This window comes from Chiroxiphia lanceolata, chromosome 1, assembly GCF_009829145.1.
Source record: "Chiroxiphia lanceolata isolate bChiLan1 chromosome 1, bChiLan1.pri, whole genome shotgun sequence".
Lineage (NCBI taxonomy): Eukaryota > Metazoa > Chordata > Aves > Passeriformes > Pipridae > Chiroxiphia > Chiroxiphia lanceolata.
The window spans coordinates 123,385,457-123,457,278 of record NC_045637.1 but is presented as its reverse complement, the minus strand read 5'-3'; the positions used below and the strand labels follow the sequence as shown (position 1 = coordinate 123,457,278).

At 40.6% G+C, this 71,822-nt stretch overlaps 3 protein-coding genes and 1 non-coding gene across 12 annotated transcripts; 3 read left to right on the top strand and 1 right to left on the bottom strand.

Annotated features, from left to right (window-relative positions):
- Window positions 1-31,788: 31,788 nt before the first annotated feature.
- IL6 (interleukin 6) lies at window positions 31,789-34,708 on the top strand. The gene is made up of 4 exons (XM_032688557.1): window positions 31,789-32,037; window positions 32,142-32,255; window positions 32,473-32,619; window positions 34,465-34,708. Exons 1-4 carry the CDS (start codon window positions 31,789-31,791, stop codon window positions 34,654-34,656), a joined length of 702 nt encoding a protein of 233 aa, XP_032544448.1. The 3' UTR covers window positions 34,657-34,708.
- An 8,400-nt stretch (window positions 34,709-43,108) lies between these two features.
- TOMM7 (translocase of outer mitochondrial membrane 7) lies at window positions 43,109-48,577 on the bottom strand. The gene is made up of 3 exons (XM_032685408.1): window positions 48,387-48,577; window positions 44,527-44,575; window positions 43,109-43,333 (listed from the first exon to the last, which is right to left on the bottom strand). The coding sequence occupies exons 1-3, from the start codon at window positions 48,487-48,489 to the stop codon at window positions 43,318-43,320; spliced, it is 168 nt and encodes a 55-aa protein (XP_032541299.1). The 5' UTR covers window positions 48,490-48,577; the 3' UTR covers window positions 43,109-43,317.
- On the top strand, window positions 47,386-58,763 carry LOC116785587 (atherin-like). 9 transcript variants are annotated; one of them, XM_032685373.1, is made up of 5 exons: window positions 48,111-48,390; window positions 48,818-48,869; window positions 52,794-52,829; window positions 53,811-53,877; window positions 55,679-56,691. In XM_032685373.1, exons 1-4 carry the CDS (start codon window positions 48,159-48,161, stop codon window positions 53,845-53,847), a joined length of 357 nt encoding a protein of 118 aa, XP_032541264.1. In that variant the 5' UTR covers window positions 48,111-48,158; the 3' UTR covers window positions 53,848-53,877; window positions 55,679-56,691. The 9 variants fall into 9 exon arrangements, 3 of the variants coding, with proteins under 3 accessions (XP_032541264.1, XP_032541253.1, XP_032541237.1); XM_032685362.1 differs by having other exon boundaries at window positions 48,117-48,390; window positions 55,807-56,691; XR_004356597.1 differs by having other exon boundaries at window positions 48,121-48,390; window positions 53,811-53,920; window positions 55,807-56,691.
- Window positions 53,069-53,149, top strand: LOC116781207. Its single transcript, XR_004354810.1, has one exon. It is a non-coding gene; the product is annotated as a small nucleolar RNA SNORD93 (small nucleolar RNA).
- Window positions 58,764-71,822: the final 13,059 nt, after the last annotated feature.

The following is a 71,822-nucleotide window of genomic DNA, read 5'->3' as shown; positions in this document are numbered from 1 at the left end:
CTTGGAAAGGGATTTTGATTCAAGTGAAATCACATGCATATGAACCCTCTAAAAAGTATTTTATAGAGATGCTATCAAGGTTCATCCTCATCAAGACCATGTCTACTCTCCATGGTGAATATTACATACCACTTAGATAAGTGGGTTAGAAGTATATCAGCAGGCCTGGGTGATGCTGGATCCTCCTGAGTTTATATATTGTGAGCCCTTTACTTCCAGGAACTTGAGCTATTTTCTCCAGGGGATTCTCACTTCATGCATAGTTCAGGATGAGTGCTGCTGACATGAGGGAACAGCTACTCAGCACTCTCACTGTTTGTTTAACAACTGATCTCTCTCTCACTTATCACCATCTGTGTCTTTCCTGAAGTTTTCTGTACCTGGAATGGTGGAGAGGTGCTAACCACAACAGGATTTGTACCATAGCCTTCTAAAACCTCAAAATATTAATTTATCTGAGGAAAACTATTGCACTGATATTATTCCCATGGGAAACTGAAGTCAAAGAGCTGTTACTGAGGCTTTACTTAGACTGGACCAAAAAATAGGAACATTTTTCATAAAATGTTTAATATGTTTCATTCACTAAAGTTGCCTCATTCATGAAATAAAATGTTTTCAAGACAGCTTCAGATACAAATAAATTAATGGCAGAAGAATCATGTCTTCCTCTCTTCTGATAATGTCTCTGTTCCTTCAGATATCACAGTTTCTTCATGAAGGTGCTGAACACTACAATGGCTTTGGTTCTAGGTATCTGAAAAATGAAAACCACCACTGTTGTTTTAGCTTCTAAAGCCTGGTGATTATCAGTGGCCTACAGGGACTCCTCAGACAAGACACTGCCAGTGGTTTACCTTCTTTATTACAGAAGGTAACAAAAGGACCATGACTAAATCCTTCCTTAGTGGTGGTAACTTCCAGGAAAAACCAACAAGGAAATAAAGTCTTTGAGGAATCATAGGAATTAATATGTCTCTGTAAGTTCTTCAAAATAAGTTCTTTCATTTATTTTTTATTTTGAACTAAACATGTCTCTCAATATGAAGTTTGGGGTTTGACTGGGAGGAGGGTCATTTTGAACACCTTCATTTTATGTCCTAAACCTGGGAGGGTAGCTGCTGTATCCTTGAAATGTAGTGTATAATTGGTACCTAAATGATTATAAAATGCTTCAGGGAAGATGGTGCTTTAAAATGCTCAAAGGACTAAGCCTGAACAAGAAGGTACAGAAAAAAAAAAAGTAAAAAAAAATATTTTTTTCAACATTGTTTCATTGTTTTTAAAAGGGTCAAGGCCACTCTGCAGAAACAAATCAACCCTTGGGGACCTCTCTTGCAGTGAAGGCGGTTACAGCACAAGCAGACTTTCAAACGATGTTCCTTCAGAGTTCATTCCAAGTCTGCTTCTTCCTTTTTACATATAATTTCCAGAAGTGAATAAAGCCCTGGGGAGAAATAAACCTAATTGTTTTTACATGGCCCCCCACAGTCACCTACCTGTGTCAAGTGAGAGTCATTCTGCTGACGCACCTCTCGTCAGCCAGCTCTACATTATAGTGGTGGCTCTCCTGCCCTCATTTTGCTTTCACTCTCTACTTGGCAGAGGTATGTGCGTGGGATTTCACAGGGTAGTCTGCCAACTTTGTAATGAGAGATGTGTCCAACTACTATTGGCTGCTTTCAATTTTTAAAGGCTAAAATAACATTATTTGAAGCTTCAGACAAATACCAGGAAGAAAAAAAAACCTCTGCTGTTGATTTACTGGAACACACTATCATCGAGACTTGAAGGGAGGGAATTTAAAAGGAACAAATTGCATGGATTGCACAAGATATAAATTTTACAATTTGATGAACAAGCCCAATAACGCATGCCCTAATGTGAGAACATAGGTAACAAGCACCACAATTCCCATCCGTCACGTCTGCCTTAAACTAATTTCTGCATAACTTCCCACACTAACTAGCTACTACATTTTTTCAAAAAACAGTTGAATTTTCCCCTCCTTCTCTGTTGTTTCCAAAATAATTACTTTAATACAGCTAGTCTAGTAAGATTTTTAGGGATTAAACTCAAGATAATTACAATATACCTAAACTGGCTATTAATATTATACAGATTCTAACAAGCACACAAAACCTTTCTCAAAATACAAACTTCAGGTTGCATTTCTTGTACACAGTGTCGTACCTCCTTAACACAGGGTGTCTTATTCAAGAGTCCTCATAGGATTTTTGCAGGTGCTGGAGTAGAAAGAAGAAAAACAGGTCTATTAAACAGTGAGCCTAATGCTGCACTACAAAGCAAGAATTGGCACAAAGACTAAGTGCCAATTGTGTGTTTTTGCTCATCAAAATTTGTAGCCAGAGAATTCCCAAGATGTTAAAGCAAATTTATAGAATAAAGACTCTTTCTAAAAACTTGCTAGGCAGTTTTTGTAGCAATATTGTGCTAGGTAAGAAAGTAAAAATAACTTACAAGTATCTTAAGGTAAGAAAAATGTTTCAACCATTTTGGCCAATCATGAGTTCTGCTATTTAAATAGAAATTGGGAAATTTCCTTTATTCTTAGTACTTCCTAGGCAGTTATCACTCAGCAGCCAGAGAGGACCTCATGTAAGTTTGATAAATAGAATCTTTCCTGGCATAAGACTACTGATTAGCTTTTAGAAAGGTAGTAGGAGTTCATTTTGCTATTTTTAAAACTCTCTTCATTCGATCCAAAAGTTCCACGCCATTCCTAAGAAATGTAAAATATTCTGAGAGACTGATATATTTCTTTTTTTAAAAAGTTTTCCTCCAAGTTGTTTTCCACTGCCAAAAAAATGAGTAATTTTTCAAACCATGTAACTCATTTGGGGATAATTGTTTTTGCATTGTATCAGTGACCATTTCATGTTCCTTGTACTTCAGATGGTTCTAAAATGCTATCTAACTCTGGTACAGCTAAAAAACTCAGCACCTTGCAAATACTTATGCATTTCCCCAGACTGGGGCTGTACCCCCATGCCTTTCATCTACTGCTGCCTTCTACAGCCTTCTCCCCTTGCTCCAGCCCCATTACTGTCACCTTCCCCAGTTTCCCGTGCCCTTCTCTCAAAGCAGAGGCCTTGCAGAGTCCACAGGCAGAAGCTGTGGGAATACATCATGGCTGTCCTCCAGAAAATTTGCCTACTTTCCCAGGAGATATAGGACAAGCAAGACATTCTGGAGAAAATACACATTTGGTGGGGAAACTGAAACTGAGCTGCTTGAAAGGATCATTTGCCCAGCTCTGTAGCAGAGGAATAAGTTAAACGTGGGGAGGCCATACATGAAGACAGATGCTGGTCTCAGCAGCCTTTCTTCATGGCAATCTTCCACAGGCAGTTTAGTCTTCAGTGCATTTCCTATCCCTTTATTTTGTCCATGAAATTTAATACAAAATATTGTTAGTACCAAAGACCAACTGCAAATTCCAAGAAAGAGAATGTTGTCATGTGCTTCTTCATTCCCTGCCTGATGGAAAGACTACACACAGTATTGAAAATCTGTTCTAGCAGCACGTTTTTAAACCCTAAGATACAGGGCAAGGGTCAGACCTTAACATCAAGAAGATAAGTTTTATATTTTAGATAGCTGTATCCTGCTCTACCTAAGCTTTTGAACTAATCATGGCAATATCGAGTATAGGATAAGTATTCAATTAACTCCCCAGATTTCTAGGAGTTTTGCACTTCCTGCTTTATCTTATGCTACCATGAATGTTCTGTCAGAAGATGTTCAGGAGAGCTACTTCACCATGCAATTACCTCAGTCATTACATTTACTGCAAAAATCACTGGTATGGGTTCCTGGTGGAATACTTTTGCTTCTGCTTTCAATTTCCAGTAACTTTCCTTCCTAGAGCCTCAAAGGCAAAGAACTGGAAGGTTTTTACCCTTGCTAAGTAGAGGTTAAGGGAGGTCAGTCTGGTCTTCTCCTGGCCTGCCCACAGATTAGTGTGAACATGTAGGTTCTCAGCCTTTTTGTTTCCCTGCAAAAAGCTCTGAACTCCCCTTCCAGAACACACAGCGTACTTGTAGCTGACTAATGCTGTATTCCATGTTGTAAATGTGCTTCATTCTATCGACATTATTTTTTCCACAGTCAGACCAAGAGTGATACTTGTACTATTTTATCTCATAGTAATGGAATAGTTTGGCAACTCACCAACTGTTGATGGGTTTTGCTTTTTTTCCTTCTAAACAAGGGAGGCATTTTCCAAAAGCCATGGAGTTTGGTGGGGTTTTGCCAAAGAAATGAATGAGTCAGGCTTCTAACAAATAGAACATGTAGATCTCCTCAAAGCACATTAAGCTGTTCCTGGGAAATATCTCTGCCTTCACAGCCTGACACAGCCAGTAGGGTCAGAGCAGAACAGCTGTTAGCATGTGAATCATGGTGGAACAACAGGTAGCTCAACATACAACATGATGTCACTGTTACATCAAAAGAGAGAATAGAGTAAAAAAGCTGTATTATTCAGCCTAATTACAAGTTAAAATCCAGAGTCCAGAGAAAGGCAACAAAGCTGGTGAAGGGTCTAGTGGGTAAGTCCTATGAGGAGCAGCTGAGAGAGCTGGGGTTGTTCAGCCTGGAAAAGACGAGGCTCAGGGGTGACCTCATCAATCTCTACAACTACCTGAAAGGAGGTTGTAGCCAGGTGGGCGTCAGCCTCCTCTCCTGGCAACTAGTGATAGGACAAAAGGACACAGTCTCAAGCTGTGCCAGGGGAAGTTTAGGTTAGACATTAGGAAGAAGTTCTTCACAGAAAGGGTGATTAGACATTGGAATGTACTGCCCAGGGAAGTGGTGGAGTCATCGTCCCTGGAGGTGTTTAAGGAAAGACTGGATGTGGCACTTAGTGCCATGGTCTTGTTGATATGGAGGTGTTCAGCCACAGATTGGACTCTGAACTGAGAGGTCTTTTCGAACCCTATTGATTCTGTGATTCAAATACACATATTTCCCCAGCTGTCAGTACTGTCCAGTGGGGTACAGCCCAGGAAAATGTATTAAGTCAGAGAGAAAGATCACAACATCCACTGGTCCAGTAAACCTTTGGCGAACAGAGACTTTTTACTGCAATTTGATTCTGCCACACAAGAAAAAGAAGGCTGGAAAAAACACACAAGGAAAGGGACTAAGGTAACACTCCTGAGCATTATTAGGGAGCATTTTCTTGTCTCTATAACTGAGACTTAGATGTGATGAGGACACTAGGAATGCTTCGTAACCTTTCAAGGCCCTGTGCTGCCTTGGTGCATGATTTGCTTCACTAAAACTCTGGTGGAGCAATTTGTTCACTTCCTAACTCCTCACAGAAATAGCCATATGCCTTCTGTATGCAAACTAGCCAGCTATCTTAATTGTCTGCTACATTGAATAGAAATATCTGAGTATAATTTATTCCAGAGAAACACCATAACACATTCAGAAGTGGAAAGACTAGCTTGTTGGGGGGCAGTCCAGTGACCCAGTAACATAATGCTTCTACTACACTACTGTTTCCAGCAAATTATTCAAAGGTATCATTTCCTGTAGAGTGGAGTAAGAAAGTCTTTCCTAAGAGGGTGACTCCAAAATAATTTCGGAAGCTATTGAAAACATGGTTTCTGAGTAGTAGGATTCACTGAATGAGACACCAGAACTGAAGTCCTGACTGCCAGAGTTGTGTTCTTTGATATAATTAATCTAACACAAAATCTTGATTCCTGTGGGTTGGTTACCACTTAAGGTTACCATCTTAAGGACACTGAGACATAGCCCCCATCACTATTGAAAAACAAAAAAAGCAGTCAAACAGGGAGACATGGCAAGAGTACACAGCTTTCAGACCATTGCAGAAAAAGGTCATCCTGTTTCAGAGGGGATATTGGTATGTGTAGTTTGTTTTTTATTTCAATTATATTAACCTAAATATTATAAAAGTCTTAGTGACCAACTCTGTTCCTCCAGCATACTGCTGGGAAGCTGCAGTGCTTAGGGGCTATGATCTCACTGATTCCGAGGAAATCTAGCAAAAACATCAACAGCCAAAGAGATGGCAGTGAGCCAGGCCAGTTTCACTTGGAAATTTCTCCTGCTGCCAAACACCTCAGTGAATTTCACCAAGAACTGGAGGAGTTTTGCACCACTTCCCAGTGCTGGGGCACCTTCCCTTCTCTCCCTAGAATATGCTTTACTGAATTTATTTTTCAATTAACCCTTGTTGTCAACCAAGAGGAAGTTTTTCTGTGTGAAAATTATTCGTAAGAACAGGAAGGTTAACATTTCAGCAGCAAAGATCAACAGTGTGACACAAGGTCAGTCAGTGTTAAAATAGGCACTCCTGGATGTACAAGGAAATTAGGAAAGATGACAGCTTTGTGGAAAAGATGAAGAAATCGAAAAACTTTTCTAGTGAAAGGCCCAAAGGCCCAAAACCAGTCTGAAAAGCTGTGGTTACATAGTGTGGTACGTGGTAAGAAAATAAGAGGGAAGATGGAAGAAGTGATACTGGGATAAAGCAGTCAGCCACACTCAGGAGAAACAGCCATGTTCCACATTCTTCCAAACAAACCCAAAACGCTTACAGGGTCTTGTTCAGTTTTGCCTGGTGTCTATAACTCTATGAGATTGCAGCAAAAATAAATATTATTAAAAACAAAATAAAAGAAAGATTAGACTTGCAGTGACAGACTTCTGAATACACAGCTGCAGAGAGGAATGTGATGGTGCTTGCAATCTAAATATTTTCCAGCTGTAACTCCTATAAGTTTTTTCAGATAGTGCCACTTGCACTTCTAGCCTGCAAGACCTGCAAGTTTATTAAAACCCCACTAGTTTGAGATAGAGTCTGTGTTACCAGAGAAAATTCACAAAGAACAGTATCTTTTAAAAGCTGTAGGGAACAAGTGTGGCTTGTAGCAAACCTGAAGCTGGAAGAATGTAGCATAGCATTTAGTGCTATGACAAAATACCTATCACAATCCCCATGAATATGTGTTTAAACTCCAAACATCTGTTTGTCAACTATAACAGAGTTCTGGTGATGCTGAGAAAAATCTGCTATGTAATTGCAATGTGCTCTGCTGCTCTTCTTATTAGAGATGTCTGGGCTCTCTTAGCCTATGCTACCAGGGCAAAATCTGCATATTTGCATTCAGCAGATTAAGCATCAAGGTTATGGTTATTCCTTTAAGAAGCCCTGGTCATTGAAACACCATCTCTAGAAAACAGGCAGCAAATTACCCTTGGTTTCAGGTTCATTGCATTTTATGATTAACCTCCAGGCCTAAGGTTTTCTTACTTCTACTTCTAACATTAGACATAATAATTTAAATTGTCACATGGTTTGAATTATCAGGAAAGACATGTACATGCAAAATGCCAGTGAAATACTTTTGATCATGTATATAATTGGTAATGTGGGCATTTGAAGTAGCATTTGGCCTCAAGGATTTTCTTGTGGGCTTTGACACTAATTTGCTGTGTGTCTTTGGACAAGACAGCTTGTACTTTCAATTCCCTGCCTGTACAATGAAGAGACCAGCTGTAGATAACTTCCAGGCACTGCCAGTTTGATTAATTATTGTAATATCTCTACAGCTAGCAGCCACAGAGTCAGCTGGGCATTGCTATTTCTTCACACATGGGAAGTTCGTCATGGTCTCCTTCACAGAAAAAGGAAGTGGGAAAGGACCCTGCACAATCCTGGAAAGCTTTGACTAACACCTCTTGCCCCTTCTGTGTTCTCTTGGCATTTTCCCTTTATGCCCTTGCTGTTATACTCTCTAGCCACAGCTCTCAAGAGGCGCTGAACACCTTTGGGTCTGTGAGTCATCTTCAAACTGTGAAAAATCAGATAATAGAAAGTTGAGAAGGGATATAAGGGGATAACATTACCTTTTTTCTCTTCACTGGCTTCCCAGGAAATACAGTAAGTGCCTCCAGCATTTCAGCCAGCTGCAAGCCTTTTTGGCTTCTCTGTTTCATTCTCAGCAAGTACCTCTGGTTTCTGGTCAAGGGACAGCCTTTCCTGTTCGCTTTTAACTCTGAAATGAAACAAAACATCTGCAAAGAACTGAGATTGAAACTGTGTCATTCATGTTCAGGGAGACTGAGAAAGGCTTCCTGAAATCTAACAGGATGTGAAAGCAGCAGCAGCACTTTCAGCAGAGCTACACAAGCCTCTGCAGCAGCAGCGGCAGCGCACATTTTGCTGCAACTCTACAGGCTGCCCAGGGGACAGTTCTGTTAACTTGACACACCTCTTCCAGTGACATCTTACACTAGTTCATTGCTTTGAAGTTGTTGCCTCTTGAAGTTATTGGTGGTCAGTCACAAGTGGTTCCTCAGCGCTCAGTGTTGGGGCCAGGCCAGTTTAACATATTTATCAATGACCTGGATGAGGAGATCAAGTGCATGCTCAGTAAGTTTGCAGATGAGTTGGGCAGCAGTGTTAATCTGCTGGAGGGTAGGAATTCTCTGCAGAGGCATCTAGACAGTCTGGATTGATGGGCCAAGGCCAATCATATGAGGTTCAACAGGGTGAAGTGCTGAGTCCTGAACCTGGGTTGCAACAGCCCCACATAGCACTACAGGCTTGGGGTAGTCTGGAAAGCTGCCCATTGGAAAAGTACCTTGGGGTGCTGATCAACAGCCAGCTGAACACAGGCCAGCAGAGTGCCCAGGTGACTAAGAAAATCAATAGCATCTGGGCTTGTATCAGAAATAGTGTGGTCAGCAGGACCAAGGCACTGGTGAGGACACACCTTGAATCTTGTGCTCAGTTTTGGGCCCCTCACTACAAGAAAGGCAGGTGCTGGAGTGTGTCCAGAGAAGAGAAACAGAGCTGGTAAAGGGACTGCATGTCCTATGAGGAGCAGCTGAGGGAGCTGCAGTTGTTTAGCCTGGAGAAAGGGAGGCTCAGTGGGGACCTTATCGCTTTCTACAACTACCTGAAAGGAGGGTGTAGCCGGGTAGATGTTGGTCTCTTCCCCCCAAGTAACAAGTGACAGGACAAGAGGAAATGGCCTCGAGTTGCACCAGCAGAGGTTTAAACTGGATATTAGGAAATATTTCTTCACCAAAAGGGTTGTGAGGCGTTGGAACAAGCTGCCCAGGGAAGTGGTTGAGTCACCATCCCAGGAGGTATTTAAAAGATGTGTAGATGTGGCACTTGGGGACATGGTTTAGTGGTGGACTTGGCAGTGCTGGGTTAGCCCTTGGACTTGATGATCTTTTCCAACCTAAATGATTCTACAGTTCCCTGATGCTCCAACATCCAATATTCATCATGGGTGGTCTAATGTCGAAAAAAAAATTGAAAAAAATCCAATCTGTTTCTTCTTCTGTTAATATTTAGAATATTTGGAAATTTCAGAATCTCCAAATTTCATTTACATTTTCCCCACCTTCCTGGCCAACTAGCCTTACTGCAGACCTCAGATAGAGTAGATTCAGCTCACATCCAGATATCCCTTCATCCTATCCTTCTCTTTGTAGCAGTGTTGTGACAGCTGTTCCTTGTGTCAGGACTGACCAGCTGTGGAGAGCAGGGGGATATGACAAAAGAGATATTGTAACACTGGCTTTATACAAAGGAAATTAAAGATTAAGTTTCAAGTAGAGCTAAATTGTGACAGCTCTTCAATGTCCATACAAATGCTTACTTTTCCCTAGGATTTCCCACTTGTACTGCTCTGCATTTTTTAAACTTTTAATCAAGCCCTGGCCACAAGTCTCTAACTGAAAGCAACTTTATCTTTCCCCTCCTGTGTCAGAAATGACAACACTTTCGACAAACACAGGCCTCCAGTCTGCAACATTTGGCCAAGTTGTGGTTCCTTCTTGTGCCTGATGCATGCTGTTGTCCTGTAGTATTATCTACATTATTACAGGCAAGCTTTCAGGTTTCACTGGACAGGGTTTTCAAAAAATCTTATCCAAAAAGTACAAAAATCTGACCCTTTGCTCTCTGAAACATGTGATAAATTGAAAAATAAATCACTGGCCCATATTGGCACCTGGTTTATTAAAAGCAGGATTTGAACCCCATGGTTTACTTTTGAACCCAACCTGCTTCAGCACACACTGTTTGCTATTGCTGAAAATAAGTGCCTCTAGCTCTGTGACTTTGGAGGTCGGTATGCTCCTCAGTGGCCCTAGTGAGGTCAGTCCAGAGATGTCGAGTCCAAAAGGTTTCCAAACACTTGAGTGAGAAAACACAGCTCAGGACCCGGATTCCTGTCCTGCCTTGGTTGGGGCTGGGCTGCAGGCTCCGGAAAGCTTATCCACTGATGCCAAGAGTGATTTAACCTGTGACAGTGTGTGGAAACTGGCTGTGCAAGCCGTTGCAACATACAGTAAGAGCAGCAAAGGCAGCAGGAGTACTACAAGCACTGTGCTACCATAGCAGTTTGTGCCAAGGAAAATCCCCATAAAGAGCATTTACAGACATCCTCAGCAGAGGTTGGTTAATAAGATGGATAGTAAATGGGATAACTGGAGGTAGCTATGGTTATTCCCATGCCCCACAGATAAGGCAGGGTGTGAGCACTAGCCAGGAAAAAGGGGGAAGTGATATAAAATAGAGGAAGATCCACTTTTTCCATGACCCAGGCACTCTCCCTAGGGCAGGAGAGAGCAGAAATCAGAAGCAGGTTTGCTCTTAGAGAAAGGATTAATCACAAGGGGAAAATGCCTTGTCATACATACTGTGACTCAGCAGAAAACGTTACTTCCGTGGAAGCAGCTGGAGGACACAGTCAGAACACAGCCATGAGTCAGGAAAATCTGGGCTTTGGGCTGCTGCCTTCACCTTCCTTCCTGCCTTCATTTAACAATCTGAGCATCTAGGAACAAGGCGATTGCTTATAGATACCTCATGTTGTCTTGTGTAGCAGAAATGGAAGTAGAGATGACATTATTCCTCTTTTTGTGAAGTGCTTTTTGGCACTGATCTTTCTATGGCAGCTCCTGTGGCATGGTCCTAAGCCCACAGATGAGCCCTCCAATATGTACAGTAGTTTAAATTTATGGTAACGCAGACCTGAATCACCAGCTTTTCCACAGGAAAAAAAAATGTGAGGAAGAAAATCTCCTGTCACCACAGCTCTATACTCTGTGGTATTTTTAGGGGAAGATCCCTCCAAAAATATGATATACCTTCTAATAAATCCTGTCTTAGCTTTTCTGAGAACTAGAACAATGGCACTGGAGCAATGGAGTGTGTTTCCAAGATGATTGCCTAATTTGACCTTTCACATCATGGAGTCAAAAAAGAGATAGGAATAAGACTCATCCTCAAGAAAGACATTGTGAGGATAGAATGCTATCTGAATGTTCTCTCCTGTGTGATTCACTTAAGTGGTGCTGGGGAGCAATGCACTTAAGTCCCATTTCATGCTGCCTGTCACACAAATGATCCAGAAATAGACTGCAATTAGCCAGGTCTCTGAGATGACTAGATCATGTAATGACACCTACCTTCAACATCACTGTGTGTCACCTTTCCCTTTTCGCTTATTTAATTATATTTAGGTTTTATTTATGCTGTTTATTTTACTTAGGTTCCCTTTCGTATCTACCTGCTGCCTATTGTCTGTATCTTGGGTTATAAAACCAGGGTGGAGTAGGGGGGTGGATATTCTGGTGAATTATATAAATTCCTGGTGAGTTATAGACTGCCACTGATGTGAGATTTACTTCTGGATGGGTTCTCTAGACTGTCGTGTAACATCGAACAGTGAAAACAAAAACATTCTGTAGGTCCATCTGAAGGGTTTAGGGAAAATTAACATTTCCTAAAAGGTGAGCAGGACAGGCTAAAGTCTGAAAAACCCCTTTAACTCATATTACAGAATCACAGAATCAATAGTATTGGAAAAGATCTCTGAGATCATCAAGTCCAACCCATGATCCAACACCATCATGTCAACTAGACTATGGCACTAAGTGCCACATCCAGTCTCTTCTTAAATACCTCCAGGGACAGTGACTCCACCACCTCCATTCCAATGTCTGATCACTCTCTCTGTAAAGAATTTCTTTCTAATGTGTAACCTAAACCTCCCCTGGCACAGCTTAAGACTGTGCCCTCTTGTCCTACTGCTGGTTGCCTGGGAGAAGAGACCAACCACCACCTCTTTCCAGCCTCCTTTCAGGTAGTTGTAGAGAGTGATAAGGTCTCCCCTGAGCCTCCTCTTCTCCAAGCTAAACAGCTCAGCTCCCTCAGCCGCTCCTCATAGGGCCTGTGCTCCTCAGACATGACTGGACATCACTGCTGATGGGAAGTAGAGAACAAACCTTGTTATTTTCTGCTTCACATGCGCGAGCACAAACTTTCACATTTTGCTTTAGTAAACTGCCTTATCTCAACCTATGAGCCACTTTCCATCTTACTGTCTCTCCCCTGTCCAGCTGGGGAATGATAGAGCTGTTTGGTGGCACTGGGCATCCAGCCAAGGTCAACACACTACAGTCAATCATGGTGAACAATCACTTTCTTTGTTGCTGCTTTTTGTTTTAAGCCTTGTTGTTCAGCATTCTGACATTTCCTCAAACCAAAATGGACAATGCTGGTGGGTTTTTCTCCCAAAATTTCTGCTGACAAACAGCGGCAACATGTTAGAACACCCTGTTGGTGTTGGGCCAGTGACTGATGATGAGCCAAGAAACTGGTTGCAGGAAGCGTCAGCAGTCCTTACAGATGAAATTACAGGAGTGAGTTAAATTCAACTTTTCAACCGTTAGGCATGCATGCATACTCACAGATGTAGCAAAGTAAGACTTCTGGCTCAGTCCCTGGTTTCTGATCTGCCTGAGCAACATAGTTTCCAACTCAGACTGCCAGAGGTCATACAAGGACCACCGTGACTTCACTGGAGTCTCTCCTGGGTATGGCCGTGCACGCAATCTCAAAGCTGCATGTATCTTCTGTTCCTATGAGTCTGCTCTGAAAAGAAGCCCTTTCTTCAGCGCTAATTAAAACAGAGGTTATAGCTTACCGTACGTTAAAGAATGATCTATGTCAAAACTAAAAGATAGCAATAATCCCTCCGGTCCCACATTGCTTATTCCCATCCCTGTTCATCTTCTTCCCCCTCTCTTTTGCCTCCTCAGCAGCACAGACATGAACCAGATCTGGAAACTGTTTCATCTGAAATCCATACCTCACCATGTGTTTCTGTTTGTTGGTGGCTTTTTGTTAGGATGAACACACATCAAAATTCACTCTAAGAAAAAACTCAATAGACTATTCACCAGTCTACTTACTCACTTGCATTGTCATTCCTTTGCTTTTGTCCAAAGGTACAACACTGCTCCCCAAAACTTCAAAAAAAACTGCAAGAAAATACCAAGGAAACAAAAAACACTTGAACAACTCTTCACAGACTTTTGTTTGATATGTAGTTTGAAATTCATGTCCCTATGTAGTTCCTATCTGTCACCCAAGGCTGGTGTTGTATATCATCACAGGCTCACTGATGCAAGTGACTACCCATAAACCCTGAAAAACATGCCAGACTGGAAGAAAAGACTGACAAACCATTTCAGAGGCTTCTGGAGGATGCCACAGAGCTGAGGTTATACCAGTTGTCCCAAACAGCTCTAGTCTTTTATTTCACAATTTGACGTGAGGGTCAAATCTTTGCCGTCTTTCCTAAGCACGACAGCAGTGCCCAAAGAACGAGTCTGGTCCAGTGGGAGAAAGACACTGGCAAAAGGGCACAACAGCAAAGTAGCAAGCCAAAATGCTCAGGTGTAAAAAGGACACACCATGGTGAGTTTAGGCTCCCAATCTGCTCCTGGTCTCACCCAGAGGGCAGATCACCCATACTCACCCACTTCCTCATCAGTGAGGGTTGTGAGGTTGTGCCAGAGTGCTCTAAGGAGACCAGGGTTCTTACCACCAGGATCACCACATCAGTCTGGGCATCAGTGCAGAGAAGAGCAAAGGAAACACCTTGGCTTCAGAAATCCAGTCAAGAGCAGTTGTAACAACCATGGGAGATGGCCCCATTGCTGTAATTTATGCTTTTGAAAATCACTGCCCAATAGATCACTGATTCCCAAACACACTAGGAACATAACTGAATGGAGAATCCCAGACTCTCTCACACATCTGAGGACTCTAAATGCAGCCAAGAAAAATGATAGTTTTCTTGAGATATTTTCACTTCTTGAAAGTTACATGACTGTCATTTATCCTTACTGTGCATGAGTTCTGTCAATGGCAGAAAGATAAAAGAAATATTTGAGATTTTACAGAGAGAAACCCAGCTATACTAGACTGATGCCAGCAAAGATGTTTCCTCAGTTGAGGTGGGGCCTGAGGTCTTTACACTTGCTTGACAGGATGTTTAACTTTGCTGTGACAGAAATGTTCTCTTCATATTTTATTCTGAAATAAAATAGCAGTTCTAATTGTGTTGTATTTTCCTCCTTAGGCAATTTATCTTCAGGGAAAATGACTACAGGCACACTGAGGGCAAGCATTTGTTTAAGTCTTACTCACTCTAGAGCCTCATGAGCTCCCAGTACTTTATTAAGAGTTCTAATATGTGTGGTACTGTTATTAAAGCCATAATACTTCAGAGACCTTAAGATGGACTAGACTTTCACTAATAATAACACTACTGATAATTATAAAAAAGAAGCAACTGTCAAGGCTTCTGTTCATGGAGAGGAGTTTGAATAACAACCTCAATAACAGGCTCAAACCCAGTAAAGCAAATGTAGGAAGAAAAAAAAAATTCATTATATAATTAGCCTCCTGCTCCCTGGGATGTTTGTTTAATGCATAGTATGATAGTGGCAATACTGCTGTTGTATCCTCCTGATAGGGTTCATGCTGTGAAACCACCTGCAGTACAGAACAGAAGTGGACAAATGGGACTGGCTAACTGAGTTCCCTTCTTTGAGAGGCTGGAAAATAGAGTAGAAAGGTGGTGAGTTTGTCTGAGGAGGCTCAAGGGGAGAGGGGAGAAAAGATGTGAGGATCCTTTCACTCTTCCCATCTCTAGGCAGAATATTCCCGACCAACCCCGTCAGTAGCACCGTGCACACCGGCACCCGGGCTGGTGCAGCAGCCTGCACTTCCACTGCCATTCTGTCCAAAGGGATGGGGAGGGTACTTTCTTTCCATCTTGGAGCAGTAGTAACAAGAGCATTTCCTTATCTAACTTGCACAGCAGCACCAGTATGTTATCTGCATCTTCAAATCCAAAGGAGAAGGCAATGAAAATCTTTGTCAAAGTAAGATCCATTCAACGCAGGGACTGAAGAGGATCTTTTTTGCAGAGTGAGGGTCAGAGGGATGTGTTTTCACAACTCTAAGAAAGCACAGGAAATAGTTTCTGTAAACTTCCCTGAAATGATAGTGAAAATGGATGAAAGATAAAGCACTTTAAAATGGAAATACTTTACCTTCTTCACTTGCCAAGATCTTCTTTTCTAAAACTACTTAAGCAGCCAGGCCAAAATGAAAATAGGCTTTGACTGAATTGTTTGGGGAAGTTTTATTATTTTTTTTAAATTTCTTTTATAAAATAGGCATTAACATATTTATACATACATTTTTATACGTATATATAAAGAATAATAAGCAAAACTTGTTCTCTAAAACCATGCATGTAAAAAACAAATAAGTTTGTTTCAGTTTTTTCCTTTTTTTAGGACTGGGGCCTGGAATGGTGTTTTCTTTTCTCAGAAGACTTAGAAAGCAATTCACATTCCAAAAGCTGTTACAAGTTACAGGTTATCCTGCTTGTTTTTCAAGAAAATATGAAAAATACATTTTTAAATGGCAGAAATAATTTACCAGCACAAACCATTTAATTACCAGACAAGAGCCACAGGCTAGTAACACTATTGTGAAGTCTGTAAAAAGGACATCATGAAAAATGAAGCATTATGTGGCTCATTTAGCTTACAGCTGTTCTGCATTCTCATTGAGTGGTATTCTGTGTAAAAGAATGACAGTTTTAATTTCCTTTGCTGGTTGCTCTGTTTAGATCACTTTGACTCAGATTATCGCTTTTACAAGAACATAGTCCAGCTGGAGGGCAAACATCTCTCCTAATAATTTTTCTTTCTTTTTTTTTTCTGTTGTTCCTTCACTGTGTGCAGCAGCAATGCAAAGCCAAGTTGTATAACTTGGGTTTATAACAGCTAATTTGTTATTTTTAGACACTTAGGTATAAAATTTGGTCCCTAAATCACAGGGCTGTAATTCCAGCTTAGTCTAGAGAAAAGGATTTCATGAGGTAATAAATGAAACAATGACTGGATTAAGAAGTATCAAGAAAACATTTAAAGCATGGATTCAATTTCAGTGGATCTTAAGCATGTATTTCACCTTCTATGTGCATTTAATTGTTGTCTTGAACAAAGACTAAATGAAGCAGAATCTTCCCTGACCTTCCCTGATCCTATGGAGTCTGCGCTTACTGGAATCCATGCTTATAACCCAGGTAATTACATTGAAGCAACTAGTGCTTCTATTATAACACCTGTCAACCAGAAATCAGGACAGCAAAATCTGACCCAGGAGTTCTAACACCCATTCAAACTTCCACACCTGGCAGTGCATCCTCAACTGACCTCCTTTCACAAGGGTATTTTGGTAAGGACCTTGTTCACTATGTGGTATCTCAGATCAGACTGCCCTGAAAAGGCCCTGTGCAGCCAAGTTTCAAACTCTACACCATATCCTGCCTTCTTGTGCAAGGAGACTGTCCTGCATCCATCATCACTGACAGTCCTTCCTCTGAGAGGAAAAGAAAGGACCAACCTGCCATGAACTGCTGGTGGTTTTCCAACAATGCTAATAAAGACTAACTTCTCCAATGAGACAACACAATGAAGGATGCATCTGGCACTTAGGGTGATGTAACCATGTCTCTGCTGGGGTGCATCCACCATGCATCCCACATGAGGCTGGTGATGCTGCCAGTGACTGACTCTTCATATAGTTCGTGGACAAAAACTCCCTCTGTCCCTGTGGCCTACTTCCAAACCAATCCCCAGGCACTCCCTGTCCTTTGCTGCCTCCACACACACCAAGTTCAAACCAAACACTTCCCTCTCTCTTCCTCCCCGTAGAGGACTGTGCACCAGTTGCAACTCTTACCTCCTGAGGTGGTGGCACTGGTCTTTGCAAGGTAGTGGTCGTCAGGTCCAGCACTGGATTCAAGCCGCTGCAGAGGAGTCCTTGGCACCTTGGAGATAATACAGCTTTCCTTTCACTGTTTTTTGGGTATGCTGCAGCAGCACTGACTTCAAGCTACATTGCATCCTCTACTAAGACAGAAAAGCTGCAGACAGAGGGCTCAGGAGTGGAGGGCAGCCAGTCCGCCTAGAAAAGGTGGATCAGATAAGGAAAGGTCTTTGGGATCCATAACGGGAGATAGACACAGAAACCACACTGCAGGAGATAGATGCAGAGACCACTTGCTCCTAAAGCTGAAAGGAGACATTGGAAGGGGTAGTAGTAGTAAGGATGCATTCAAGAGGTGACCCTCAAAGACCAGAGGGTTCATAAGAGGACGCAGAGCAAATTTTTAGCCACCCAGAGTATCAATCCTACTAACTATAGCTGTGGTGAGAAAGACAATGTATCCTGACAGGAAATGTGTGCGATATAAAGACATTATCAGAGGCAAATGCCTGCAGCTGATTGGGGTTATTGCTTGTGAGACAGTTACTGTTTTGACCACAGCGGAAAAGAAAAACTTGAGCTAAGAGAAGTGGAAGAAAGCATTTGAGAATTCCTCTTCTGTACAAGCACAGACATGTTTCAGTTTTTGCTTGGCCTCTCTTGAATGTCCAACTGCCAAGCTATCACACTTGTCTGTTGTGACATCCTTGAGTGTCACACAATGATACCGAAAGTGCGTGATGGCTTCCCCAGAATGACGTGTCTTCCTCCAGCATATGCGTAACTGCACTGGGTCTTTGAGTCACCAGGAGATGCCTGCCCATCCACTGTCATCTGCCTCTGGGCAATGAACACAGGGCATTTCCAAACAATTCAAAGCTTTGTTTTTCCTGGGGAGGTTCTTGTTTCATTTCTCGTAACTGTGTCCCTGCCCATGGCTGTGCTGGGAGAGCAGAGCAGCTGCCACCTCGGCAAGCAACGCCCCTCACACACACACGTTATGCATGCAGAGCTCACAATGCAGGCTGAGAGCAGCGACACTGGGGTGTTTGCTACAGGTGATCTGCATCACAGCTGAGCAGCGAGGATGGTCTCCTGAGAGGCATCAGGTTGCAGGGTACCAGTAGGCAGAAAGCCGTGCCCTGGCTCGCAGTGAAATGCTTAAACAGTGTAAAATCAGAGAAAAGCTGCATGTTTTGCATGAATAGCTGTCCTGCACCTCACAGATGCCAAGACTTCCTTGCCCATACACAGAGAATTGCATGAAGGCTTACATTTATATTTTGGATACAGAACCCAGGGCAAGCTGAGCCTTAATATCTCTTTACCATTAGAAATAACAAGTGCATCTCAATTCAAAAATTACCAAAAGCATGGGAAATTTTTCCTTTCAGATGTAAACAAATGCAGTGAATAAGATATCATTCCACGTGAAAATATCTTTTAAATTACTCAGATTCCCCTTGTATGTTTATTTTTTGCCTGCTACTTCAATGTAAAAAAAAAAAGCCATTAAAAATATTTTTTCCTGGGCATCCAATTTGAATATTTCTATTTATCTCAGAAAAGTATCGGCTCAGTCCTTGCACATGTAAATACATGTGTTAATAGTATTTCTAATGGATTAAGAGCCAAATTGCCTGAATTTATTTCAGTGAAATGGTAGAAAACTGAGTTACAAACAAGAAACAAATCTTTCCTGCTGGTCTCAGGGATGAATTGTGCTTGAAGAAACAATTGCCTCCTTCTCCTAGAGATGATCCTACAAAACCCACATAGGCTATCTAGAGCAGAAGTGGAGTTAGAGAGAGAGATCTGAGTCAAAATACTGTAGCTGAGTCTGCCCAGGATAATGCCCCGTCTTTTGCAAGAACTATAATTCCATGATGTAAAAATCAAAATCAGGTCATTTTGTTTCACCAAATCATTTCATTTTCTAAATGATTTAGGAGAGGTTGTGCCATTGGACTTGCCAAAGAATTTCAATTTTGCAGTCTCTTTAGCAAATCTGGGCTTCCCCTGACCACGTCTTTCTCCTTCTTCACTTTAATTCTCATTTGATTCTTTACTTTCCCCTCCTCCAATCCTTTTCTATATCCTAATTCTGCCTCTCATCACCTTTTTTGGTTCATTACTCAGCCATTCTCAGCTCTCCTGCAAAATAACCTGAATCTTGTGAAAACTATAATGAGGAGTAGAGTGATAAAGACAAGCAATAAATTAGTTGCCAAATTCTTCTGTGTCAAAAAGTGCTCATTGCTGCTGCTAAGCTGTGAGTCCCAAAAGAGATGGCAAGACATGTTCTGTCTTGTTCCTACCTGTCTTCCCTGTAAGGTTCACAACCTGGAAAGAACACCCTCGTCCTCAAGTCTCTTTCCTGCCTAGCACCTACATGTACAAAACAATCCTGTTGTAAAGGTCTGCCTGAACAGCATTTTGGGTTTTGAGGACTTTTTCTTCAAATCTATAAAGTCATGTTTTATTTTATCCTGTTCCCCTCCCAACCTCTATTTGCCCTTCATTCAAATTTTTTCTGAGCTTTGTATACTATGGCAGCCAACCACATAAGACTCCTCTCCCCACCTTTTTAACTAAGAGGTCCGGGTTTGCTTTTCTTCATATGTGTGTTATTGCCGTTACCTGAGAAGTTTGAAACTAAGAACATTTCCTACCAGAGCTGTGCTTTCATGTAACAGTCCCTCCAAAATTCAGAGGCACACTTTTCCTCACAATAATCCAGGAGTTTTCTGGAAAAAAAATTAGAGATTCACTGTACTTTAAACAGCATAAGGGTCAGAAAAATTATGAAATGCGTGAGATCCAAAATTACTTATAATTATCCCAAAAGCACGCAACAAGACACAAATAGAGCAATAGTTGGCAGTCTTTTCAAAGCTATGGAGGCAGGAATTTCTTCAACTATATCTCTGTTCTCAGAGCTAATCTGTTACGTTATGGGCATCCAAAATGCTGCCATAGCTCTGCAGTTTTGTTTCTGGAGTTACTAGCTAGAAAAGCAGTCATGAGGAGAGCTGAAATCATGAATGAGGAGTTAGCTACCAATAGGAGAGATTTCAATTTCCTTTTAATCCCTTTCTTTGCTGACACGTGTCTGGTTATCCCAGTTGTATTATTCTTTTCAATTACAGTTCCCAGCAAGACAGTTACCAGCACTGCTTTGACAGTATCTGTAGCTAATATAGTTTTGCAATATGGGGAATATCAACAAGATGCACTTTGTTGGCCTCCTTTCAATTTTCTTGAACACTTCTTGAAGAGGCAAAAATCCCTTGTACAAGAGGGATTACGAGTGTCTTACAAGGAAATACTTTATCCTGAACTCTCTACGAAATCTACATGTAGAAATAGATTTTAAAACAAGTTTTAATATGATACTCTGTGTTTAAACAGTTTCACTTTCTAAGTTCAAATACAGTCGTAAATTGAATGCCTGATCCTCTGCTCAAAACATACTATAAAAGTCCTACATGGTGAGTGGAAATTCTGCAATTTCATCCTGGAAATTTAAACCAGACACAACTCTTTCATTTGCTCAGTCCCTTGCAAAACCTTATTAAAAAAACCCAAAATATCACACAAGAAAAAACTTCCAACAACAATAACCTCAACCTTCTGTTGCAGCTCAATCATAACAACACTAAGCTTAAAAACTAAATTTTGTTGGCACTGCTATTTGTTTAGGGAAAAATGGTATCTGCATCACATGAATTGTCAAAAATTAAATTTATCAGTAGTGTACACTAACTGTGATGAATCAAATGCAGAAGACTGGAAAGTTAAAAGTCAGCAGAGAGAAACGGCACAAACCATGAGTATGTGAATTTTTATTTGTAATGGGAATAAACTACATTATTTATGTAAAACTGACTATTTATTATGGCTAAACATGATGTTTTGTACCAGTATATTGCATGGGGGTTTTCTCCTGGTGTTCTCTTGCTCAGTCTGTGAAGCTTTCATATATTTTCAGGAAACATTTAACATATTTCTGCCATGTTGCATAAAATTATGCCTGAGAGGAAAGTAACTACATCTGCCAGCTTCAAGTGTGCTATGTGTGCTGAAGCTGAAGGCTTCAGATAGCACACCTTTAAAAAGCTTTGTCTCAGGAGAGCCCTGGCCCAGCAGACGTCCTCATGTGTCCCACTGCTGTGTGGACCCAGCATCACCATGGGTGCCAACAGGATTACTCAGAAATATGGGGCTAAATACCTGCTTGGTGTTCGTCCATATCTAAGATAACACTGTGAAAGGAGCTGGGGAAATCAGTATTGGAACAGAGACACTTATACAGTCAGGAACAATTCCAGGCCATGTGAAGTGCCTGAGGCCATCGTCTGGCTCCTTTCAGAGCCCAGGGTAAAACTTACATTGGAGACCACCCCTCTGCCAGAGTTTCTCCACTACATAGTGAAGTGTGATCATAGTTGCTGTCTGTCCCACAGCCCGGAGAGGAGCTGATTCCTGCTTTCTTTGAGTCTGTGAAACACCATGTGAGTTTTCTGCAGCTTTGCTATGAATCAGCTCAAGGAAGCTTGAATCCAAGGAGTGGGAATGTTCTCTCCTCACAGTGGGTGAACCAGTTCTGGTATCCCCTTGTTTCTGTTACTGTTGGTATAGTTGACACACAGTACAGCCGACTATACCACAATGTAGTACAACTCTGTTTATTATATAGGCATGGGACATAGCTGAAGAAATCATGCTTTTTTTACATATTGCAAGCAATACCACAAAAAGGAACATCCTAGGCAAAAGTTGATTTGGGGGAAAACACATTTGGTGAAATAGAACCTAAGTGCAGGAGAGGGGTTCAGGGCTACAAAAAGTATATGCATCAGTAGGGAAATAAGAGCAAACTTCACGTGTATCAAGAGACATAGAACTGTGGGGTTACAGATTCCTACAGATGTCAGGAGGAGCTATTCAGGAAAAGGCCCTCACTGAACAAATTAGAAGTGTTGCAACCTTTTTTGCAGATTAAAAAAAATAATCTTCACACCTTAAAAATAGTTACTCCAAACTAAGTCAAGATTACTAGTGCTTAAGGGACTAACTCGAAGGAAGAAGTGGCAGAACAGGCAGAGTGACTTTGTGCCCTGGCAAAAAGAAGTGCCCTGCATCAATAGCAAGCAAAGGACTTCAAGCAGATGTCATCTAATATTTGCAGCTAGAAATTCCTCCTTTTCTGATAAGATCTAACTTGTTTTCATCCTTTTGGTATCTCCAAAAATTAGATCTATTTTTTACTATGCTAGCCTTGGTTCTGATGGTATTGCTTTTAAAAAAGTTTTCTCAAAGCTTGACAAGAGGGAGCTGAGGCTCAGAAGAGAGTGAACAAATTGCACATACATAATTGTACATTTTATAGTAGGAGGGAGGGTAGAAGCAATTTCCCACTTTTTTGGTCTTTCCTTTTACATATAAGACAATGCCTGTTTCATAATGAATTCCATAGAAATGTTGCCATTGAGTTCACTCTCTTAAAAGTAATTTTACCATGCCTTTGAGAAAGTTTTAAAACAGCTTTTATCTGTGTGACACCAATCTTAACCTTCTGAGAAGTAAATATTTTCATTACCCCTCTGACTAGTTCTTGGCAATGATTTACAAATATTTTCTCAATAGGGACATAATAAGGAAGATATCAAACACCAAACAAAAAGTAATGGAATTCTAGAGAAGTTAAAGAAGCCTTCCATGCATTTTTTTGTCATCATCAGAAGCCAGGAAAGTCAGCTTTGTTTTACTGACTGTTTGCAGGCTTTTTATTCTGCAGAGGTTCTCAGTAGACCCAAGAGCACTGGGAGCTCTGGTTAAACCAGACGTTCACAAATCAACATTCCTTTCAAAAGTTCTGCTTTCTGGAGGTTAGGAGCCATGAACTTTGCAGTCTAAAGGGTCTTGCAACTCCATCACATTGCTTAGCAGAAAAATTGTCAGCTGTGGACTTACCTATTCAGATGGCAAAGCATGCAGTGACAATAGTCTGTGGCTGCAAAACTCTTCATCATGACTCTCTTTGCTCTTTCATCAGACAAGAGAAGTCCTGTCAAAATCAGTGGAGTTACAACAGTTCAAAACGTGCAATGGCTTTCCATGGGCAAGGGGGCAGAGTTGACCAAAAAGACCACTCAGGGAATAATAACAATAACAACAACAATAATAATAATAATAATAATAATAATAATAATAATAATAATAATAATAATGTCCATAACATCGTCTGGAATTGAAAGCAGGTGGGGAGACAAAAGTCTTCATGAATTCAAATTGACTTTAGCTACTAGCTTTGTCTGTTAATAAAAAGTGATGACCACATCAATGTGTTACAACTTTCTCTTTTCTTTAATATGTTTTCAAGAGTATGCACTGCTTTGGAGGTGTGAGATGTCAATGTTGAGATGACGTATAACATACAGACCAGCTCAACACAAAACCACAGTGATTTTTATTTTTTGTTACTAATACTGTCCCAGGACTCAGGCATTGCAGCTTGCTTCTTCATACTGACGCAGGTGTTTGGGCAGACAGACCGTCACTCAGATCACAGAACAGATCCCAATGAAAACTATTAAATTCCTTCGGTGGAATTTTCCAACTAGATCCCCTCCCCAGTCTGATATAATGGCTCAAACACCAGCACTGACACATATAGGACACAGTGAGAAAAAGTGACTCGTGGCACAAGTCAGACTACGGGCTGGCAGTGACACTCTTTTTGGTAGCATCTTTCCCACATTTGTACTCATTTGTTAGCATGTTCCCACTTCCCAGGAGTTAGCAGGTCTCGTTGAAAGAGTTTTAACTAGATTTGAATAATAAATAAGCCTGGGGGCAGCACACCAGTGTTTCCATATAAACTTGTAACAGTTGTAGAACCACATGCTAAATGTTACACAGAAAGCAGCAGATTTTACTAAATAGCCATTTGGCACTTAGGTTAAATGGGAGATTTAGCATGCAGCTGGTAACAGCATAGCAGTCTCTATGGAATATCCTCTATACGACTTTGAAAAAAAATCATAGAAAATCCAATTTTAGAAAGTAGTAATTTTACAAAATGTATAAAATAAGTGACTTCTCACCAGAAAATCTGCATTAACTATTGGAAATGCATAAGGAAAATACTGTGAAATGAAACACAAAAGTTTAGTTTTATCCTTTCTTAAAGGATAAATAAACTTAAATTACATGCCTGTAATTCTGACCGAGGCCTTTGCTCTCTGTTCATGTTTACCAATGGTTACTGTATTCATAGGGAATAAAGAGAATACCCTTTGCTGCCTTCACATAGATACGTTTTGAAAGTCTAGGCACTTTCAAAGTGCTGACAAGTCCAGACAAGAAGTATCAGAAAAAAGTAGACCATAGAAATCCCAAGATTTGAGCACTGGTAAGTAACAATGACGATCAAAGAGCAGCAGGGAGTGACAGTTGATGATGCTGAGCTAAAGCACAAAAGGAAATATCCACAAGTTCCTTCTCCACACCAAAACTGCCATTGTCACAGGTAGCTTCAGGCACAGGGAAGGGCTGGGGGTTAGTTTCGTATCAAAGCAGTTGAACTTGACTGCTTCTGGTTTTTATTTTTAACTTTTGGTCTCACACGTATTTTTAACATCAGCAGAGGAAATGGAGTACATTCTGCATTTTGGATGAGCGATATCAGGGGACTTTACAGAGAGAAGCGCCTGACCAGAGCAGGCAGAGTTGTGGTGTTCCCCTGCCAGGCATGGGCAGAACCCTGCTAAGGAAGGGGTGTGCAAGAACTGGTGGGTTGTATGAGGAGCTCTTGCACCAGCCCATAAGAAACTCCAGGGAGAGGAGCTTTTCCCTCTCAGGAAGCAGGCATCTCTGCCAGGCAGCCAGGATCCATTGCCAGGGAGGGCCTGACATCCAATCCTCCTGGGTTTCACCATACAGACCAGCTCTTCCTTCCAAAAGGTAGTCCATGGAGAAAGCAAGGCCTTTACCCATGCCCAGGCTTACTCAACAGCTCTGAGGTCAGAGTGCTCCCTAGGAATCACTTTCTATTTCTGCCTAAGGTCCGAATTTCCCATACTACATATTTGAGCAAATTTCCCCTGGAATCCCAGTCAACCCCCCAAGGCGGCACCCAGGCTCCTGATCTCCTCTTTGAGACAAAAAAGGTTCACCTTAAGAGGAGGGATAGAAAAACATCTTAGCCAAGACACTTAGGAGTTGGGGGACTTTCCTGTAAAGGAGTAAATCTGGGTTCATAATCCCCTTAAATAGGGAAGGGATATGATTCAACATCTCCCACATCCTGGTTGAGCAATCTAAACAAAAAGCATTAGACCACCTAATTGGCCATCCAAAGTAAAAAGCTAGTTGGACCTAGACCACTCAAATCCTCTGGTGATGGGATCAAAGTCTTTATAACCAACCTGGCCCCCAGGATACTTTTGCTTCAATAACATCAGTGTGGGAACAGTGACTACTACAGATCCAGCATAACCTACTAATGCTATTATAGTGCACTGGCATGTCATTAGAAAGAGCTCCAGTTATAGTAAGTAGGTTCCCGTTCATGAATTCAGTTTAGAAGAGTAAAGGAGTTTGCTGGAACTCACCCAGAAAGGAAGAAAGACCCCAAACCTCCAATGCGTACAGCACTGAGTAGTGATACTCAGGTTTCTCAACAAGATTGTAAGGCCAAATATGTGACTGAAGTGGCAAACTCCACAGCAGTTCCACTGTACCCTTGAGCTAGAAAACTTTTATAAAACCACACAACACTTACTGCACAAGCATAGTGCATTTTGGTTTTCCAGCTACGCATCTGCTAAGACAAAATTCCAACACATATAAAGCACTATTGAAAAGTTATCTCCCAAAAGGAATGCACTGGAGCCTTGCATTTGATTCTGATAAGGGAGTTACTTTGTCAGTGGTCCTGTTAAGCAGTACTACCATGTTATAGATTACGTAAAAGATAGCCCTCCAGCTGGACAGTCTACATGTCTCATTGTACTCAGACAGGATATAAATTACAAATACCCACACTCAGCATTATTTCCGTATTCTAAGCTCTGAGGTAGAAATAAAACTCCCCGAAGGATGAGAAATACTCTCTCTTGCATCATTATGCATACACAGGCAAAAATAACTGCTGATACCACCCAACTTCTGTTCTCAATGCAGAGAGAAACTGCTGCTATCGAGGAAAAAACACAAAAATTTCATTAAGTGACTTGGGTTATGTGTAGGTACTTTACAATGTCACAGAAAGGCAATCACCAGGAAAAGAAATGAGGATGCACAGCTACATGTCAAACCAAGCAAGACAAGTCTGGTAATGAGATTATGGGCACAAAAACATTGGTCATGAACAAGTGTAAACACATTTAGATATACAGATATCTCATTGAGCAACATATGAACTGTTATATAAGAGTTGAATAGATCCTCTATTTACTAAGTTGAACTAGACTTGGTATGCTTTCATGAGTGTGATTATGGATAAACATTGGCACCCCTTCAGTTTCCTTTTGCATTGAGCAAGCTCCTTGGAGGGAGAACTTGCCTTTTGAATGCTTTGTAAAACACAATCTACGTCTAATGTACTATGTTAAAAATGGCAAACAATAAAGATAAATACTTACACCATTCAGTACCTCCCATACACTCAGGCTCCTCACTGTGTTCTCTTTTCAGCTTCTTCATCTTGCCCCATGACTTCCCCTCACTTTTCTGCTTCGTCATACAATTTCTTTGAATTTTCATCTTTTATGCTTAGAGAGCTCAAAGGGAACAAACAGGTTCCTTGAACACAAGTGGAATTTACAGTCAATTTATTTTTAAAAGGGGAAGGAGATTTTCTTTAGAAGTACAGTCCTACAAAATTCAAAACACAATACTCATCAAATGGGATCCTTGTCAAAACGGCGTGTTGCCACAGTGGGTAATACTCACAAATAAGCCAGATAACAGCATGCAGGTGCTGTGAAAGTGTGCTTGTGAAAGACCAAAGGCCATTGGGGTATTTCTAACTCATCCAGTACTCTGATCTGGTGCCTGATGTAGCCCTATGAAGAGGTACCCACCACACCACACACAACACTGTGATAGAGACAAAGCAACAGCTACTTTCATTCCATAAGAAAAGTTTGTGGAATTGCTTTCTGATGCCATTTATTGGTGCAGCCACAACAGCAAAGTGCTCCTAGTGCAAATCTAGTTTCACTGTCAAGTGTTGTGATGTTCCCATTCCAACATTAAAATGCCTGAAATCATTTTGACTTGAAGATGTGTCCACTTAAAATTATTTGTAGATATTTCCCAAGAACAGTTATCCTTAGGACCTCTTTCTCCTAGGCCTGCCTGCCTGCATGCCTGGAAGTTGACTAGAGAAGACCATGGCATGATTCCTCTTCTTGAAATGAAGCAGATAAAGCTGAAAACCAGGACATAATTTAAAGGTAAGCAAACATTTTTCCTTTAGACCTCTGATTTAGCTCAAGGCAAGGAAATCCATGGTATTTGCATATGATGCACTCAAAAAAAAAAAAAATTAGGTCTTATTGTAATAAGACCTAGTCTTGTTTAAAAAATGATGCATGTTTTCCTTAAGGAAAGAAAAATGAGCAATCCCCACAGTTTTTCACCAAAAAATCCCCAAACAGCTCTGCAGTTCCCTGGCAAACAACCAACAGAGAACCAAAGAACCTGCAAAGCCACAAAAGCAACAGTCAAGTGCTCCAGCGGTCTTCGGTGACATGCAGCTTGTCAAAGTAATGTTTGCTTATGAGAAACATGAACACAGGGTATTACTGACCTGTTCAACCTGTTCACTTCAAATACAGCACAGGGCAGCTTGGTTTAACACTACAAAGAACTCTGACATTCTTTACAAGATCTGTAGGAACTCAAGTTCCCTCATTTTAAGCTTTGAGGAATTCAACCAAAAATATGTCAGGGGAACTGGACATCAGCTTTCCAACCTCATTCAAGACATTTGGAAGTTATTTGCTCAGTCACTGTCATGAACCCTCTTGAACAGTCCTCTGACAATTGGCATTTTCTTCCACAAAAAATCTAACACTTCTATAGAAGAACACCATATTTCCATTTGTATTTCATCTCTTACTATCAACAGTACTATTTAAAGTCATAATCTCCCAATAAGCATCAGTGGTTTGTCTTACTACTGTAGCATAGTGGAGACTATTAGAAAGACAGTAAAAGCAAACACACAAATCAAAGTGGAACATACTGTAACCCTAGTAATTCTACTTTACTAAAATACCTTATTTTTCTATTTAGGCATGCCATTTATGTAGCCATTTAGTTGACTCGCAGCATTCAGCAAGCAAGGTCTCCCGCTGCTGTGTTTTACCTTGCCCCACAGCAGGGCTCCTTGCAGACATGTGCCTGACAGCCGACAGAAGAGGGGAGACAAGCTTTGACCATGACAGCTCTGCAGTTTGTCGAATTCTTTAGTGGCAGTACCATTTCCATGCTGTTGTCAACCACCTCTCCTGAAAACAGCCTCCTCTCTACAATTTGCCCAGGTTATCAGGAGCAAAAGTGGCATGGGCTTGCTCCCGGGCAGAGCAAATCTAGAAGAAACAGAACCTGCTCCAGAAAAGGTCAGTGATCCTAGAAAAAGCACACTGATCCTAGAAAACAAGATATTGACACATGGGATGATTCTGGATTGGCTCCCTGGCTATAAACTCACACTTGACTACAATCAGGAACAATTTCATGTGTGGAAAGTGTGAGAGGAGAGATTTTTCAGAACATTCAGAACTGGACCCTTTGCTCTGACAGAAACCTACAGGAGTAATTCTCATTTCTCAGACAGAAGAAAAAGTTGGATAAACACTGAGAATATCTGAAATTGCACCTTAGGAAGGTTTTACATGTCAGAATGCAGCCATCTGGTTGATACTATAAATGCCAAGGAAAAAAATAACCTGCACAGTGAAATGAAGTGCAATAGAAATAAAAAGAACAGTAATCGGCAGCATTACAGAGATGCTATGCAGGAAAGAAATTCCTTGGTATCTAGAAACTACAACTTAGAGTCTCAGCAATACTACTCAAGCATTTCAAATACCAGGCAGATCTCCTGACCTGTATCTAACTCATGAGCAAGTGCTGTTTGTTCAGGGCTTAATACATTTTGAACAACGTGACTACTGATAAATCAGCGTAACTCAGTGTAGTACAGTGTGGATTAATTGACCTCCTTTAAGCACTCCACAAACTTTAACCATTATTACAGATAGATAGATCAGTGCAAAGTATTTCTATTATGTACAGTACCAATTAAATAAGTGATTTTCCATAAGAAACTGTCCCCAGCAATAGAAGAAGTATTTTAATGCTGATGTGTAAATTCCAGTTCCTTCTTCCCTTGAATGCTATGCTTTGTCCTAGATTATCAAATGGAGTTTCTAAGGCATTAATGAGCAACTTCCACTGGAGCATGTAAGTATACTTTGTACTTCTGAAAAGTCACATGGACATTCATATAAAAAAGTAAACAAAACCCCAAAATGAGAAAATAATAACTGAAGGCTTAGAGACTTTTATGTGAGGAACAACAGTTGAAACTTGCTTTTATTTCACTCTTAAAATGTAACTACACACATCATCAAGACTGTATAATAGTGATCATCACAAAAAGGTTCTCTGAAAATTGCTAAGGAATAGATACTTTCATGACATAATAAGAAAATGACAACCCATAAAACCAGGTTACAAAATTAAAACTTACGGAGCTACAGACAAGACTCAATTACAGAATGCCTGCTGAAAAAAATTCCTGAAGGAAACACAACCTTCTACCAAGTTTTGGTCATTTTAAGAGCAGTATTTTCACTCTGGTTAGGTAAAGGAAAAGTTTGACTGTCTGCAGGGAACAGCCTATGAGTCGCCTGGGAGCGGAAGGAAATCCCTCTCTGAGACATGTACATCCATATGCTATCACAAATGGAAAAAGAGGTAGGCAGGAGTTCCTTCCCTGCTGTACCTTCCTTTGATGGTCATCAGAAGGCAAATACCAGGCACTGAGCTCATCTGGTCTGGCTGTTTTAATCCTTTTGTACCATTTCAATAGGTTCCTTTAATTGATACTAGTCAAATGTACCGTTAGTGGTATGCTTTCTTCTATTCCTAACTCCACAGACTTAGTAAGGGAGAGCTAACATCACAGCAGACACTGTTCTGGCAATATCCCCTCTGCTGTGCTCAGGGACCTGGGCAGAGACGGATTGCTTCAGTTGAAAATGCTCTCTCACACTTGTGTTCCAGCTCTAATATCTCTCAACTGGGCAAAATTACTGCAGCTCCCTTTCTGTTACTGGCAGAACGAGACTTTAAATAAAAAATAGTAGTACCCTGCTTCTTTCCTGAGGCTCTCTATCCAAGCTGAATGTGAATTCAAGCTGAAAATGAATTAGAAGTATCTGGGGTTTTTTTTAAAGGGAGAATCCAAATGAGGACACCCAAGTTCAGTCACTGTATTGTCTATCACCTCTCTTATGCCTCATGTTCTGTTCTCCTCACTCTGCACCCGCCTGTTAGCACTTCCCAAAGGAGAATCAGGTCTTACTCTGGTCTTCGTTATGTGAGAAAACAGAACTGATTTCATATAAAAAAAAAAAAAAAAGTCAGTTTGGCCAAAATCAGTTCAAGACATTCCAAAAGTTCAATGTCAGCATGCCTTGCCCAGTTTGACTCAGTCTGCATTCTACAAGATTGATCTAAACAGGCACACTTGCCCTGGGTGAAGAGTCCCTCTGAAAGGTTAAAATTCCTGCAACACTGACCAGGTAGGCAGAAAAAGATAAGGCAGCAGATAACAGGGAACTTCATGGCATTTCCTGCAGCCACCCTCCTGCTGGAGCTGTGGGAGCTGGTTTTGGTCCACTTAAAGTGTATGAACGTGATGTATTTAATCTACCCATATGTAGTTCACAGGGGAAGAGGCAACTTACAACTTGTACACACCCTGCACCTAAACAGAGGTGTTTGGTTTCACATATATATATATACAATAAAAATAGCCAAAATACAGAGATAAATACACATCATACAAAATTCATTAAAACCTTAAACCATATACTTTAAATAAACATAAAATATCAAAATATAATTTTTAAAATGTTGAAATACCAGAAAGTATATAGCATATATAGTGTACGCATGTAAATAGGTAGGTGATTTCCAAGCCTTTCTGTGCGGCTGGAGCTGGCAGGCTCAGAGACAGCTGGACAGCGGGGGCTCCAGCTCTGGCCCTGGCCGAGACCCCGCGGGGTCAGGTGAGCCGGCGGTGTGTGCAGGGGGCAGCCCAGCCGTCAAGGAATTACGGAGCAGGATTACTTCATGTTCCCACCGGCCGCGTTTCACAATCCCGCTCTCCAACAGTGTCAAGCCGGCACGCTCCTTCAAGCACACCCCCCCCCCCCCACCCCCTCCGTGTTCTCATGCCGGATTTTCCCAGGCCATGAATAATCTCGAAGCCCCCTCGATAAATACACGTTCAGGGATGCCCGGAGCTCATTCAACCCGCCAGCCTCGCCGACGAGAAGGGGCCGGGGCCGGAGCCGAGAAGCCGCACGATGAAGTTCTCCCCGAGCTGTGGCTGCGCCCGTGCTCGCTCCGGCCGCCGCCAGCCCGCGCTGCCGATCCTCCTGCTGCCGCTGCTGCTGCTGCTGCTGCCGCGGGCCGCCGCCGTCCCGCTGCCCGGGGCCGCAGACTCCTCGGGGGAGGCCGAGCCGGAGGAGGCGGCGGCGCGGCGGGCGGCGCTGCCCCACAGCCTGCGGCTGGCGCAGCTGCTGCGCGACCGGGCGGCTCAGCTGCAGCGAGAGGTGGGTACGGGCGGCCCGCGGGCTCGCACTCGCGCACTCACCCGGCCCGGGAGGGGCTGCCTCCGGCCAAGGTGCGACCGAAACTTCTCGGTGTCTCTCCCCAGATGTGCGAGAAGTTCACCGTCTGCGAGAACAGCATGGAAATGCTCCTCCAGAACAACCTCAACCTCCCCAGAGTGACGGAGGAAGACGGGTGTCTGCACGCCGGCTTCGATGAGGCAAGGAACTCCTTTCTGGTCTAACCCTATGTGCCTGGGGCAACTTTTGCCTGCTAAAAAAAACCTGTGGAAGTTGACCTAAAGATTTGTGCCGGCTCCAGCTGGCTTTAGCCAGACCTTCACACTCTGTATAAGCATCATCTGCTAACCTGCACACAGCATTGCGATCAAGGCATTTTGAGCTGTAAGTGACTTTCTCACCTTTCTCTCATTTCAGGATAAATGCTTGAAAAAAATCTCCAGCGGGCTTTATACATTTCAGACATACCTCAAATATGTGCAAGAAACTTTTATTAGTGAAAACCAAAACCTTGAATCGCTATGCTATAGTACAGAGCACCTGGCACATACCATAAGACAAATGGTGAGTTGGTTTTAAATTCACTCTGATAACTGTTATGGCTTAATACTGATGTGCAGTCAGAGATACAGGATGCTGTGTGAAGCTGAACATTTCCCACTGAAACAACAGGTGACAGTTCCTTATGCTCAGATCTTATCTTCATGACTAATCTAGAGGTTTTACAAAGTTTTGGTTTCTTTTCTTAAAGAACAACTCTTCTTCCTACTTTCTACTGAATTTCTAATTTCCAAACCAATTAAATGCATTTAAAAAAAGGCAAATACATTTTTACAACAGTATTGATCTTTAAAACTCTCCAAAACAAACTTTTAAGCCAAGCTGCATGGTATATGGAAATATCTATCAGTAGCTTAAAAATCAAGGAAGATAGCTGCCTATTAAAAAGCACAGATTTTGCTTGTAATGATCATGAAAATAAAACCCTTTCTTGACAAATGCTGTTTTGATTTGGTAAACTAAATGCTACTTATTTCTGACAGACATTTTCCATGTTTTGGAGAGCTCTGAAAGATCACACTTCAAAAATTCACTTATTTCCTGTAGTTCTTGCTCACATTAAAAATCCTTAACATAAATATTTCCTTTGTCATTGGGGAACCTATTTGCCCAAGTAAAAATCATCCACGTAAGGACTGCAAAAGTCTCGGGGTACTATTTCCTTCAAGATGCTTTTTGGCATCTGTGAAAAGTCCACTGTTTGTTTGCCATACCTTTCCTAACATATTGATTTATGCCCATCATTCTTGAAAGTGAAAGGAAGCTTTTTTCACACAGTGTTAGCTGAGAATAATAGCCCCATCATAAGACAGCAACTGACTACTGGCTTCCAACTTGATATATTAGTTTGCAGAAAGTTTGTTTCATAACTGAGGGAAATTAGGTGGGGTTTTTTTTGAAAATTAGTAGAATCAGTGTAATCAAATAGGCAGAATTAAACACAGTGTTCAAAACCAAAACCTGTACTTGTAGAAACTACAGAATTTTTGAGGAAAAGTCTTCATCTTCAAGTTGGAAATTTTTCTTTATGAGAGAAAAATCTGCTATTTAAGGCAAGAATCTGTCACTTGTGGTTAGATAGATCCACCAGGACAATACCTGTCTGGATATCCAGACACAAACTTCTACAGAGTGCAACAAGGAGCTGGGTATATCAGTAACAGGGGGTGTGATCAGAATCCACTTCCAAGTAGTCTGGACAGAAAGAATATTTATATTTTGTATTTCACAAAAAAAAAAAAAGATGTTCCAGAAGGAGGCTTGCATAATAATAAAGTACATAACTCCTTTCACTCATCTTGTAGTTGTGCTCCCACACATCAGTGAAAGTTGGCAGCACTCAGTCTCCTCTGTGACTAAATGCCTGGAAAGTAAGAATTAAGCAACTAAACAAATTTGACATCTCTAGAAACTGTTAATCTACTACAAAACGTGAGAGTTTTTACTCCCAAAGTCAGCTTATGTGACTCAGGATGGAGCAGCCAGTACAGGTTAGAACAAACCATGATCAGGGCCTTCCCACCTCCCCACAAGACTAATGGACAGCAGGAGAGGTGCATTGATCTGCTCAGTGCAGTGTTGGACCACAATGCCAGATGTTGCATTCAAACCAGAGCAAACAGTATAGATCAGAGATTCTTACACAGGAATCGTAGCAGGCATCAGCATTCCTCAAACCCCTCCACAGAAGCATGGCTGTACAGAAGCACAGCTCCCAGGGAGGGCTGTTGTCTGCAGCACAGAAAGTGTGGATATGCAGCTGGTTGGGAATACACAAACTGATGCTCTCCAACAAGCTCAATTACACTGTTTTAACCAGGATCCCCCCGATATTGTCTTTTTTTATAGGTGATCAATCCCGAAGAAGTGACCATCCCAGATGCAGCTACCCAGGAATCCCTCCGCACAAAGCTGAAGTCCAGTAAGACCTGGATAGAGAAAATCACCACCCACCTCATCCTCCGAGACTTTACTTCATTTATGGAGAAAACAGTGAGGGCTGTGCGCTATTTGAAAAATACCAGGAGTTTCAGTGCCTAAATGTTTTAGTTCAGGCACAATCCTTTGTTACACATCTGTCATGTGGCAGACAAGAGTGTTGTTCTGTTTTAAGAACCAGAAATAGTAACAATGGTTTGCATTTATATATATTCTTATTTCCTTCTAGGAAGTTATTTATTGTATTTAAAATATTTATTAATTTCTAATGTTTCTTATTTATATTTTCAATATTTAGAAATAATTTAAGCAATTTTCTAACGGTACTATTCAGAATAGCAACTTATTTAATATGTACTCAAGAAAAAAATATTTTCAGAACCCAGAAAAATTGTTGTATACCTTATGTTTTTAAACTATTTGAAAGATGCTATTTATGACTTATTTATATTTTTAAAACAAATAAAAGCTGATTTTAAAAAAAGGCCTGTATAACCCGTGTGAACTTTAAATAAGACTAAGGCACTCTAACCTATTCAAGTTTTTAATGCCTGCAATTATCAGAACAACCACTTTCAAGAATTTATCTGTATAATGAGTTCAGTTATCTACATAGCACGTATGTACACACATACACAGACAACTTGGTCAACATATAATTCATAAAATTGGATATAAAGGAATCGGATGTAGTGAACATGGAACTTAACAATGTACACAATAAACTACCATTGCTCCTGAGAAACAAAATGAACAATAAGTCCCCTGTATTTAATAAGGAAAACTCCATAAAACTGTAATTGTTTGGAAGGATCTTCTTACAAGTTTAACAACCTCTTTTAAATAAATAAAATGGTGAGACAACCACATTAACCACTTTGACATGAATACTATCTTTTGACTAGTTTTACTGCTGTCATCCAAGGGAATTTTCCAAGTTTGATTAAACATTTCTCCCTCCTCTCTCAAGAAGCAGAAAAAAAATCTTAGGTTCTTTCCTTAGGTGCTATAAATCAACATATTGCTGCTGAGATGTCAATGACCATGGATGATACAATGCATCTGTCTTTTATATTCCACTAGGATGGACAGGTCACAAACCATGAATGCATATTCTTGAATACTGTATAGAAAACAAAACAAAACAAGACCTAAGCCTGAGTATCAAACCACTGAAACTTTCCTTAGCTGTATCACCTGCAGCACTGGAGCTGTGCAAGTACCAGGTAACACCCAAACTTTGAGGAATTCACAGGCCACATGATGGATGCAGGCAGCAAAAGTCACTCTAGCTTTGCCTCTAAAATTCATAGAATATTAATTACCCTCTCTCTTTTTCTTCCAGCACAGCAGTGAAGATGAGGAGATGAAAGGCATGCCCTGGAATGTGGATAAGGATGCCAGTAAATTCTCCTCTTCCTCTGAGCGATCTGATTGTCCACATATGCATTCCACCACCGGGGATGCCAAAACAGTGACCAGTTCACTCACAACCCACATTTCAGATGCTCTAAACAAACAAAACCACTGCTTTGCCCAATATGGTAAAACTGTCATCTTAAGTTGTGCAACATCTTGAGAAAGAATGAGGAGACCTCAAGGTGGTCACTTTAAAGATGTTTGTGGTGAACCATTTTTCTCACAGCACGTAAGATCCTGCTTTAGCTGTCCTGGCACGTGCTAGGAAACATAGGCAAGCTTGGTTTGGCTTTTTCACTGCTTCCTTTCACAGAGATTTTTTTTTTTTTAGTGAACATTTGGTTAGTGATCATTCTGGCCCTTATTATCACAATAACAGCTATGAGACCCAAATGTGGATCCCACACCGGACCTTATTACTATGTGAGAACAGAAAGGAGAAAAAAATAAAGACTGACCAAAAGGAAAGGCATTTCCTGGTTTCATCTCTCCCAGTAGAAGGTGGCTGCCTGAGATCACCATTAATTACTTATGTACACTGGAGCGAAACAAACTTGCACTGATCTCCTTAAAGGCCAGAATGCATCTATGAATGGAGGTACTGAAATCCCTTGTAATTGATAGACAAGCACCAACACCTCTTCAGCTGGCAGCCACTCCAGGTGGTCTGCAACTGTAATAAAGATCTAAATGCTGCCGCATTTGAGGATGTAGAAGATGAGCAAAGATTACCACTTGTTTGGTGGGGAGGTCAACTCCTGAGTCCTTCCTGGAGCGTAGGATATCGCTGGTGCTGCTGTGGAGCTGCCATTAGTTTACATGTGGTTCCTCCACAGCCACCTGCAATTCTCAGAGCACTTCAAAGCAGCAGCTGCTTTGCTGGTCATCACTGCTGTCACAGTGCCAACTTCAGGGACTGCTGCCAGGATAAGCGCTGCTTGCTGAAACCAACACTCACTGGTGCTTGTGGCACAGGAAGATTTACAGTGGGGAATTCAGATGGAAGTCGGAGGAGATCTAAATATTGTTGAGCATGTTATGGGGCCTCTCAAATGACCCAACTAGTCGTCCTTTATCCAGTTTGCTGTGTAGGAAGTATTTGTCAACAATCAAAAAAACACACATAGGCATTTATTTTAGTTGGCAGACCAGCACAAACACGTAAAAAAACAGAACAAGAGTAAAAATGGGCATTCTTAACTACATTTAGCCACAATGAAATACCTCAACACTTCAGTAGAAGAGAGCTCCTCCTAACTGACAGCTAACTCACTGAGTAAGGCAAAAAAAAACCCCTAAAAAACAAAACAATGACAAAAAAACTCCAAACCAACCCAAACAAAAAAAGACCTGCTAATAATTACCCCAAAAAATAGGAAATTACCACACAAAGCAGCATTCTGGCTGCTGCTGTACAGGACCAGCTTTGCTCTATAGATCCCTGCTAGCCCTTCCCCTTCCACTGCATCCCTACTCAGTAACCCCATACTGAGATTCTGGAATGCTCAACAGATTACCAGCTCCCTTCATCCTGATTTTGAAATCCCAATGCAGGAAGAAGGTGAAGCTATGTTGAAAAGTATGCATACACCCTACGCAAGAAAAAACCCACAGTATTAAGAAACAGTGCTAACAATGCTGCCTTAACAGTAGAATGCTGGACAAGAGAGGAAAAAAATCCAAACAATCGAAACAACAACAACAACAAAAATTAAAAAGACGAAATGCAACCTAATATTAAAGTTATCTGTAATACAAAAATACTTTTTTTTCCAATTATAGTCTCTGAAGTATCATTTTTCAATTTTTTTTTACCATGCTTCTTCTGTGTAAGAAACTTCTAAGAAAGAAAAAGTGAAAACATTTCAGCCTGACTGACTTGTCAGGTTGCAGTACCATCCCCTACCCAGTAAGCCTATGAACCGCTGCGAACACCAAATTTTGGCAGAAAGAACAACAGCTACTTGAAAGACTGCCTGCATGTCTAATACTTTCACAGATTTTATTAACAGATGATGGTAAGTGAGGTTAACAAGACCAAGCTGATACTACAAGAGATGGAAGAGTTATGCCACCAGAAAAGCATAGGAGCAGGATCACTTTTCAGCAGTAACAAGTTGTTGTCTTAGCTTGCTGGGAAACCTCCCCCTAAGTTTGCCACTGTTATTTGTGACTAATAATCTTTTCCACAGTCAATTTAAAAGATAAAATGGTGGAAATGTAAGTATGCAGTGGTATATATCAAAGTCACATCCTGTGTGTCAGGAGGTGCTGCCAAATATATATATATATATATATATATTATATATATATTATATATATATATTATATATATTGTGATATTGGGTGGGAAGCTTTCGGTAAACCCTTGCTTCTCAAGTCAAATGATTAGATAACAATTCCTTTCTCTTTGATAAGAGAAAAACCAAAACCCACCCCCTTGCTCCCCAGAAATGCAACCTCTGCAGGCTTCAACACTGAAGTACCATTTTCTCCCCAAACTCCTAGCAAAACCAACTAATTCCTGCAATCTAAACATATTTAACCAAATCTTGGCATATTTTCAAGACTGACCTTGACAGTCATCAGAAAACACATTACAGAAATTTTGCAATCTGAATTTCTATTCAATGACCAGAATTTAAGAAGATTCAGTCTTTCATGAGAAAATCCATTTTTAAAAAAATTAAACATTTATTTTCAGAATCAGAACACTGAGATTTGATTTGCCTTGCCAAAATATCCTTTTCCACTTAGCAGATACCCTTTTAGAAAATACCCTTTTGCACTTAGCAGATAAGCATTCCCTCCATCTCACCCATTCTCTAATCCTGAATTAATATAAGCATAACCAGGAAACAATGCATGTAACCCACAAGCTTAACCGAGACATGGCTATTGCATCACACACCATCATGGAAATGTATTTAGAAATTGCAATTCAGTGGTTATTTGCAAAAATTAGATTAGTCATATGGCATTTAACAGGATGTGATTTCTCTACTCCTGTGGTGAAAACTGATGTAATGAGCTTTAATTTCCAAATATCGTAAGTATCATCATAGCTTAAATTCCAAGCCTGTAACAAAATATTTCAAAAAATATCCAGGGTATATGCTTTGGTTTAGCATGTTTTCCTGACAAAAGCCAGTATGATAGACTTTTTTTTTACTCCTTTGTTTAGTGATGACACTACACTGACTGTTTTTTCACAGCCTACTACCAGGAGATCCACAGGCCAAACACTGAGACCAAGAAAACCACCAAACTCAAGACTCCCTCAGCATCGCACACCAAGTATCGCAGAAGCCCCACAGGGCTCTGTGGCTCCTCTGATGTGTATGCTTTTTTCTCACTTCTCACTTAGCCACCTTTAAAAGTCTTGTCCATGTTTAAACCCTTTGTTGTTGTTCTGATTGACCTCCTTGTCTTTATTCTCTTTTCAGGGCCCTAATTCTCTTCCTACCTTCCTTCCTCCTTGTCTCTTAGCCCGTCTTTATCCCCCTTTGCACTGCTTGCTATGTCCACGTCCCAGGGCCACTCCTCAGAGCTGAGCTTGCAGGAGATGCTTTGCTAAAGGGCCTGTCACCACTGAGGTGCTGGAGAGTCTCTGCTCACCATGATTACCAAACAGTACCAGGTTGTATCTGATCTTCTGACTTCATCTCAATACAGTAATGGGAGAGGCAGTTTTAAGAAAATATAGGAATGATAAAAAATACAGAAATTGTTCCTAAATGGTAAAACCACCAGCAGCTCTTGCGGTCAGTGTGCCAGTGAACAAGCTATTCAGCTGGCAGGATACTGTATTGCTCCTTGCCCACCATAAGCTCCTGGGACTTTGCTGGTTTTTCACTCACAGACTGGCTGGAGGAGAAACAGCTCATTCCTTCAGTCCTGAGTTAAGAACAATCCTTTGTTCACGGACACCTTGGAGACTAAACAAAAGCCACCGCTACCTTTGTGTCTTTCCTAGGAGGAGGCCGAGAGACAGAGCAGCACCTTCTGACAAGATGTGAAAGGACCATGGGCACAGGACTGCAGGTCACTTTAGACAGAGAATGGGGCATTCTTCTTGCATTAAAATCCTCAAGATGCCTTCACTTATGGCAAGCAGGACACTGAGCAGAGTAATCTTTGATCTTCCTAAGACTGGTCCAGATGGAGACATTCCTCTGGTCGCTTGTGCAATTGTTTGTCACCAGGTACAACAGGCTCCAGAGACAGCCTCCCACTTTCGGTATTTCCCTGACACTTAAGACAACCACAAGCATGCTCCACTTCCACTTTGAAGCCACAAAGTGCTAAGCCGACCAATCCCTATCTCCAGGTAAGATCAACCAGACACCCCAAAGTTAGTACAATCTCCACAAAACACAGCAAGGCATCAATGATTTTATTTCACACATCTCAACTGCAGCCTTGAGCTCAGCTGTGGAAGTCAGAGCTCAAGTTTCAGTAAACTACACTCACTGAGTTTATTCCAACGCTGAGTTCGCATGTGGTCTTACAGGACTACATCACAAACCCTGCCACAGAAAAGAGTCCATATTTGGCTGTGGAAGTCACTGATTCACTGACAGAGACTGATACAGTGAAGCAGGGGAGATCATATTTGTTCTTTTCTAAGTGTCTCCCATCTGACAGCAAAATAAAATTTTCTCAAGTTTTACTGGGACAAAGATGGAAAGTCAAAAGTCATAGATTAAAACACTTGGAACAAATAACACCTAAGTCCCCAGCCCACAACCTTGAAAAACGTGAGTGTCCTTCCCTTTCACTCCAGAGACCTGCCCTCTTCTCCTTAGGACCACCGAAACTCCCCAGTCTTGCTAAAACTAGCATATTTGCTGAACTTATCGTAGGGAATTAAGATTCTTCATAGGAATCTATTTAATGTACAGCTTCACAGAACACTAATCTGCCCTTATAAGCACATCCAAACTATGTGAAAATGACAAAACTGGCAAAGTAACTTCAAAACATTAAAAACGAAGAAATCTTTGGTAGCAAACATTTTTAAACATAAACAGTTTTGCAACCTTACAATTAATTACCAAGATTTACGATTAATACTACTTTTTTTTTTCCCCCAGGAAAAAAATGAGTGTTTATTTAAGGAGTTCCACTCACCTTTTAATTACAGAAAGCACACTACATGGAATTAAAATCTGGATGTGTAAATGAAAAATACTACATATTGGCATTCCATTTAACTTGACTTGAAGGTGGCACGAAAGACTTTTTTTCTGCTCAATTTGAAAACCCAAGGGTTCTATGCTAATGACTTTCCTGAAAGATACTTGCGTAGCAGTGAATTACCAAAAGTTTGCTATCCAATGTGCTTAAAGCAAGAACCGCATAAGCAACACTAATCCAACCATTCCAAGTCTCAAAAAAACTGAACTGCAACTATTTTTAAAAAAAAAAATTTCGGGATGGGGAGGTTACAGAATCTGGCCTATGCCTGACATATCCGTGCTTTTGTAAAACTTTTAATGAAAGAGGTAAAGACACTTCCCTGCTTCGCTTCCTCTTGCCAAATACTATCGTTCTTGGAAAGCATCCAAGGCAACCATGTGGCGGTTAAGACCCACAAACCACATCCCCAAAATGGCTGACACAGAATAGAAGACATGAAATACACCACTGCGGGTGTTTGGGTCCATCTACCCACTGCTGCATTTTGGGTATTGTACACGCGTGTGAAATGCAAAATCTAATGGAGAAATCTGAGTTACTTCATGCTGAACTGAACAGTATTAGTATTGAATATCTCAGGTTGTTACACCAGATTTAAGAGAAGAAAAATGTTTCTGATCATGATTAAAGCCACTATCAAGTACGAACAGATTATTTCATTACTGTTGTAATTAGTAGCAGTCAAGAAAAAGGATCAGAATTTGAATTCCTTTCATAATTTACATTATGAAAGGTTACATTAATCTCAAGTTACCATCAGAAAAGCACTAGAAAAGCTGAAATAGCAAAAGGATATACTCACAAGAAAATGTTCTGCATTCAGTCCTTGCTCTATTCCCCTGTCAGCAGACTATTATCATTAGCTATTCCTCTATTTCATAACATTTGTTTAAATTATCATGACTAATGGAATTTTAAGGAACATGGTGGTTTGCATTAACCCTCATAAATGTTTCTACTTTCTTCCTTCCCAATTCTTGTCTTTCAATTTAATTTTTTTCTCTTGGCTCATTTCTCATTTTTTTTCCAGTCATGTCTGCCCTTAAACACAGTAACAGTTTACCATGGATTTTCATGGCAGATTAAAAACTGAGGAATCCCTATTCCTTAAACATTTAATTAATGTAAAAATTATCTGAAAACCTATGAGGATTAAAAAAAAAAAGCCAAGCCAAAATGTAGATTACCTTCATTGCAATCATAATTTGGGGCCAATAAACATTTTTTTCAAAAATCACTGCAGAGATACAAATTAGCCTGCAAAGTTCTGGAGGGGAGAGAGCAAACTACCCAACACAGCTTTTATTTAACAGAAACCACATGGTCACCATTTCAGTGCTTGAACTTCGGTGTTAAAAAGGGAGAAAACCAACTGAAAAAGGGAGAAAACCAACCACTTTGGACCAACAGTGGTCCAAAGAGCAAGACTTCAGCATAAAAATAAAGCATATACCTTGTTAGTGTACTTGATTTCTTCCTTCAGTTATACATTAATAACTTCCTTTTAAAGTAAGAGCACTATATACGCGTGGACACAGAGCACTCTTGTTGTATCCTTCCCCTCCATCCTAAATCCCAGGAAACATGGACAGTATTTAAAGGTGAATTTGGCAGAAAAGTATACTTCTTACTATCTGACTGTGCTAGTAAAAAAAAATATCTGAGGAGGGAAAAAACCTAAACAGGTCAGCACAGTAACCAGTTGCAGAGGCTTACCAATACTTGGGGAAGGAATCTTTGAAGAATACCAAAGTATTTAAAACATTAGCTCAGTTTTCTGGTTACTGTGAGGACAAAGAGGAATCTGTACCCAAAATATGATCACCATATTTTGGAAGAAAAGACCCAACAAAACAGAACCCACACAATAGGTTATCTTCCTGTCATAAAGAAATTACTACACCTATACTTATTTAAAGACTTAAAAACAACGTTTATCCATTCGAATTGTATTTATTTAATTACACTGTAACGTAAATAAGTTAGGTCCATATAAACTCCATTTTGTTATATGTACAACCTATGTCATTAGCAAGCTGATTGTGCCAGCTGGTCTAAGTGTCGGCCTCATCCTCTGGAATGTACGTATCTTCAGACACTCTCTGTTCCTCCGCTGGTTCTAGAACAGGACCACCACATCCTTCATCCCCAAAGTAGACTGAAAGGGGAGGGGGGGAGGGAAATGAAAGTCAGATTTGCAGCATGTACTTATCTTTAAATTGATATTTGTAAAACAATTCTGAAGGAACAGCTCTATAAATGTACAGGATAAATGATAAGCTCCAAAATAATGAAATAATGCCATTAATTCAAAACTTAAGCCTACAGAGCACAAATATGTGCTCAGGAAAATAAGTGTCTGTAAGCTTCAGATTAGCCCAAACATCTGCTTCTGGTATCTATGTACATATATTCTGGTATGAAATACATATTTTACTCAGTGGACCAAGATAAAAAGTCTCAAACTGCTAGCGAAGCTAAACATAGAAAAACATAGAAACACTGTCAGCAAGCAAACAACTGCAGCAACTTAGTTCTTAAGACAACTGAAGATTCTACCGAAATTGAAACATGAACTTGACACTTTTTCCCCCATGCTTTCTACTGTTTCTACTGAATCACTGAATCCTAAAAATGGGATTTCCATTCACTGTAACTATGTGAAGCTAGAAGAGTTAATGTGTGATTTTGAAAACAATACAGTCCAATCTGTTTTAGGAATACCTGGTCCTGCATAGTAATCAAAAGTATTTCAAGAAAAACTGAAGAGTCACCCTTTCTTCATAACTTTATTTAGTTTGATCCATAGAAGCCCTTCAATAAAACTCAAATACCACTAGAACCTAAGCATTACTAATGCCATGATACGCTGCACTAACAAAAAGTCCCACAAGAAAAAGGCAACATGAACAAATGCACTTTGCTTCATGACAGTGACTAATATTGAAGGATATAGGCTTTATTTCATGCAGTTTTTATGTAGCTCTAGTGCCTCATTTGCAAAGGCCAAAGGAGATTAGGTTGTGTTTTAAATTTGTGCTAGAAAGCTGGTAAGTTACTCCTCAGTGCAGAAACTTCCACAAACTAGCTCTACAACAGATTGTCAGAAGGGCAGCTGCCACTCAAAAGGTACAGGAAGTTCCATATATTAAAAGCCATGCCAGATTAAGAGAAAGGCCCTCCCAAGAAGTAGAGCTTTGCTGACTTGTCATTTGGATTTCTAAATAAACAAGAACCACAACACTAAAAAAAAAGGACGAACTCAATATTCACAACTGTTGTGCAGAGACAACACCCAAACCAGTAACTATCTGCACTGGGTTTGTAAATACATGCAGAACCAATACATACCTCCAGATAGTTGGCTCAGGCATTCCAGGATCTGCACCTCTTTTAAAACCTGAAGTGAAACATACATTACATACATATATATAAAAATATGTATGTGCAAACTCCTACTTAAATCACTATATAATTATTCCAGCCCATTAAATTGCAATAAGAAAAAACTACTTAATAGAGAACTATGATTCGTGAAGCTGTGCACTAACATGAATAAAAACTGTACATTCTTATCGGGGTTAGGAAGTAGAGAAAATAAACACAAGCGTACTTTTTTTTTTAAGTCTTACCTGCATCTTCACCTGACTTAAAATTCAGGATCAACTACCTGTGATATCAAGGAAGTTATCTACCCTGAGGAGCAAGACACAGCTTTACACACACAAACACACAGATTTTAGATGATGTTCAGAAAGCAGCCTAGCAAGGCTCTACCAACAGAAACGCCTATACCTGGTATAAGCGAGCACCTTGAGGCCTAACAGGCAACATTCTGCAATGACATCTGATGCAGAACTTAAAAGCAGTTTTTCAGTAACAATTCACTCAATTTAGGATGACACAATTCTAAATGTTAAGTCAATGAAACCTCCAATCTTCTATTTTGACTGGCATTTTTTTGAAAAGCTACATAGTACTAAAGCTTGCAAACAAACAAGATGTTTGTCAATCTACTAACACCCAGGAAAATGGAAGTTAATTACAAAGAGTTCGACCCAGCTAATTACTCAAATACCAACTGACTAAAGTAAATGAATGCTGGAGAAGCAACTAAGGGTTAATATATGAAGTATCTTTGCTCCCTGGACTGTAAATTAAAAATCTTGAAGGAGAATCACACAATTCAGGCACTGTTCAACACACTCCCTCCTACATGGGCTATCTAGAAGTGTTTAATTTATGAAAAGTATATTATTTCCCTTATTTACAGGAAATAAATAATTTATGTCACCTTGCCCGAAACACAGGCCACAGAGGTTAATGGGAAAACTTCCATTAACTTCACAGGCAAGGTTATCTCTGAAGATAACCTTGCATGATTTGAGACTATCAAATACCCTGATACAAGTTGTTTAGTTGCCATACTGTCCAGCAACACAGCTTTAAAATTCATAAAGTTGTATTACAAGTCACACTCTCTGTGTGTGTGAATGTTTCTGGCTCCTTTCCCCCCATTCCCATTATTTTTAAATAAGCAAACCAGGTTTAACAAAACTGCACTGATCTAACATATCAACTTAAAACCAGGGCAGCCACTTCAAAGCAAGTTTAAAAAAATACAACAAAAAAACCCCAATGACCTATAATTGCACATTCACGTACCAGGCTCCCTTGTACAGCCCTGGAGCATCCCATCCTGAGCTAGAAAGCCTTTCAGAGGAAATTAAAAGCTCAAATTTGCTGAACATTTCCTTGCCTACGTTTAGTTTAGCATGTATTTCTTCTACACAGGGATCAATAAAAAAACTGCCCTTCAATCAGTGACACTAACTACTGTGTAGCCTCCTGCCCTTCCACTGCGTCACACCTTCCCTCCCAGATTCAAAGGTAATCCCAGCATAGAAGAGGTTCTTTCAATCCTAAAGGTTTCGAATGCATGCCACCTCCAAATGTCTATGGCAAGCAAAGGTGGCACCTACACACCCCCTTCCCATCTGCTTATACTTAATGTCCTTTCATTACTGCAGACGAATTTATAAGAAGGCAACGCAGACATGGAACGGCACACTTATTTTCCGGAGGTATGAACCTGAACTACTACAACTTGAGTTTCTCACTGCTACACAGCAAAATTGTACTAGGCAGTCTGACATTAGTGCAACTGTAATTACAGCAAGAGGGCTTTGTATAACTTGAAGTTTATACAGTAAGTATTAAGTATTTAATGTCCTCTGATGTCACTCAGAACAAAGAGCATCTTTCCCATATCCATAGATACTGTCTTGAAAGTAAAATCAAAACAAAACTTCAGCAACAGCAAAATTAGGTCACGAAACACTGCTGAAATTCCCACCCAATACTTATAAATTTAAATAAATTAAAAACTAAAAGTGGAAATGCAATTAAAGTTTAAACCTAATAATGCCAATTAGGTTTTTTTCATAGTTTTTGAAGTGACTTCTTTTTCCTGTAGTTTTTGTTAAAGCACTTCTGCAACAGTTGAAGAGACCAACTTTTCCCTGATTGTTATCTACGAACAATTAAAGCCCTTCAAACTGGACACTGCATTTCCCTCAATTAATCAAAACAACCTATCAGATTTGACTGTAAACACATTAAGCTCCCGGCTCTCCTTCATGTTTGTGTTCCACGTAGAGATGCCTGCCTGGTTTAGCTACTTTTCCCAAAAGGCCCAACTCAGTTTGGGCAGAAAGTAAGCCAGATGAATTGCAGGGATCAGCCTTTCTGGGGCGCCCTGTCATAAAAGAAGTGAACAAAAGTGTTAGGCCTATGGCACACTGCCTATCTTAAGTGGGTCAGGCTCTTTAATAAGGACAGCTGATGGCACACAGCCCTAACTCAGCAGGAGAACTACCATGTGGTAGTGACACCTGCCCAGTCCCATGACAGGAGCAAGTGAAATACATCCTGGGCACCAGGCACAACATCAAGGCATCCCCTGAATGTTCCACTGCAATTTGGAAACAGTAGTCCCATTTTCGGTGGGAGAGAGACCGTAACCTGTACATTATGCTGGAAATTCAACCTTAGCCAGAGGCTGGCAACCCCCTCAGTGCCACGAATCAGCGCTCCCATCATTTGGCAGCTTTTTCCTCCCTGTGCACAGAACACAGCCTCGCCTACTGAAGCAGCTGGTCACTGACACAGGTTAAATCACAGCTCTGTCTGCTGTTTGGCCGCTTGGTACACGCTCTGCCTGCTCCCCTGAGGGGCCCTCCCATCACTGGACACACACAGATCAGAAACAGCCTCCAGGGAGGAAAAGGAGCAGAAAACTCTTTATTACAGAATCACAGACCTGTTAAGAGTTGGAAGGGATCTCTGGTGATCATTTAGTTCAACCTCCCTGCCAAGGTAGGGTCACCTAGTGCACATTACACAGGAATGTGTTCAGGTGGGTTTTGAATGTCTCCAGAGAGGGAGACTCCATGACCTCCCTGCACAGCCTGTTCCAGTGCTCTGCCGTCCTCAACGTACAAAAGTTCCTCCCCCATGAGAGGTGAAATTTCTTGCATTTTAGTTTATGGCCATTGCTCCTTGTCCTGTCACTGGGCACCACTGGAAAGAGTTTGGCACCGTCCTCTTGGCATCTCCCTTTGAGATATTTATATGCGTTAATGAGATTCCCTCTCAGTCTTCTCTTGTCTAGACTACATAGGCCCAGCTCCTGCAGCCTCTCCTCGTAAGAGAGACCAGATCCTTCATCATTTTCGTAGCCCTCTGCTGGACCCTCTCCAGTAGGTCCTTGTCTTTCCCGTACTAAGAAGCCCAGAACTCCGGATGTGGCCTCACTGGGGCCGAGCAGAGGGGGAGGATCACCTCCCTCGACCCGCTAGCCACACTCTTCTTCTTTATAAGGAAAGGAAAAAAAAGAAACGCACAACAAAACCACCACCCAACACGAAGCCTCACTGCCCCGCAGCTCTGCCAAGGGCAACCCCGGCCCTGCCCCTCTGCACATGCGCGGCCATGGCCGCGGGGCCGGGGCAGCGGGGCGGTCCTGCCCTGTCGGGCCCTTCCTCGCCCCCGCCGCTCCCCGGCGGGCGGCAGCGTCCGGACGGGCCGGGGGGCGGAGAGCGGCGAGCGGCGAGCGGAGCCACCCAGGCGCCCCTGCCCTGGCTCCGGCCCCCACCCCGGTCATGGCCGCCGAGCGCCCCCCGCGCGGCCCCCGCCCGCCCGGCACTGACCGAGGTAGAGCACCACGGGGATGAAGCCCCAGCGAATGGCGAACTGGCCGCCCTTGAAGAGTTGCTGTAACCGCTGCTTGGCCTCCTTGCTAAGCTTCGGCATCCCGGCGGCGGGGCAGAGAAGAGGGGGAGGAAGAGGAGGAGCTCAGCCGATATCGTAACGGCGCCGTGCGCTGGGCGGGACCCATACCGGGGCTGCGGGGCGGGGACCAGGCACGGCGCTGCCCGAGGAAGGGCGAGGAAATGGCGGCCGGGGTCTGCCTGCGCCCGCCGGCTGGTCCCGCCCGCGTGTCATTGCCACAGGCAGAGAGATTGGGGTCGGGGGTGGCCCACCAGGGTCGGGCGGCTGGGAGGGGGGTCTGCAAACGCTGTGGGTCTTCTTCGTCTGCCTTAGGTCCTGCAGGAGTCATGTTTGTGTTCCTTCCCCGCAGCTCTCGAGGTGTACGCGCCCGCGCCGCCTCTGGAGGGTGGGAAGTGCCTTTGGTAAGTGAAAGGTACGGGCGAAGTGTAGAGAAAAGTATTTCTGGGTGAAACTGGAAATGCTTCACCATGAAGCTCTCCATGAAGCTGTGTCAAGCAGAGGTTTAAGTTGGGTATTAGGGAGAGATTCTTCACCCAGAGGGTGGTTGGGTGCTGGCACAGGCTCCCTAGGGAAGTGGTCACAGCACCAAGCCTGACAAGAGTTTAAGAAGTGTTTGGACAATACTCTCTGGCACATGGTGTCCCATGGTGACTCTTGGTGACCCATGCAGGGCCAGGAGTTGGATTTCGATGATCCTTATTGGTTCCTTCCAGCTCTGGGTGTTCTGTGATCTTTAATACCAGGCTGCACAATGTATTCAGTCCATGAACAAGAGTTCAGGGAATGAAAGCTTGACTAGAAATATAGGGAGAGACCTAATATCTAAAAGCTGCTGGTAGAGCATGTTGGCCTTGTCCTTACAACCTCACAGCCTGTATAAGCACTGAGGCACTTTCTTTTTTAACAGATAAATGAGTAGTCTCTGCCGAACACGTGTAGTGCAAGAGGCACATTCATTTGTCAGTAATGGCTTGTCATACTCAAAACAGAACTCAAACTATTGAACCTGCTTTTCTTAGTCTTGCGAAGTGGTTGCTGCAGAAACCTATTTTCCAGCAGTTTGTATTAAATTGGTTTTCCTGTGTAGGTGAGGCCAAGTAAGATCAGTTTCCACACTGTGGTCACTGTTACAGCTTGTTCTTTCTAAACATACAAAACCAACTGTTCATTACAGCCCACAACTTGTTAATAATCTCTTACAAAATAGTACAATAAAATGCCACCCACTGTAGTGGAATTAAATTCGAAAGGTATTTTTCCTTAAACTTCCTGTAGTTTTAGTGTAAGTGGGATTCAGAAGGTCAAATGTACTAATCAGCTGATCCAAAGGGTTAAAAAGCTCTGTCTCCTTTGAGGATTGGTTTAACTGTGTCACATGTGACACCGTATAACCTTATTGTGGATGTTCTTGAGAAAGGGTGTTCACCAAAATGTGCCACATGTGCCAGCTCTTTCTCTTCTTCGCTTCGTGCATTAAGTCGAGGAATAATTTTCAGAGCACAAAAACTTAGTAGCTCTCATTTCTCATGTCTGCCAATTTGAATGTTAGACTAAAAGCTTGTAGGTTATTTCCTTGATTTAACCGTAGAAGCCAGGAAATGAATAGCAAGAAAGTTAATATTTCTTTGCCAGTTTTCTTGCAAACAAAATCAGTGCTGTGGCCTATAAGAGCACAAGGGGGCGTGCAAATAAACCAGTGTTGGTTCTGTATAGCTACCGGTTTAGATTTACGTGATTTTACGTACTGAGGCTGTGAAAAAATATCTGTAAACTAAGACAAGTGACTGGAGAACAGCACTTTTTCCATCATAACACACATCCATAGTCTCATACTGTCCAAAGTATCATATTTGTAGTAAAAAACCCCAACCAAACAAAACCACAAAATGTCTACAACAAAACAAAAAACTGCAGAGCATGCAAAGAGTAAATAGTTGTACTGACTCCAGAAGTTTTTTTTGGCTCCTGTGGCACCTAGGATGCTAAAGGGTCGAAGAGCTCGGCAGTCCTTTGATGAACTATTGACTCAGCCAAAGGGGGAAGAGAGCAGCAGTCATCCTTCCTGCAAGTTCATGAGACAGTGCTATTCAAATAATTGAAATAATGAAAATTTACCCTTAAAACAAAGATTCCTATGATGGGGCATGAAAAAATTAGCTGTTTTGGAGGGATAAGTAGTACCCAAAGAAATGGATACTGTAAGAAATTGATGGAGGAGGCTTTGCTCAGAGAAGACAGAAGTAAGATGATGTAGGTGTGCTGTGGGTATTACTCCATGTTTGTAGTTTATTGTGGTAACCCTTTCATGAAGGATTTTGATTTTATTTGATTTTTTTTTTTTATGGCCGATAATGAAGACAAAACCACTTGGAATGGTATATCCATTAAATAAGAACAAGAGCCCCAATTGCTGGAATGAAAAAGAAAATTAGTAATACCATATGTGTTGAAAGGTTTTTGTTACAAAAAAATCTCTTTGAATTTCTTTTAGCCTCGTAGTTTCATGTGATCAGCAATAACAATAAAATCAGAAATAAAATTGCAGAGGTTTTAACAGGGACAACAAGAATATGAATGCCTGCTGTTTTACTAACTCAATTAGCAGTAATTCCACAAGTGCTGTGTTTTCACAGCAAATAAATACCACTAACACACATTGTAAAACGGCCAAATATTTCCATTTTTATGGGTAAATTAGAGAACTGAGATTCTTGGAGACATGACTGAATAACTCTTAGTGTCTGTCTCAGGATTGGGGAAGTAATGTCACTCGGTCAGATGGCTGTAACATGTCGTTTTGGTTTTGAGTGCAAAGGGTACCTTACAGGTTAAAGAATTTCAGACCTCTAAAGCTTTATCTCAGTACACCAGAAAGTAAAACCATGCAACTCAGAAGGCTGATGAAGGAGACAAAGTGCGTTGAAGTCTGTGAAAAATCACTGTAAACTCGACATAGGAAATCCCTGCAAACTTCCATTGTGTGCTTACCACTCTCACTTCTGAGATTTTTCCCTTCACTTTACTGACAAGAAACTGCATTAAATTCATCTTCTTGGGATGAAAGTTTGAGTTTGACTCTGTTTAGGAGGAACTTAGATTTCAAAGATGCTATGGTAGATATTTCATACTTGAGGATTACACCATAAATCAGTATAAATAACACAAGAACATAAGGAAGAGGTCATTAATGGATTTCCATTCCAGGCTGAATCTTTACCATGTCAATAAAAATGGTAGCATATTATGACTAGACATTCTGTTTCACTTCATTATTATAATTAGGCTCTCTATTTTTATTGTGCCCTACTAATGATGTTCCTTCTATTCAATTTTAATATTCCTATTTATTTAGTCTAATAAATCCCAGCTCCTCTGCAGAACCACTGGTCTGGGAAATGTTCCTTGTCATTTCACAAAGGCAAGAGGACGTATTTTGAAAACATGCTTGGAATGCAGAGCTGTATTGCATATAAAAATTTTCTGTCCAAATTTGAATCTTTTCCACATGAATTGCTGTATGGTACTTGTTGGATGTACCCTGGTCACTGTCTGATATGGCATATTTCCAAGAAAAGTGATATTGTCAGATGCTGTGTTGGTTTTGGCAGTGGTAGAGTTAATTTTCTTCGCCGTGGCTGGTATGGGGCTGTGTTTTGGATTAGTGCTGAACACAGGGTTGATAACAGAGATGTTTTTAGTTTTGCTGGGCAGTGCTTACACAGAGCCAAGGCCTTTTCTACTTTTCGTACTGCCACGCTGGCAAGAAAGTTGGTGCATGGCAGGTTGGGAGGAGACAGCTGGGACAGGTGACCTGAACTGACTGAAGAGATATTCCATACCATGGAATTGTGCTCAGTATATGAAGTAGAAGGAAGAAGAAGGAAAGGGGGCACATTTGGAGTGATGACATTTGTCTTCCCAAGTCACCGTTACCTGTAACAAGGCCCTGCTCTCCTGGAGATGGCTGAACACCATGGGAAGCAGTGAATTTATTCCTTGTTTTCCTTTGCTTGTGTGCAGAGCTTTTGCCTTCCCTATTAAACTGTCTTTATCTCAACCCATGAGTTTTCCAGCTTTTACCTTTCAATTCTCTCCCCAGTCCTGCTGGTGGGGGAGTGAGTGAGCAGCTGTGTGGGGCTTGGCTGCTGGCTAGGGTGAACCACAACAGATGGTTATCTAGAAAATTAGTAGAATTATCAGAGTGGTAGGAACAAAAGGGAAAGTGTAGTGAGTTTGTATATTCAGTACAGTAAGTGTATTTGGTTTATTTAAAAATAAACCAAAACTGAGTGGAGTCGAGTTACAATCATTACTTTTCATTACAGCTTCCAAGGCCAGGGAAGAAGGAACAGCAATCTGAGGTGAGACAGCAAAGAACCTCATCCAGTGCTTTTAGAGACCTCTGACAAGAACTGTTGATGTGCTTAAAAATTGAATATTACCTGCTGCAAAACTTTACTGTTCTTTGAAGCGTGGCTTTCCCATTCTCCCCATCTTCATTTAATAATGAAAATTGTGTTACACTTAAAGATACTGCTACCTTTTACCATATCTAAAAACACCGCAGTTCTTAAATGCATGTTTTTATGATTGCACTACTTGGCCAAGGATGAAAACAATAATCTGATTCTTTACATGCTTGATACGCAAAAATGATGAATGAAAGGATTTTCTGAGGCCAAAACGAATATATATATTTACTCATTCTCTGTTTTTAAATTAAACTCTTTTTTTAGCATCTGAACAGTGAACATTTCAGTAACTCTAGGAGGATTTTCCTCTAAAGATATTTGAATGTAAACCTTTTCTTTGTCAACAGATCTCAAGTAGATTTTTGTTGCATAAGAATATGTTGTTTTAACACCACACATCCATAAAGATTTCAAAGGACTTAAAAAATGTTTATTTTAGGTAAATTTTTACTATGATTGAAACAAGATGAGGAAAACAATGAATATATTCTGATTTTCAAAACAGTCTTTGCTTTGTATACTTGCCTTTGTACAAATTCTGACCTTAGTGAATTGTATTATGGTGAAACAGCCATGAAACTGAGAATGTAAGTCTTTGCAATCAGTTGGCAGCATTGCACATGAAAATGAAATATTTCTCTCTGATATAGAAAATAGAATTTGAGATTTGAAAAATAGTAGTTATAAGTTGTAGTCTGCTTTCTCTCTTCTGTGAATGGTGTAATAGTCTTTCTTAACATCCAACTACAAAAAATAAATATACTGCTGAAACAACTTTTTCTGACAATGAAGTATTTGAAAATGCAACTGAATGATGCACAGCATTTGCTTCACTGATTTACAGTAATGCTTTTGGATGCACTCTTTCAGATTTTACAAGATAAATGCAACAGCAAGAAGTTACTAACAACGTTGGTTATAAGCAAAGAGAAAACAGGTAGTAAAGCAAAAAGAAGAACCTCAAAGTTATAATATGCCAGGTGGTTGTGAAACATGTCTGTGCATTTTCTGCCAAAATGTTTGTTCTGGCTTTTGTGTTCAGTCACTGTTAAATTATATAGTGTTTCAGTTACTGTGTACATCCCTAAGTATCCTTTTTTGTTGTTAACTCCAAAACAAGAAGGGTGTTTGTTAAAATGGATATTTTTTTAAAGTATAAATTAAAATTTAATTTAGCATGTCTTTAATTTAAATAGAATTTAAAGCACAGCATAGTCTAGGTTTTAGCGTTGTCATTATAATAGTTTTTAACAACTTGTGATAAAAATTATAGAGTTCGGAACTTAATAGGAAATGTAAAAATATCTGAATTTTCAGATCTTGAATAAAATTTGCCAGTCAATGAAGTAAATCTGTCATGTATATGTACAAATGGAATAACTCATAGTATATTTAAATGTTGATTGAATTAGTTAGGTAAAGTGAGTGTAGGTATTAATTTATCTTCATTGTTCACTTTGTGTGAATTCACTTCAGAAACTTAAGGACAGAGCATTTGTCATATTCCTAATTCAGCATGGCCTAACTATGACCAACAAGGTGAGGGGCAGTACACACCTCCTCTGGCCAAGCTCCATCAGAATGCACTGCATGAGCTGCCTACTCAAGGTGACACTCCAGCATGAGCTGCCATTCAGAACTTGGAAACCCAACCAATATGGATAAAAGTATCAGCAGTAATGTCTGTCTTTAGTTTTTGCATTTCAGTAGTTCAGATTTCACTGAAAATTCTTTGGGATCTTCAGCACATGGAAGATTAGAATCAGTAATTTAGTATTATAATGAAGACTAATTAAGGCCTTTCCAAGATACCAGAAGGTGATCAAGGGAAGCTCTCTTCTTCCTTTGCAAGTCTAGTCTGGTGCTATCAGATTAAATGAAGCGCAACTCATGGTTAATGAAGTTTTTACTATTCTATTAAAATAAAATTTAGTCTCTTAAAATGCTTCCCTTTCATACACAATTTCTGTCCATACTTTGTCTATTTTAGCATAATCATAACCCATATTTAGCCCAGAAAAATGTTTTTAGATTTTACTAATTTCAAAACATTGTCAAGTAGACACACAAGTGTATCTTCTCTATGTATTGACAGCCTCATTCACATGCCTATAAGTTCATCTAAGACTCTTTCCACTTATGCACAGAAAACAAATGACCTTTCAGGGAAATACCTATCAGTGTTTTAATCAATGCTGCTGCTTTTTGGTTAGGATTATTAAAAATCTCAAACATTAATCTCCTATGAGTGCAGAACGACAGTCATTTTAGATACTGGTTTCTTTGGAGTCCAGTCGATTTGTAGGAGTACATACTGGAGTGATTAATGAGATTTCAGTAGCTTTTTGCATAGCTTCCTACCTGAAGCAAATAAAATAAAAGTTAACAAACAAACAAAAACCCCAAACCAGCAAGGGCAAATTAGTTGTGTGCCTTTCACTGCTTCCTGTAAAATCTTACACTGACTCCTAAAGGTTTCATTTTGCATGAAAGCTATTTAAGCAAGAGTTTTAGCAGATGAAGAAGACATTCCAAGAACTTGTGAACGTTCCTTAGGTTCTGCCTTATAAAGTCTGTTAGGTGTGCTTGGCACAGGCTGAGTCTGACCCTGATTTCCAAGCACGTGAACGGCCAAAATAAAATGCCATTTCTGTAATACTTTTTTCCCCTTTTTTTGAAAGTGTATATTAGGCACACATCTGAAGAAACAATATTTTACTCCTTTATTTTAAGTTTAGGTAGCAGTCACAAGAGATTAGATGCTGTTAAGTGTAATGAAGCATGAAGATTACAAGATAAAGGAACCAGAGGTTTTTCAGCTCAGTAGCATCATTCAGCACATAATGATACAGATTTTGTATTTCAGACACAAATGTCACCTTGGGGTTGAAATCATGCTGGATGAATCTGGGCGAGTAAGTATAACTAAGAGAGTTCCCCACACCCCGATTACCTTCCTATTTTAAATATAGAAAGGAAAATTAATCCCCCTGAATTGAGAGATGAGTTATTTGTGTGTAGTATTTGTGATGGCAAATTCTTTCTAAAATAAACACAGTAATAAAAATTCTTCTTCTTTCCTTTCATATTTTAAGGGGACAGGCTGCTTTTAGTGACAGAGTATTAGACTTAGACTGATCCTGGTCTCTTAGGGAATTAGTATTTGACTATATATATATATATATATTTGACTATATATTAGAGTCATTAATTGTATCATAGCAAAATATTTTTCTGAAACTTTTCTGTTAAATTTCTTTAAAGCCACATGCAGAATGTTACTTCCCATGTTGTATATTAGTTCCAGCAACTCTAATATGAATGATATGCTGGTGGGCTTTTGAAAATCTGAAGGACATGAATCTGCCAGGGAGCCTAGATGGGACTTTTAAAAAACAAAATTAAAAGTAATTTAACTACTATTAAAAAATATGAAAAAATGCTGACTATCAGCCTCAATTAATTTAGTTCTTCCACTTCATTACAGAAAGACACCTTTGATCCAAAATGTATTAGCAGTGTTCTGTTAAAGCCAGCAGAGGGCAGACTTGAATTGGAAACTCTTTTTGCTACTTCAGTTGCTTGAACGTAAAATATCAGATAGTCCCTTGAGCGCAAGGCTGATCACAGTCTCATTGCTTCTTTACTACTCTAATTACACTTGTGCTGGATAAAAGCTTCTTTGCAGTTGCTGTTTGACAAAATGAGTGTTTTGCGAATGTTTAAATAAAGATGCTAATGTGAGAGTGAATCAGTCAGTGGATTAGCAGCTGTGTTTTACTCACCAGGGATAATTCACACTGCTTAATCATTAACCCATGTGTATCTTTAAATGATTTTTAAAAGCTAGTGAATATCAATATCCTCATTTTACAGATGAAGAAACTGAGGAATAGAAGTTTGCAGGTTACTTATCTGGGTGACTTACAGAAACAAGAACAAAATCCAGATTTCTGATCCAGCACTTTGCACACATAAACTATGACATTTCTAACTCTTGCAAACATTACAGAAATGATTGCTAGCAGCCCAAATCGCTGAGACTGAGGAGCTTACACCGATGAAATAGCAGACAACTGACAGTGAGCTTGTAGATCTTGAGAAGAATATTCTCCCCAAGATGTGTGGCGATCAGATCAGATGGCTAAAATCAGTTTTAAGAATAGTATTTTATTATTAAAATGAGTACCTTGCATTTTTAGATATCTTTGTCGTTCACTAAGTTGTAGTCTTTCAAAAACCTTTATGATAGCCTGTTACTGCCTCTTTAACTCTGTGTTCAACATTTTTAAGGTCTGTGTGAAGGTTTGTAAGAATAAATTACAGAGGAGTCCACTTTAAGTTTCTTGGTGATTTCTCCTTGTACCTTGTGTAATTTTACACTTCACAAAGAGCTGACACCTCCTAATAGTCATCATTTTCCGTAATTCACAGAAGCCCGAATATGCAGTTATCTCAAAAGGGAAAAGATTAAATTGCTTTTCTGCAGAACATAAACTGTCCTCAAAATAACGACTAATTGAAGGCATTTGTTTACAGACTTGTTTTATAGTCAGCCACTGGATCCCTTAGCTCAAGAAGAAGGAAGAAAGATAATGATTCAATTAACTAAAACTGCTGCTTTGAAAAATGTGTTTTCCAGTGTAAAACTTATTTTATTCATCCCGAATTATATATTGCTGAAAACTGTTAACTGTGATTAAGGAGAAATAAGTCTGAGGTTTTGGGAGCATGGCAGGTTTTTCCTGCTGTAAGCTCCACAATGATATTTTCCTATACTAATCCTAGATGGTGTATATTTTCCTTTGTTTCTACCCAACTTTCCTTTTTATTTGTAATATATGTGTGAAATGTTAAAAAAATTAGTGCTTTAAGAGCAGTTAAGATATTACTACCTCAAAAACACATCATTGTTACATACAGTTGTATTTGTTTTGCTGAGTAGGTTCCAGCTCAGTTACAGAAGAAGTTACAGATAATGCAAAAAAACTGTCTTAGAGCAGCAGCTGTTGCTATAGGCAGATTGGCCAAAAGCCTGTCCCTATATTTCTTTACATGGAAACAAAGGGATAGATGTATGTATTGTCTGAATAGAGAACTAGTTGTTGTTGTGTGCCTGTGACAAAAAATACAATAGTATTTTTTTGGAAAAGTATACTTATTTATGGATTTAAAAAAATTGGAATATACCATGTGTTAAGCTTGTATTTGATCAAGATCAGTTGTTCTGGTAATGTTCCTTCAGAGGTGAGAGTTCTAGTGACAGGGTAAAGATACTTCTACATCTGTGGAATTTAAAGCCTGCTACTGTCGAGTTGCCAGGACCCTTAAATGTGTGCTGAAGTGTCCTTCTCTCTTTTAGTAAATCAAGAATGTTTATACTTACTGTCACAAGTAGTAGAAGAATACCAACAATTGCTTCTGTGTTTAGAATTCTGTGGAGTCTGCTACCTGTGAGCAGACTCTGCTTAAATTCTCTGAAACTACTAATTGCTAACCTCATTCTTTACATACTTCAGCCTCCAACAGCCTGCTGAAACTTCTGTTACACCTTCTGGGAATCTATCTATAGTAATTTCTTTGTCTCCCCACATGGCTCCAAGCCAGAAATATATCCATTTGCACAAATGCTTCTTAACCTTGCTCATGGTTTTTTTAATTTTTTTTTCTTTCTGCTTCTCTGGTTGCTGGATGCTTTTCTAGTAAATTCAGTACTTGCCATGTTTGCTGTGTAATGGACTGGTGGTTACAATGCATTTTCTAAACTACTGTTTGTTTCAGTTTTAGTGCACTGAATAAAATTATTTCTCTGTTGTCATTTTATGGGCATCGTACTGTAACATAGTCCAGGCTGGATGGAGATCTGAGCAACCTGGTCTAGTGAAAAGTGTCCCTCCTCATGGAATGAGATCATCTTTAAGATCTCTTCCAGCCCAGGCCATTCTATGACTCTGTGTACATGTGTCTAGACACGCATTATATGTATATAAACGTATACAGTATAGAACTGTAGGTTTATCAGAATTAATTGAAAATGAGCCAGCTTGGCTATCAATACCAACACCATTACTGAGGATACATGTATAGACACATAGAGCAAACCTCAGCTGCAGCTGGGAAGTTCTCAGTGTTTCAGCTACCTAGAACCACCTAGGCAAATATTTGACATTAGAAAATTAGGAGCATTTTGATTGGAGTGATTAGGTTGATACATAGCAGTTCTATTGCAGAAGCAGGAACAGATAGTCTGGAATTTTCTGACTCCAGTTTTCACAACAAATTAAATACGTTTTTCATGTACTTCCTGTACAATTGTGATGAATGCTACACCAGAGTCCAGTCCAAGCTCTGAAAAAGCCAGAAAGTGTGTGGTGACAAAAATAGTCACATACCATGGTTCCATGGCTGCATGCTTGATTGAGAACAAGGATTCTGCATTGATTGTACATAGGGCAGTGTGTGGCATCTCTTACTATGTTCTTCTATGGGATCTTAACCACATTTAACTTCCATTTTCAATTAGATCTCAACACTAGGAAATAAAAATGCAAATTGTAGCTTGTGCAAAATTTGGTTTATCTCCGACTTTGGTAAATCCAGCCTTGCAGCTTCCAGTCCCTGGGGTGTCCAAATACCTGTCCCTAGAAGACAATGCTCTGCATTAGAACTCATAAACTGTTAGATCAGTGAAATTCTGTTTTCTTTCAGGTATTGTATCATGAATCTGCACTTTTTCTCTGCCCTTAAGGCAGCTGAAGTTTTCAGGCTATCCCATTTGACTGCATCTGTGTCACAAGGCACTGACATCAGAAACACATCTTAGCCCCAGTATCTCAAATGAATCCAGTTACAGAAAGAAGAACAAGATTACTAAAAGAATGGCTTTTAAGATTTTACTTCCAAAGATTAATGAGAAGCAAAAAAAAGGCTAAAAGCCAGGAACATGCAAACTCCTGCTGGTCAGTTTTCAGTTGATCAACTTTGGCTTTTAATAACTAGCTGCAAAGACTAATTATTGACTTCACCCTACATTTCAAAGTGTCTAATGCTGTCATGTAGTTGCACACTATAACACTGACTGCTAAATGCAGACTCACCCTTCTTGACTTCATACCCAGCACTGGACAGGACTAGCAAACCTCAGCTTCAAGATTTAGGGTAAAGTACTGCCTCCTGTCAGCAGTAACCTATCATATTGCTGGGCACAAGTGAAAAGATACTAAACCAAGAATGGTTTGGTTTTCTCCTACTAACCATAAATTTAGAGCATTAACTTCATGACATCAGTGAGAGCGCTGTGTTCAAATCCTCCAGCACATGTAATGGGAAATACAGACTATCAGTTTTCCATTTACTATTTTGGCAGGCATAATTTTGTTATTTTTCAAGCTGTTTATATTGGCCACCTCAGTGTTTTAGTTAATTTCACACATATTTCAGCATTTCAAGAAATCTGTGCTTCAGCAGACATGGGGGATGTTGTGTGTGTGTCCCCCAAATTTTAGAGTTTCTTTCACTGAGCATGGTATATATTAAGATTTACAAGCTTAATTTACATTTCAACAGAGCATTCACCTGTGTCCTGTCAAAGACTCCATGGGGCAGTAAATTATATATTTTAGAGAGATTATGAATTCTAATAAAAGGGCATCAGGAATGTCCAAAGGAGGTGTAGAGATGTGTAACAGCACAGTGAAGGCTGGTATGAATGAAGTGTAGATAGAAGTTCGTGAAAGCATCAGCAGGAACAGCAGAACAGAGGGTTAAAAGGATGGACTCTTGTTAACACAGAAAATCATTCCCAGCAGAAAAATTGACAGAATTGTTCTGTTTATGTCAAGGCCAAAGACCTGCACTTCAAAAACAGATGACCTGTCAGCAAAAGACCTATCCTGACCCCAGGGGGATGGTAACAAGGCTGCAGCATCAGATACGCTTTACCTTTCCTGTTAGCCTGTCCAGAAAACACGTGTTGAAAACAAGATAAAACAGGCAATGGGCAGCAACCTGGCCTATCATTTATGGAGAACAAAGTAAACAGGATTCTGAGGTGAAAGATGACCATATACCACCTGATGCCTCCTAAGGGGAATGAAAGATCTGTCCAGAAACCAGTTTGTTGTCCCTAGTCAAGGGCTTGTAGTGAGGGCTTGGCAGTGGGCATCCCTGTTCCTTTGTGTCAAACTCGAGTGATCCTGGCCAGGCCACTGGGACTCTATGTTTTGGTGCTCCTGAATATACAAGTGTCAGAGAATTAAATTTATAGTAGAATGAGTGTGAGTGCATAAAACCAACTTGCTTAACGATTTTGTAAATAAATACCTTCTCCCCTTTCATAAGATCTCACTGAACTTTCTCACACTGATTCAGCAATTTCCCATTGTTACATGAATGAACAGTCATTCATGTTGAGAATCATATCCTAACTCCCCCACAGACAGAGGGACAGAGATGCTCATGACTTGCTCTAACATGTTAAATACAGTTTTGGTTAACTGCTTGCAAGAGACAAATCTGAGGGAAGCTACCAAAAGACAGGCACGTCTAAGAATTGTCTTGTGAAGTTTACGTGACAGTGACACAAAAACAGTCACGGGCAGATCTTTGACCACAAGGGCCAGAATCCAGCTACATGGACAGTCATCTTTGGGAGCTGTCATAGGTGGGGACACCTTCCACCAGACCAGGTTACTTGAAGTCCCATCCAACCTGACAATTTCCTTTTATATATTTTATATGGAACACGTAGATGAACAGTGGAGAAGACACATACCAGTGTTTCTGACACACTTTCCTCGTAAAAGTCCCATTTAGGAACAGAGCATTTTAAAATGCTGGCATTTCTGTGCAAAAGAAGTTCATGCTCCCTTCCAGCCCTGTATAGATAGTGAGTGTTTCTTAGATTGCAAGGTCTGCAATTATGGAATAAATGCCTTGACACTGTAACTATAAAATACGTTTAATTAGTGGGATCAGCTCCCTTCCTCTAGAAGAGGGTATGCACTACTGTCAAAAACTCTGGTTTGTTCTCACTCACCTCAGGGCAGCTGAGTTTCAGTTAACACAGAGGAAAAGTGAAAAGTCTGATGAACACTGATAGGAGACCATATTATCTAAAAATGTGCAGTCCATGATGCAACAAGAACTAAAAAATTCCGTTTTTCTCAAGCTGTGACACTGTGATATCTGTGTACGCTCTCAGTGGTATTATTGCCTTCGTGTGTTTTTTACCTGTTCACCTGGGATGTTCCATCCCTCCTTCACAGGAATCATAAATGGTAATTGTTCCTTATGCAGAAGGATTCCTTATGTCTTTGTTCTCTGTCACTGCAACTTCCTAGTAAGCCTACAAACAGCTCGATAGAGGCAGCCACCACTAACCCAAGAACAGCTCTCAGGAAGAGCTTGTACCCACGGAAGCCTGTGAAAGATACGTATGTTGCAAAATACCATCTGAGTAAAAGGGAAAAAGGGGAATGGTGTTTTTGTTTCTGCCTGACAAAGCAGATCCATACCATAACTAGACAGAAAAATGCAGGAAGTGGAATGTATGAACACTTACATTTTCAACTCAGATGCCAACATTTCTGCGCATGCTGCCCCAAACAGTCTGGTGTTTGAGTAGATATCAGCTCTTGGATAGATTTCTGTACTTTCAGAAGTAAAAGTGCCTCTCAGAAATGCCATTCATCTTGGCCTACTGGAGCAGGGACTCCCAGAATGATACTCGCCTATTTTTCTGCTCATGCCTTCCTATGAGGGCAAGGTGAGGGGGAGCAACCCAAGGCTCAGTCAAATTAGAGAGGGCTCTTATGCCATAGAAGCAGACATGGTTGATATACCATTTGAGCAGCCACCATATGACTGAAAGATGAGCTCCAGAGATGCTCCAAAACCAGAGCCACAGCACCAAATACGTAGCACCAAGCAGAGCAAGCCACTACAGAAATCTCAGAGCTTGTGTGTTGAAAGCTCTGGTTCTGTGAGGTTTCTCAATGCTGGCCTGGAAAAACAAATTTGAAAGCCACTGACTTTTAAGTAATAATCTGCATGCAAGCCACGCTTATTCATGAAGCCACGTACCTAAAAAAGGAAGGTTCATGTAGGGTCAATAAAAACACAGTCTAAGATGAAGGAGGACATTGTGGTCTCATGAGCATCCACACCACCACTCTTACTGAATTCAGAAGTCAAGGTGTTTGTTGATAGAAAACAGAATATCCACCTTCATTCCAGGTAAGTGGAAATATTGTGAAAGGATGCTGAAGCCTCCCGTGAAGTGCTGTGAATAGTTTTAGAAGAGAGCAATACTATATCTGATCTATTCAAATCAGATCATGCTGTGCTCTCCTTTTGGAGCAAATCTTTCTGGTTGCAGCTGTCATGAGTGACATTAAGGGCTCTGGTCTAAATGGGCAAAGCATTAACTACCCTTTAATCTTCCTTTAATTTTTTATCCATGCTTTGGAGTCCTCGATGTAAGTTACTGCAAATGTTTAGGCAGATACAGAAGTCCCTGTTTTTCAGACACAGGTGGATAAATAAATAAGCAGCAGGCCTTCTCATAGTTGAAGGTAGCTGGATGCTTTCTCACCTTCAAACAACTAAATGTTGTAAAGACTCAATTCCCCTTTTCAACATGTTTCTCACATTTTTACTAAGTTAATAGGGAATAAAAAAGATTAAACACGCAATCTAATAAACTGGACTAGCAATGGTTTTCCTGGCATCACAAAACTACATATGTTTTCATCCAATGTCCAATATTGAGCTACCTGAAGCAGAAGGGAAGACACAATGGATCTGTGTTGGGAAGTGCCTCCCTTTCACTATTAGCCTCATTAGCTTCATTAAGCCACCTTCTCCACCGTGCTGTATTTGCCCTTCATACCACATACATACTGTTACATTCAGCTTGATCCTCACAGATGAAAAGTGCTTACACAGATGAAAAGTTAGAGGAATATCTGGCAATATATTCTAGCATATATTCCTTATTATCCTTTTTTAATTGCGGTAACTGTGCCATTATCTCCAGTTCCCAGTGACTGCTTTACTACACCAAACAGCCAGCCTCTGAGATCTAAGGCTTTGTCTTCATTCCCACACTCATTTGTGGTATCTGCACCTACACAGACCTGTCCTTGGGCCTGAAGGAGAGGGGAGGTAGAGGACTGATTTCTGTGGGACACTAATTTCAAAATCACACTTGGTTTCTAAGCAGTATTTTAAAGGAGGAACAACTACTTTTGGGAAAAGCAGTCCTTTAGACAATTCTGTATTTTAATGGACAACCAAAGCTGCTATAGATTAAAAGTAGCCAATTTCCAGATACCTGGGGACATTAAATCAGTTCTATTTAGCTTCAAGAAGTCTACAGAAAAATTGCACTTGGTAACATCTTTCTCAGTAACTCTGTGCCTGCTCCTAGGAGATATTTCTGCCACTTCATCTATTTTATTTTGGTTTTAAGTCCAAAGAAGGGCAATGAAGCTGGTGAGGGGTGCAGAACACAAGACTTATGAGGAGCGGCTGAGGGAGTTTGGGGTGTTTAGCCTGGAGAAAAGGAAGCTGAGGGAGGACCTTATAATTCTCTACAGCAAAGGTGGGGGTCAGTCTCTCAGGTAACAAGTGACAGGACAAGAGTAAATGGCCTCAAGTTGTGTCTGGGAAGGTTTATATTAGATATTAGAAAACATTTCTTCCCTAAAATGGTTGTCAAACACTAAAACAAGCTGCCTAGGGAAGTGATGGAGTCACCATCCCAGGAGGTCTTTAAAAGATGTGTAGATGTGGCACTTGGAACATGGTTTAATGGTGGGCTTGGCAGTGTTAGATTAATGACTGGATCTCATGATCTTAAAGATCCTTTCCAACCTCAATGATTCTATGATTTTTTACGTCTATTTACAATACATAGCAACAATTTAAAAAATCACAGACTGATACAACACACTAAATGTATGTTAGATTCTGGTAGGATATATGGCCTGACTTTTGTTCCCACACTTTGAATGAAGATTAGTTTTATGCAACACTAAAACCAGTCTCCCCTCTGTAAGGCATTTAGCACAGGGGTAGAGCAGCTTTCAGCTCCACCAGTGTAGTGATCAACAACATGACACAGTACTGTCATGCCAGAGCAAGTGACATATGGCCATGTAGCTGCACATTATAATTAACCACTGATTAACAACAGAAAGAGGATAGACTGTTACATTCAATTAACTTGCCTTCCTTTCAGCTGACAAGCAGCTGAGTGTTGAACACTTAATATACTTTTTGCAAATTTCCTTCTCTGCAAGTATTATAATTGCTGTAATTAGCACAGATCAACTATGACAGCAAAACTCTCATTTCATCTATACAATGCAGTAGCTTATAAAAAGTTAGGTTTTATCTGTTTTATTAATTAGCTAACCAGTATTTCTCCTTTATCACATGTTCTCATGAAGTTCCATGTAGTTTTTTCAGATAATTCAGTCAGCATCTATATAACCCTACAGGAAAAGAAAATTTTCGCAAGAAATATGAATTGGGATAGGTGCAGTTGACAACAGACATGTGCACATCTACGAAGAGGTACTGTAGTGTCTGAAAAGTGATGCAGGTGTTTCACATTTGTTGTTGAATGAGAGTTGGTATATTCTCTCATGCTGTTTCCTTTCCCATGGACTGTATTTTAGTCCATAGAAAAAAGGCTGCCAAGGCATTTTGAACCTCCTTTTTGACTTTCCTCTGTTTTCCATATGGTGGCCTGCTGTCATAGGTGCTTGGTGTTTCATTTGACTTGACATTTTGATTTGCCTGTCAGAATAGTGCAGAGATTAGAAGAGGTGACTGGCAAGGTTAGAGAGGAGTTTATGCTAGCTAGTAACTTGCCCACTGAGCAGATATTGAGAGATTTGAGCAAATGTGGTCAAGTCAGATCACACTTCTGACAGAAGGACCCATAGAGTGACTTCAGGACTGTAGCCCTGCTGTGCTTCATGTCATCCATCCAAGCAATGAAAGCTGCACAGAAAAAGGTTAATTCAAGTACTTTGTATAGCACAGTCAAATAAACCACTGGGAGACTTCCATTACATTTCCTCAAGGAAATGTTATCTGCTGTGATAACTGAAAGGAGATCAGACACTGACCTTGTGAGTCACCAGATTGTTCTTCTTGGCATAAGGAGTCTATTCAGACAATGTACTGTGGCACGTAAAGGAACTTGGGGGGGTCACCACGGTGCCTGCGGGGGAATGATGCACAGCTCAGGCTGTGCACTGCCCAGGATGCCTGACCTTCCACTGTCATTTCAGAGAAGAAGGGGTGACACTGACCACAGGAACACCACCTTTAGCCTTCGTCCTTGTACTGACTGGCCATGGGGTGGCAATGTCAATCTTCTGGAAAATACTTTCTTACACTTGCTTGCCTCAGCCCCCGCTCCTGTTCCTCCCCCTGTGTGCTTCTTCCCTTGTTCTGTTTTTATAGGTAAGGAATCTGTACTCATATTTTAATTTCCTTTGAAAAAGTTGAATTCAGCTTTTTATTCTAGCAATAGTTCACCACGAAGACCTTCTGACCCCTGTAGCCGGTAGGTTCTCTTCTGCTCCCTCTCCTTTCGGTTCCTTACAGGTGCTCAAGCACATTCTTTAAGGGAATTCTACATTCAACGCCACACAAGATTCCTCCCCTTCTTAAGGTGGCAAATGCCAGAGACTCTGTCCTTCAGCTAAAGTTTCTTTGAGCATTTGGTTTTTTGCTTTCCAAAAAATACCAGTCACACATTTCTTGACACCAAAGCATGACAAGAAAAACATCAATGCTTAAATCTATGTAGGAGAGTGCAGACACCAGTGCTGCCCACAAACGTTCTTCTAGTCCTGTGTAGGGTTATTTCAGAATTAAATTTCCTTTTTTTGTTACTGTGGTAGTTCCAGCACTCAGGTTCCTCTCTAAGAAGGAGGCAGAGGCAGGGAAGGGGCAGAATGCCATAGCATGAGCTCTACTTGATAGGATGATGCCTGCCCTTGCAGTCAGGTGGGAGCCATGGGAGGTTTCTTCCAAAAGCTCTCCCTCCTCTGGTAATCTTTCAGCTTTCTGTGTGTCTCATTTTGCACAGTTTCTTCATTCATTCAAAACTGCCCACAGGGACAGGCAGAGAGGAAGCACACTAGACGTTTTGAACTGCCCTTAAAGCCTCTGGTTTCACCTCCCATTCACCTCTTTTCCCACAGCTCAGTACAAAGTATGCTTTATACAACACATTTCTCCTTTCAAGCATGAAACAAAACTATCCCTCAGCACTTGTGCTGTACACTGCCTACTCTTATTAGAGTAGGAAGGAGTAATTACAGGGATTATGAACATGGTTCCGAATGTCAAGGCATATTAGAACTGTTCAATATCTCAAGAACACACCAAGATTCTTCCAAGGGGCTGCTTTTCTGCCTGAAATTAAATTATGACATCAAGTACCTTATAAGTAGATCTACCTACTGACTAATTTTCTTCATGGATTTAAAGGAGTTATTCATCTCACATTACCAGAATGTGTCAAAACTCCTTGTGCTCCCAAACATCACAGGTTTTTATTCAATACTGCTCCTAAGGTGCAAAACCATGCTGCCATTCATCGAGAAGAGGGCACACATATTGTGCTGCAGTATATATCACATATGCCAGGCTTTACAATAAAGACAGGTCATACACTGTGGATCTTGGAGAAATACATTACTTGGTAATTTCTTCAAGTTATTTGTCCATGAGTACGTTTTATTTTGGGTCATGATGTCAAAGCAGGGAATTAATCCACTTAGAAGCTGGATTGCACTGGCCTCTGTCCTCACTCTTATGGCCGCACGCAGAACTGGCTGCCACATGAACACCTCAGCACTGGGCTGGCAGCATTTTAACACACCTGATGGTGTCAGGAAGCTTGTCTTGGGCAAAGACTAAAGAAGTGAGGAAAATCTCTCCTCAGTCCTTCACTGAGCCTTGAACACCTGAAACACATTCAGGTTCATGCTGCATTCAAGGGCAATGTTTTTGTAGCATGCTTTCCTATGCTGATAGCAGTAAAAAGCAAGTTCTCACAGATAACCAAAGAAGCTTAAAGTTATGAATTTGACACAGTATGGAGGCAGTCAAGGAGCTCTTTCCCAGCTCAAATGGTTAAGAAACAAGATTTGTCAGAGGACTCAGCTAGAGCTGAACAGGTATCATCCAGTTGTAAGGAAGCTTTATCATCCTTGCTGCTATTCCTCTGTAAAATTCAAAAGCTGGTAAAGTTATTACATACTTTTAAGTGGGATCATGAAGCAAGAATAGCAGACACAGGACTGCTATAGAAATTCGTGCTCCAGTTCTTTCCTTCTTCCCTGCTTTAGACATTTAAAAATGTAACTACTTCATGATTAGTCAAATAATCTGAACAGATGCAGTTGGAATCTTAAATCCCAGCACCTGTGCACATCATTATAAGCTGATTTTTACAGCCTGGCCAGAGAACTACTAAACCAGATCTATTCTCCCTAGACATCTGTCTGCTTGTAAGGCCTTTAGCAAAGAAGACAGCTGCTGACATTCAGAGCTCTGCTGAAGCCACTGCTGCTATGCTAAAGCTTCTTTTGGCTTAATGCAGCAAGAAGGGGAATGTATGGATTCAATTCACTCGGAATCAGTAAGAAGGCAGCAACACTAAACCAGTTTTCAGGATAAGGGGAAGTAAGAGACGGGATGAACACTTTGTGAGTGTCCAAAAGGATTTCCCTAGCTCAGAAGGCCCTGAATTGGTCTGACAGTGCCTGTATCTTTCTTCAGTCAATACAGGGAGAGCTGAAATTAATAGCTTCACTAAATAACAGTTGGATTGGTTTTCTCTAATGGCTAAAATGAAGAATATAAATCCCAATGAACTAAACAGTAAACAATTTCCTAGGAAATATTAATGTAGTTATCTTGTGAAAGTATTTCCCCTTTGTGATTTATTATAGCAGATTTCTTAAACACCAACATTCTAGGGGCAGGACAGTCTGCTGAAAGATGACATTTGGTATGCCAGTTGGCTACAAAATGTTATCGTACTTAATACTATCCCAATTCACTCCCAATTATTAGCAAAGTCTGAACCGCAGGCTATTAACAATAATGAAAACAGTGCATTTTAAAAAAGTAAAAAAGCAAATGAGAAAATATGAGTATTATGACTTCTTTAAAAAAAAAAATCTTTAAGAAGTAAGTGCAAGAACCTTTATAATTTATATTCAAATCGATTTACTCTTGGCAGATAATACCACAAGGAAAATACACCAGTGCCAACACAACTTTTCAGTGCCTAGCTACATCTACTTTAGGTGGTACCTTAGGTCATCAACATCAGTGCTGGTCCAAAACTTTGCCAGCTCCAGCAGTCTCACTGACAGTTTTACCATCTCCATACCCAGCTAGCTGAAGAGGAGAACATATATGTGTATATATGTGTAAAAATGTATATATACACACATACATAACAGATATGTGTTTTTATGTGTATGTTTTAAATGAGTCAGTGCTCTGTTCCTACTTTGATAGGCATCAAATATGATATTCAATGATTCAACGAAATCAAAGATGATTTATAAGAGCATATAGCAACAGGAGGAGGGGGAATGGCTGCAAACTGAAAGAGATCAGGTTTAAATTAGATATTAGGAAAAAGTTCTTAACTGTGAGAGTGGTGAGGCACCGGAACAGATTGCTCAGATGTGTGGATGCCCCATCCCTGAAAGTGTTCAAGGCCAGGTTGGACGGGACTCTGAACCTCGTGTAGTGGGTGGAATTTGGGCCCATGGCAGGGGGCTTGGAACTAGATCATAAGAATCTTTCCAAACCAAACCATTCTGTGATTCTATGGTATTCATGCATGAAGAGAGTATCTTTTCAGAAAAAGCACTGGATGGTCATTGTTCTGGTTCACTATTTGTCCTGCATAAACACTGGAAAATCATATTCACACCATGGACTTCTCATGTCAATACCTGACACATCTTCATTAACTTTGTTGTGTTGTGGAGGGAAAACCTGGTATTTCTTCTCACCTCCTCCGAAATGTGCCCTCTCACAGTAATAAAACCTACCATCACACTCCAGACCAAGAAGCTATGCAGAGGACTGCCAGTATTAGTCAGCACTAGTGATGAGAACAACAACTAGGCAGCTTGTCAGAAGTGTGGTGTGACTCAGACTGACTTCCACAAGTCTTTCCGCACCATTAAATTTCTGAATTGTCCCAGCACATGTAGAGTAACAGATGATTAAACACAACCTTATTTTAGGAATCAAGTTAATGAAGCAAGCACAGTACGATGTGAAGGCTTGTTGCACAAAGGTTTCTAGAGTCACGGTGACATTCTTCCCACTATCCTGAATTAGCAGATGTATTTATTACCTGGCAGCTGTGAGTTGGGAGAAAACTCCCACACTGAAGTCATCTTTAATACAGAGCTAGATTAACATAAAACATGAAAAATAATTATTGTAAGCTCAATGCAGGCAACCAGCTGTGAAGTCTGTAGGAACAAATGTAATTTTTATAACTGGTTACTAATTGCCTGTAATACCTTCACACATCCCTTTCCCTATCAATTGTCCAGCAGGCTCTCAGCTAGTCTCAGCCTCCAAGTAAGGGCTGCACTTTGGAGCACCACATTTTAGGAAGAGAAGAGGTATTCGAATTCATGTTGTATTTCACTAATCAATAGGTATTCCAGCCTGAAATGACGCAAAAGCCCATTCTAAGCTCTGCCTTTCACTCACTGTAATTGAAATTGCAAATCCTACACATTCATAGGACAATCATAGCATCAAGTCTAATTTGTACCTTTTGCAAAGGAAAACTTTTACCCTCTTCAATGTTCAAAAGCAGATTTCCTTTCTCACCCATTTAGATGAAAGGAAATTGAGTTTTGCCTATTCAAAACAAAAGGCTAAAGACTGACATTTGAAAAAAGTGGAACTATGCACAGTGAGATCTCCAACTGCTGCCATCTACTAGAGCTTTTCCATTCATCCAGGTTTTTCTACAGCATTGCACCAGAGACTACATTTATAAGGGGAAAGGAAAAAAACCTCAAACAAAATGCAGGATCACGACCCTGGACCAACACAGCAGAACTTGCCTTGCACAGGAATCTGCTCTGTAGATGCCCATGGGAGACCACGCTAGAAAGAAGAGCTAGAAGAGCTAGTGGATGTTCAAGAACCATCTCCTCCAGGCTCAAGAATGGTCTATGGCTACATACACAAAACCAAACAGAGCTGGCAGGAGGCATGAATGCACAAACAAGAAGTTCTTGACTAAACAAGAAAAAGACGTATTGAAGAGGTAGAAGCAAGAGCAGGGAACCTAGGGAGATGCACCATCCACACATGCACAGATGGGGTTAGGAAAGCCCCAAAGTGGAATCTGGCAAGGAGGTGAAGGGCAACAAAAAAAGCTTTAGCAGAGACACCATCAGCAACAGGAAGACTAGGGAAAAAGGTTAAGGTTAAGGTTAATTAAGGTTCCACAGCTGAGTGGGGCAGAGTATCTGCTGAGAGGAGATATGGAAAAGAACACCTTTGCTTCTGTTGTTACCAGCAAAAGCAGCCCCCAGGAACCCTGGATCTCAGAAAACTGCCTCAAGTGCCAGGATCAAAGCGCTGTCACCAGTGCACGAAGCCCAGCTGGACACCTGGCCTTAGTGGTGAACTCCAGGGGTAAATATCCAGGGCAGGACCATTTAACATCTTCGTTAATGAAGATGAATGATGGGACAGAACTCACCCTAAGTGTGTTTGACCAGGAGGAGAGGCTGATAGCCCAGGGGGATGTGTTGCCATTCACAGGGACACCAACGGGCAGGAAGTGTC

Bases quoted from the DNA above. Each gene is read 5' to 3' on its own strand.
- IL6 (XM_032688557.1), top strand. From the start codon at position 31,789: ATGAAGTTCTCCCCGAGCTGTGGCTGCGCCCGTGCTCGCTCCGGCCGC. The intron at 32,256-32,472 runs GCAAGGAACTCC...CTCTCATTTCAG, and splicing joins TGCACGCCGGCTTCGATGAG to GATAAATGCTTGAAAAAAAT. The intron at 32,620-34,464 runs GTGAGTTGGTTT...CTTTTTTTATAG, and splicing joins CACATACCATAAGACAAATG to GTGATCAATCCCGAAGAAGT.
- LOC116785587 (XM_032685373.1), top strand. From the start codon at position 48,159: ATGCGCGGCCATGGCCGCGGGGCCGGGGCAGCGGGGCGGTCCTGCCCT. The intron at 48,870-52,793 runs GTAAGTGAAAGG...TTTTCATTACAG, and splicing joins GAGGGTGGGAAGTGCCTTTG to CTTCCAAGGCCAGGGAAGAA. The intron at 52,830-53,810 runs GTGAGACAGCAA...GCACTCTTTCAG, and splicing joins AGAAGGAACAGCAATCTGAG to ATTTTACAAGATAAATGCAA.
- TOMM7 (XM_032685408.1), bottom strand. From the start codon at position 48,489: ATGCCGAAGCTTAGCAAGGAGGCCAAGCAGCGGTTACAGCAACTCTTC. The intron at 44,576-48,386 runs GTCAGTGCCGGG...GTTTCACTTCAG, and splicing joins CCCCGTGGTGCTCTACCTCG to GTTTTAAAAGAGGTGCAGAT.